Raw genomic sequence first — 72,089 nt, 5'->3', positions numbered from 1 at the left:
CGCCTCTCAGGCATGTCAGCTAAGAGACAGGTACCAAATAGGAATCTGTAACCGGGAGCAGAAACATTACCTCGCCTGTGATGCCTGATTAGGACAAAGGAATAGTTCAGTTGTTTTGATTGGTCTGGCACAAACAATAACATTTCCAGTACCGATAGAGGAGTGGAATCACAAAACATTAACACTCAGGCTTAATGTTTATGGTCCGAGTCAGAATATTTCTTCTCAGTAGACAAATATGGGTTTGTTTTTCTATACTGGCAAGGCTCAGATCTCTTAATACCACTGTCACTGTTATTCCCCTTTCCATGACACATGTGCCAACAGCTGGATGCACACAATTGCAAACTCTTTGGGGTTGTCAAAAATGATTCTGGAAAATGTATGAAATCACTAACTGAATGTGAAACCGTCTGAGAGAGAGAAGAATAAGCATGACGGTTAAAAAAAATAGCACTTAAATGAAATATTTCTAGAAATGTATTGAAGACTGTGGAAATAAAAGTGGGACATCTGGGGGGAAACTTCAGGTGGAAATGATATATCTTGACACGGTATACTTTTTATCTGCATCAAAGTCAAATCCAAACTGAGAAGAGACAAGAAAAAAAGGACCTGAGTCATACTGATTTCAAGTACAAAGGTGACCTCCAAATCGTTGATTACAATAAGGAAAGGAAGCAGTGGCTTTTCGGCCTGTCCAGGTCGAAGTTCGCTCCGGGTTTTTGATGTTGTGACTTCCCCGGATCCGCCCTTCGCCTCAGTCCTCCCCTCAATTAGACTTCTGAGAGGATTTCCCCAGCAGATGTGCCCTATATAGATTTCTTGTCACAAAGAGTGCACATATCCAGCTGCGTCTCTTCACATTTATTCATGCAGAGAAATAAATCCTGTGATCAAAATCAGGGAACAGGCTTGAAAGCCGTGACAAATCCTGATATAAATGTAAAACTCGAGAGTGGAAAGTGTCAAAGTGTCAGGTTCAGCTTGACTGTCAGAGATTACAAATCTTTTTTCTTCTTATTTTTTTTTTGCATGGAATTCATTTAAATTGTACTGATCAACCTTTGCCAGGTACAAAAGCAATAAAGATGATTTTCAAAGGACTTAAGCAACGAGTTTCAAAGTTACAAATTCAAACAATAAAGAAAATTAATATTTGATAGGAAAGATATAGTATGTTATTAAAATTTGATTTAGGCTTCTTAAGTGCAGTTTGCTTTCTTAATGTTGTGCAAAACACAATGAATTGGTTTTAAAATACTAACTAGGATATATTTCTTCAAGTAGATTAGACTACAGTTACTACAATTATGCAGATTCTTGCAAAGAATTAGATGCAAAGGTGCTAAAGCTGGTGCTGGACCCAGCATGTAGTCCCTTTAGCAAATCTGTCTTAGGTTGAAGACTGAAAACATGTGGGAAACAGTCAAGCTACCTTAACAAAGTCTGCTGTTTTTATCTTGAGCTTATTCTGTAGAAAAAACTCAATATGCTGGAGGCTTTCTTGGCCAGGACAAGTTAGTTGGTAAGTGGCAAATGGACTGATACTGCTATAGCTCCTACTCTAACTCACACTAAAAGCACTTTCTCACAATCAGTGTTGGGCTGTCTGAGTGGTGTCCCAGAAACGATGTGGGCTTCATAGATAATTGGCAAACCTTCTGGAGGAAACCTGGTCTTGTTAGGAGAGACGGCATCCATCCCACTTTGGATGGAGCAGCTCTCATTTCTAGAAATATGGACAAATTTATTAAACCCCCCAAAATATGACTATCCAGAGTTGGGACCAGGAAGCAGAGTTGCAGTCTTACACGCCTCTCTGCAGCTTCTCTCCTCCTGCTACCCCCCCAAAAACCCATCTCCATAGAGACTGTGTCAGCTTCCAAAAAGACAAAAAACAAACTAAAAAACAGCAACAAACAACTTAAACATAAACAATTACAAAGAAAGAACAGTACAGTATCCACATCTGAACCAAAGAGTAAAACAGTGAAATGTGGATTATTAAACTCTCCTCCAAGTCTCTGTTAGTACATGACTTAATAATTGATCAACAAATTGATTTACTCTGCCTTACAGAAACCTGGTTGCAGCAGGATGATTATGTTAGTTTAAATGAATCAACACCCCCGAGTCATTCTAACTACCAGAAACCTCGAAGCACAGGCCGAGGGGGCGGTGTGGCAGCAATTTTTCACAGCAGCGACCAATGAAAGACCAAGACAGACTTTTAATTCATTTGAAAGCCTGATGCTTAACATTGTCCACCCCAGCTGTGAAACTCAGAAACCAGTCTTACTTGTTATCATCTATCGTCCACCTGGGCCTTACACAGAGTTTCTGTCTGATTTCTCAGACTTTATATCTAATTTAGTTCTGAGCTCAAATAAAATAATTATTGTGGGTGATTTTAACATCCATGTAGATGCTAAAAATGACAGCCTCAACATGGCATTTAGTCTGTTATTAGACTCAATTGGCTTGTCTCAAAATGTAAAAGAACCCACCCACCACTTTAATCACACTCTAGATCTTGTTTTAACATATGGCATAGAAACTGAACATTTAACAGTGTTTCCTGAAAACCCTCTCCTGTCTGATCATTTCCTGATAACATTTACATTTACAATAATTGATTACACAGTGGTGGAGAGTAGATTTTATCAAAGTAGATGTCTTTCTGAAAGCGCTGTAACTAAGTTTAAGAATATAATCCACCCACTGCTATCATCTTCAATGCCCTGTACCAACACAGAGCAGAGCAGCTATCTGAACGCTACCCCAACAGAGGTCGATTATCTTGTTAATAATTTCACCTCCTCACTACGTACGACTCTGGATACTGTAGCTCCTGTGAAAACTAAGGTCTCTAATCAGAAGTACCTGACTCCGTGGTATAATTCTCAAACACGTACCCTAAAGCAGATGACTCGTAATCTGGAGAGGAAATGGCGTGTCACAAATTTAGAGGATCATCATTTAGCCTGGAGAAATAGTTTGCTGCTTTATAAGAAAGCCCTCCGCAAAGCCAGAACATCTTACTATTCATCACTGATTGAAGAAAATAAGAACAACCCCAGGTTTCTCTTCAGGACTGTAGCCAGGCTGACAAACAGTCAGAGCTCTGTTGAGCCAACCATCCCTTTAACGTTAACTAGTAATGACTTCATGAACTTCTTCACAAATAAAATTTTTATCATTAGAGAAAAAATTACCAGTAATCATCCTACAGATGTAATATTATCTACAGCTACTCTTAGTACCATTGATGTTAAGTTAGACTCTTTTTCTCCAATTGATCTTTCTGAGTTAACTTCAATAATTACTTCCTCCAAACCATCAACGTGTCTTTTAGACCCCATTCCTACAAAACTGCTCAAAGAAGTCCTGCCATTGATTAATTCTTCGATCTTAAATATGATCAACCTATCTCTAATGGTCGGCTATGTACCACAGGCCTTCAAGCTGGCTGTAGTTAAACCTTTACTCAAAAAGCCATCTCTAGACCCAGCAGTCTTAGCTAATTATAGGCCAATCTCCAACCTTCCTTTCATATCAAAAATCCTTGAAAGAGTAGTTGTCAAACAGCTAACAGATCATCTGCAGAGGAATGGTTTATTTGAAGAGTTTCAGTCAGGTTTCAGAGCTCATCACAGCACAGAAACAGCTTTAGTGAAGGTTACAAATGATCTTCTTATGGCCTCTGGCAGTGGACTCATCTCTGTGCTTGTCCTGCTAGACCTCAGTGCAGCGTTCGATACTGTTGACCATAATATCCTATTAGAGCAATTAGAACATGCTGTAGGTATTACAGGTACTGCACTGCAGTGGTTTGTATCATATCTATCTAATAGACTCCAATTTGTGCATGTAAATGGAGAGTCCTCTTCACACACTGAGGTTAATTATGGAGTTCCACAGGGTTCAGTGCTAGGACCAATTCTGTTTACATTATACATGCTTCCCTTAGGCAGCATCATTAGAAGACATAGCATACATTTTCACTGCTATGCAGATGACACCCAGCTCTATCTGTCCATGAAGCCAGATAACACACACCAATTAGTTAAACTGCAGGAATGTCTTAAAGACATAAAGACCTGGATGGCCGCTAACTTTCTGCTTCTTAATTCAGATAAAACTGAGGTTATTGTACTCGGCCCTGAAAATCTTAGAAATATGGTATCTAACCAGATTCATACTCTGGATGGCATTACCTTGGCCTCCAGTAACGCTGTGAGGAACCTTGGAGTCATTTTTGACCAGGACATGTCCTTCAACGCACATATTAAACAAATATGTAAGACTGCTTTCTTCCATTTGCGCAACATCTCTAAAATTAGAAATATCCTGTCTCAGAGTGACGCTGAAAAACTAGTTCATGCATTTATTACTTCCAGGCTGGACTACTGTAATTCATTATTATCAGGATGTCCAAAAAACTCACTGAAAAGCCTTCAGCTAATCCAAAATGCTGCAGCAAGAGTCCTGACAGGGACTAGAAGGAGAGAGCATATTTCTCCTGTTTTGGCTTCCCTTCATTGGCTTCCTGTTAAGTCCAGAATTGAATTCAAAATCCTGCTCCTCACATACAAGGTCTTAAATAATCAGGCCCCATCTTATCTTAATGACCTTGTAGTACCATATCACCCTATTAGAGCACTTCGCTCTCGCTCTGCAGGCCTACTTGTTGTTCCTAGAGTATTTAAAAGTAGAATGGGAGGCAGAGCCTTCAGTTTTCAGGCCCCTCTTCTGTGGAACCAGCTTCCAGTTTGGATTCGGGAGACAGAAACTATCTCTACTTTTAAGATTAGGCTTAAAACTTTCCTTTTTGCTAAAGCATATAGTTAGGGCTGGACCAGGTGACCCTGAATCCTCCCTTAGTTATGCTGCAATAGACGTAGGCTGCCGGGGGATTCCCATGATGCATTGAGTTTTTCCTTCCCAGTCACCTTTCTCACTCACTATGTATTAATAGACCTCTCTGCATCGAATCATATCTGTTATTAACCTCTGTCTCTCTTCCACAGCATGTCTTTTATCCTGTCTTCCTTCTCTCACCCCAACCGGTCGCAGCAGATGGCCGCCCCTCCCTGAGCCTGGTTCTGCCGGAGGTTTCTTCCTGTTAAAAGGGAGTTTTTCCTTCCCACTGTCGCCAAAGTGCTTGCTCATAGGGGGTCATATGATTGTTGGGTTTTTCTCTGTATCTATGAAGCGCCTTGAGGCGACTTTTGTTGTGATTTGGCGCTATATAAATAAAATTGAAGTGAATTGAATTGAATTGAATTGAATTGGGACAGTAACTTTTAAAATGTATTCCACTACAGATTACAGAATACATGCACCAAAATCTAATTGGTAAAGTATTTGGTTAAGTTACTCAATGTGAGTAATGTATTCTAAATACTTTGGATTACTTCATGTATTAAGATTTAAAAATCTAGTTGGTATTGCTTTCAGAACTGCACGATTATTTACAGCTAGCAGGTTGTTAATGCTATCAATCGAGTCTAACAGTCTGCAGTCTATGAACTAACCTCAGCTAACGGCAGCTAACAATGTTAGCTTGGTGGCGAGTAGCCTTCAGTAATAGTAATAAATCACACAGCAATAGTACATCGAAGATACTGAAGTGACACATAACCCAGGTAGCTACCACAAGGTAGTTGCAGTAGGCTAACTAGTTTTTAAAAAAGAACTTGCTTCCAGATGTTTCTTTAGGTTGGAGTCCCTTGACCCTGAGAGCAGCTTGGTTGCTGGCAAACAGAGTCTGCATTGAATGGTCAGATTTCACCCATCCTTTTGTTCTTTAAATGCGAAGTCGTGTTGGAATTTCCAAGTAAGAAATGCATTCCATGCCCGTGCATTGCTGGCTTTGTTGTGCTAGCTTCGGGTCCATTGTGTAACTGACGCCACCAACATTAACAGGACGCTTACATTAGAGCCTCTTATTGCGTGTTTTGTTTGGGTTTCCGGCAACGTGTGGAATGACCAAAATTAGAGAGGGGATAGCCTAACATATGAAACAGGAAAAGACCGCCGCGTAATCTATTTATTTCAACAAAGTAACTGTATTCTAATTATTAAGTATTTTCTTTCTGTACCTAAGCACCTTGTCTAACATTTGCATATACACTTTGGTGTTTATGCATTGAGAGTAACTCAGAGTCCAGTATCCTACACAAAGATACTTTGACATGCAGAGAGATCGGACTGCCGGCATTACAACTGGTAGACAACCCACTCCACCTTCACTCATGATGAATGAGCAAGAAGGAACACACTAAAGAAATAAGCCCCCTTAAAATGGCAAGTTCTCCTCTTTTTCTTCATTTCTTCAGTTTTTCCTGTGTGTTTTTTTAAATACAGATAAAAAGTAAAACATATATCAACTGGTGACGTTCACCGCGGCGCTCCCAGCAGTAGAACCAGGTCGGATCCATTATTAAAGTGCAATTGCACACATTTCAAAGAGGTTGCTGAGTATGGTGTAATTAGTATGGAGGCCTCGAATAATTAATATGGATGCAGCTTTGTGGCTTTCAACAGCAACTTTTGAGTCTGTTGGGCAAGAATTCACAGGAGGCTCTTCAACCAATTTATCAAAACTACATTTTAAATGACCTTACACTACATGGACAGGGTGCTCTGCTAGCTGAATTAACTATTGAATATCAACCAAAAAAACCCCAAAACAAATGCTGTGTTGCCAGTTGAAGTTATTCAAGTACCTCTCCTTCATAGTTAAGGCTAGTAGAGTAGCAGCATTTAGTTGTTCAGCACCATGTTTAATATTTGTAATCTGTTCCACTAATCGCTATCTCGTTTTTGTTTTGTTTTTTTAAACAGAAATATGCACATCACTTACAATATGAGTGAGTCAGCTGGGCCCCCCTTAGAGAGGTCAGGTCTCTCCTGCTGTCATTGGAAACTTTGCACATTATCACTGCTGTAGTTTAATGTTTGTCAGCCCTCAGGGGCGCCCTCCACTGGCCTGGGGGCCCAAGCAGTTGCCAGCCTTGCCTGGTGGCAAGCATTGCCTGTAAGCTTTATTGTCCTTCAGTGTTGTTGTATTATATTTTGTAGATAGCTAGGTGAGAAAATAATATTTTCTTTTAAAAAAGTGATATCACCTGGCCTGGTGGAGACTTATTTTATGTGTGAGGCTTTGTCTCAGTGATGCCAATTCCAGACATTTCCTATATTTGGAGCTGCTGGCTGCAAATATGAGATCCATCAGTCATCTCATCTGAGTCTCAACAACAAAGTGGATGAGAGAGAGATGAGAGACACCTCACATGGTGACTGCTGTAAGGTAAACACATATTTCAAAGAATCATTGTGTTACAACTGTAATGGCGCTTCTTCATAACTGAGAAAAAACTGTCTTCTATCAGGCTGACATCAGGATCTTTGCTGTTAGTAGTTAATTTATATGTCCTTTGAGATTTTAGTTTGATTTAATATGAGTATAATTTTGCTCCTAAATCCAACTACTGCAGAGTAATGACAGGAAAATGTCATTAGTTACCCTTCTTGCTAACCTAAAAGTTCTCATATCACACACACACACACACAGAGCTTTATTAGCAGCAGACGACAAAGACGTCGGAAGAGAAAGTCATTAGAAGGAGAAGATGCTTCAAAGCAGTTTGTCTTACATTTAGGATGCCAGCCAAGCATCCTCACTTTACACACGCTTTGTCGTCATCTTTATCTTTCAAAGTGGGTCATCGTGATCAACGCAGTGAGCAGAATATAAAACTTTATTAACCCTGTCTTTTGTATCTTAAAATAAGTATATTTTCAGTCAGTCTGAAGTATTAAGAAAACACGTGTTATTTTAGAAGAAGTTAATTGCTCATTTTAGCCACAAGTTGTATTCAGAATTGTCCATAAGAATGTAAAAGTTTGTGTAAAAGTGGCTGTTAATTATTAAAAACTGTTCAGCCACACAACCAGGTGTGATGTGCTGAGTGACTATGATTAATTATGGTAATATTTACACTGGATTTGGTGTTAGAGAGAGGCATGATTAAATAGCTCTCTTGTCAACTGTCAGCCAACTTTTTCCTTTTTTTTCCTTCTTCTTCTTTTTTCTTTCTTTCTTTCTTTTTTTTAAAATCCAGCCTGATCTGCCTAAGCGCGGCGTTAGCCAACTGGAAAGTCTTTGGGAAGATTTTCGCTTGTGCTTCGGAGATCAAGCTGCATCTCAGATTACTGTGCTATAAATTCTAAGCTAGACAAAGTATGTTATTGTTTATAAGCCTATTATTATTCAGACCTTTATCAGTGAGATATAGCAAACCTGACCTCATGTTTTTGTTTACTGTAAATGAATGCACAGGAGACATGGACACAAACTTCACTGTTAAAAAAACCCTAAAAACCAAAAAACCGAAATGGATGCCTACATTGAAAAGGACAGATCACAGCAAGCCATTTTTTAATGGGCATAGGAGAAGAAAAAGTGTGTGTGTGTGTGTGTGTGGGGGGGCAGCTGTGTTGTCTCAAGCTGAGACTGGACGAGTCAGCTCCCAGTATCTGTCACTGTTGTCTAAACAAAGACTGCTGAGTTGATCGATAGACTGCAGACCACTGAGCCTCTGGAAAAATGACTGCTTCAGTAAAATATCTGAGTATAAATGAAAGGGCAAAAGAAAACTATAGATTCAAATGAACGCCTCTGTTTTTTTTTTTTTGCACTTAAGCTTCAGCGTTAAACTGCGAAGGCAGACGGTCAGAAAGTACAAGACAGATTTGATCTGGTGTGAAATCAATGCTTGCTAACTACTTACACTGTGCTGGATAAGCTTAGCAGAATGGGTTTTGCTCTTACTGTACTTCTCACTTTGAGTCTGATTTGTACCCAGAGGAGAGGAATGGATGACTCCTTGGCCGAATGATGAAGGCCGTGTGGAGGCGAGGTTTAGGCAGAAAAAACCCACCAACCAGACACAGTCGTATTCAAGGGCTGACACACCCCAGTGCACTTCAATCAGTCCAGTTGTTGCGGTAGCACACACACGCTGTGCAGTTGCTGAATGTACATTCACTCATTTCTGCTGTTTATAACACATCTCTGGCACATCCAAGGGGCATCTTATGTTTGTATATATATATATATATATATATATATATATATATATATATATATATATATATATATATAGTGTTCTCAGTACACATAAAAATGCCCTCTTTAGAGAGTTTGCTTTATGAAACAAAACACTCAAAAGATGAGAGTGTGCATTTTTTAGTTTGCAGTGGGTGATGCTTTGGAGACTTTGCTACCATGCTGCAATCAACTGTATTTGAGCTTTAACTCAATCCTCACATATGTAATTACATAATTGGACTATATTTCCATGAGCATCATCACATCATATGATTTATCTTGGGTTTTGTGCACTGGGTTTCCTATGTCATGAAGAGAGAGTTCATAATATCTTAAAAAAAATGCTACATTGTAAATACTGACCTTTGATTCATCAAAAGCAGAAAGTGTGTATATATTTATATATAAAGCAAAGCCAATTAAATAGACGAGTTACAGCATTAATAATCATCATCATGACTCTGTTCGCTCAAGTACTGTTTGCTAATTGAGTGGACACCTCACCCTGTGTTTGCAGCAGCAGCAGTCCACTCCAGTTTGGCACAGAGTCATATTTTAATGGGGTCACAGAGGCTGTTTGCTTGTTGGATGCGTGCACCTTCAGCTGAAAAACATTCCCATTGATTTGTTCAGCATTAAAACAATGCTGCGAGGAGAAAAGCGGGATTCTGAGGCAGACGGGACAAGTATGCAGACGACTGCCAAAGAACAGAGACGACATCTTCATAAGAGCTGCCAGGGTAGATTTTTAGGTCCAAACTCAAATCTCTTTCAGAGCGGAGGCACGCTGCCACCTGCTGGTGGTCACTGAGAAGCTTAATTCACTAAGGATTTAATGTGTTTTGTGTATGAAAAAGAGAACATGAAAAAAATTCTAAAATTCATGCATAATAAATAGACATGCATACAATATCAATAGTGTGATCTAGTGGTGCTTAGAATACAAAAATACATATAACTGAAACTCTACAAAGCCTCCAAAAACAAAAAGTCATTGGAGTGTCAAGCATGGCTTTGCTGTTAGATTTGGTTGCATGACATCGTAAAAAGCTCCAGTTCACATATATTACATGCACAATGGCATATGAGGATATTTTAACATTTCATCCCACCAATGTTTGCAAGCTGCTGACCTCTAGCTGATACAGAAGGTAACAGCAGATTGTCTTGACAAAATCATCTTCCTGTAATTGACACAGCAGTTAGCAGGACCCCCCAAATGTGCAAGTAAAATCATCTGCTTACCTTAGTGGCAAGACTTGGTTACACTTAAGTCATTTTTATTTAGTTCAAACACACATGTTTGACTCAAAAAGCATAAAAAATTCATTTGCCTCCCATGTTTTGTTTTGTTTTTTTAAATGGTATCATAAAACCATGACCCCATTTGGAAGAGAAAAAAAAAACAAGGGAAAAAATCATTAGAGAGAAAAGTCTGACTTTGTGCCTGATCTGTATTCAGGCCTTTGTAATGGTGTCCACTCCACTTGGTGGCACATTGACAGACTCCATTGATATTCACCAGGGTGAGCGTTTGATTTAAAAAGGTGGTGCTCTCCTCAGAACCAAATCTCATTTATGATTCTGTGTTCCCTGTAATATTAAAGTTAAGGGAGGGACTTTAGAAATGACACAACACAAATCTACCATGACAGCTGAGGGTTTGTCATCTCAGACCATGCTTGGAGAAAGAAACATGAAAAGGATTTAACTGAGGTTAGGTCTCTTAACGGCACTTAAAAAAAAAAAAATGACTAAGTGGGCTGAAATTGCCCATCTTTCCAGGTAATCATGTAAAAACCCCACATTTAAGCACATCCTGTAGATAATCAGGCACTTTAAAAAATTACAAACCAGCATAATGCAACCAGCTTTAGAGGACTTAAACTCAGGACTGAAAAGCTTGACTTATAGAGGAATACTATCAATTACATCTTTCTTTGTAGGCTGCTTTTTTAACATTGTAAAAAAGCAGATTTTTATCTACATGCAAGCATAAATTTAAGCACAATCAGACATCATTCTTAAGCAAGATTACATGAAGCTGAATGAGAACAAGGAATAATTTGAGTTAATACTGCACCACTTTATGCTTCTCAAAGTTCAAATGAAAATAAAGACATCAAACATTCAAGAGAAGCAGCATTATAAAGATTTAAACATTAATGCAGCTAATAAATATGCCATCAACACCAGCTGAGCAATTTATTAATGAGGCTACAAATGGGCATGACCTTGCAATCATCCCACTTCCTCTTTAAATGTCTGGTCAAATACGAGTCTTACACGAGGTACGATCTCTGGAGTTTGTCATTTCCAAACGCGTGTTCATTTCACTTCCCTGACAAAATTAGAGGTGACAATCTTTCCATTAGCTTGGGCCGAGGATGTGTCACCTTCTGGGGATTAATTGCTAACATCTAGCATCTTCATGTATACATGAATAATTAATAATCATTAATTGCACCTATTGCGTGGCTTCATCCCGCCTTATAAATGAAACCACATTATGTAAACACTTGAAACATTAAGAGGGTCAGAAAATGTTTTACCTTCATAAGAGTTGTCTGAAGCTTAAAGCATTTAGCGTGTTAGGAGTTAGCAGTTTTTGGAGACTTAAGCCCTCCTCTGTTGTCCACTTGAAGATCTACTTCTCAGTTAACCACTTTGGTGACATTTTTATGCGACATACTTGGGTTTCTGTGCTGTGGGTGTGTCTGTTCAGTGATACTGGTGATTGCTTCTGAGAATAGCTATGCAGATTTTTTATTTATTGTAAACAAACTGTTTTTGTGGCATGACACATTTCATTTTAATGGTGCTGTGTGTACAATTTAGTAGCATCTATCTGATGAGACTGAAAACCTCCTTGTCTTCTCGGTGTGTAGGAAAAGACCGGTAGCTACAAATATACTCGCCAAGATGCTCAAAACACATTCTTCTGTCGGTTGGTTGTTTGTATGCAAAGAACCAATTTTAGATAGTATCTTTTGGCTCTTTAATACTAACACCCCGTTTCAAAAACTCAACATTTATTTCCATTTCTTTCTCTGAATCTATGAAAAATGCAAAAAATTACACAGCTTTGACAGGCATAAAATATTTCTTTGGCACCAACAAGGTGATTCCCAAAAAGCTATTAGCTGAAAACTTGGCATATCTCACCATGATACGCAGTATGTCCTTGAAAGATTTGAGAAAATTGGACAAATGGAGGACAGAAGAAGAAGTGACAGGTTTAGAAATGATCTACAGGATATGAACAGTATCTGTCATATCATTTAAAATCCATCAAAGACCTCATACAGGATCTGAAAGATGCATCTGATCCTTCACTTTATCCATTTACTCTTTACCAAAGCGTCATCAGAAATGGTTTCAGTGGAATGGAAGCCATTCTTCAGGAAAGGAAAAAGGCTGTGGGATGCCAAATTACCCAAGAATTGGACTGAAAATCAGTAGCAATAGAGCTTATAGAGTGAAGATCTTATAAATCCAAATGTGAAATGTTTTGGTTTAAATCACGATCAGTATGTTCAGATGACATCAGGAGCGAGGTACAACAGTAAGTATTGTACAGCCATCTCTAAAACACGGTGGAGGCTTTTTCATGGTTAGCACTTTATTTCAGTGAGTGGTGCTGGAGATCTTTTAAAATTGATGGAACTACAGAACACAGCTTTTGATCCACTATGCATCAACATCTGGAAAACATCTGATAGGCAGCAGCTTTATTGTTCTATGGGGTAAAGATCAAACATGGATTGGCCTCCCCAGAATCTGGACCCAAGCATTATTGAAGCGTGTGGGATCATCTTGACAGAGAAGGAATTAAAAGGAAGCCAACATCCAAGGAAGAGCTTCAAATGTTGTTCAAGAAGCCTGGAGAAATATTCCTGAAAACTGCTTATAGAAATTACAAAAGAGCACACCCAAGAAAGTTCAGGCTGTGTTGAAGAATAGCAGATTTCATGCCAAATATCGACTTCCAAGCCACTAAAGTTGTGCAGACTGTTGTTACTGAATGACTTCCATGACTTCAGGGCTCAGTTAGTTGACATTGTTTATCCTTGGGTGTAGTCAACACTGCAAGTCTTCACGACTGGAGGGAATGACAGGAAAGGAATTGTGGTTATGTCTGTGTGTGCGCATGCGTGTGAACAGACAGGGTTGGTGACCTTTTCAAAGAGCTATCGTTTAATCAACCCTGACAGCCTTTTAGAGACCACTTACCATTCATCTGGTCTACAAGATTAGACCCTCCAGTGAAACTACATAGTGATCGAATCATGGCCCCCAGACAGCATAGTGACAGCAAGAAAACACAAAATCAATATTTTAGTGGCGACACTTCATATTTTAGGGGTTCAGACAGCAACAGGCAATAGTCTTCCAACCATTCTTGTTTTTCACCTGATTACTATAAGGGCTGTGAGAGGCAGAAGATAAAGCAGGTCACCAGCCCACAACACACACAACCAACTTTTTGTTATGGTTGAATACTACTGGAAAACTGGGACATGTTTCCTAGTTTTCCTTCCTTAAGCGGTTCAACAAACAAACAAACAAACAAAAATCCTCTGAAAGTGGTCACATACAAGGACTGGACTGCAAATAAGGGAAAACGCAGACAATGTCCAAAGAAAAAAACTTTTAAGGACCTTCAGAAAGACTCAGGACTACTGCTCAAGACCAGAAGATCTTTAGAAAGTTACAGGGAACGTCATTGGAAGCAAAATATAAAGAAATGAGGGGTAGTTTAAGACTTTATAAAAGTACTATAAGTGATAATCAGGATCATTCAATTCAGGAGACATTCAGAACTTTCTGGAAACATTTAATGGAGCATCAGTACAGGATGTTGTAACGCAGTATCCTAAAAGCCCTGAGCAGAACAATTTTGTATGACCTACAGGAAAGAATATGAGAAGATTTTCTTTGTGCCCCAAATCTCCTGTTTGTGATTTGCCAGGAGTCCTGAATGAGGCATCCTTGTGACTAACAGAAACCATAGGAGAAGGTGATGTCATTTTGAGAGCATTTGCAAAAAAAAAAAGACAGGTTTTAGGAACATTCCCAATTTTCTGTAATGTTTCTGGAAATTCATCAACTTTGAAGAACATTACCCAAGTTTTTTAGCAGGTCCTCTTCTACTTGTGAAGCCAGTGTCAAAGCAAACAGTGTCCTGGGTGCTTGGATTTTACAGTCAATATGTCTATTCCTCTTTAACTTTGAACACTCTTTTCTATCTGCTCTTTCACTCCTCACACAAATGCCCCAACTGACAGGAGGAAGATTGAACCGGGGACATTATGAGTCTAAAATGACACTCAGGCCTCAGCCCTCAGCCCACAGGACAATGAACTGCGAAAAAAGTATTTCAAGGTTTAATATTTCAAAAACCCTCAAGTTCAGTGTACAAAACTAACTCACTAGGAGTAAACACACACATACCACTTGCACACACAACCCTGAAGACTGGTTCAGTGTGAGTGCTTGGTTTCACGCACCGCTGCTGCAAACATGAGAAGTGCATACCGGAAACAGGCCGACAAGAATAAAAGCAAGAACACCAGCATGGGGCACGCAACTACTTTTCTCTTTGTCTGAGGCAGCCTCTCACCTACCCGGCTTCATGTTTTTCATATTAAATATGAAGCATTTACACATCCACGCTGCTTCTTAGTCTTGCATTTTAAATAAAAAAGACCAATTCCCCTGTTCTGTGAAAAACTTCAAAAGCTCATGGAGAAATCAGGCATCCCTGCTTCACACTTCTCTCCAGGCAGACTCGTGCAGTGCATTGATAGTACACTGAGGAATAAATTGATGGAGTTACATTTGGATGAATAAATTAGTTGGCCAACTTGTACTAGAATACATTTACATCCAGATGAGATTAAAGTCCTGACATGCCAGCTCATTACTGGCCTCTAAAGCTTCCTCCAGACGTCATCACCCAATTGCATCCCACCTCATTCAGTCGGATTGCTGTGACTGTGGGAATAATATGTACCGTAACTGGCTGATTGAAGTGATAAATTGCAGGCAGCGAACACAGAGAAGCTACCAGCCAAGCATAATGAAAGCTAGATTTTACTTACAGAGCTAAAGAGACTCCAAGGTACAGTAAAAATAAATATTTTAAAAATTGGGGGTTAAGAGCATTCTCAGTTAAAGGCTAAACAGCACAGCTTCTGTCAACAATCTTTGATGATGATCCCTCTGCAGGTTGCAGTGACCCCCCTTTGTTAAAGAAAAAGCCCATTATCTCCAAGAAAAAAAACCAACTGTTTATCCAATTATAAAGAAATATGAAACTGGGTTTCATTTATGTTTCTTTATGTAAGTAAAGGGATGAATAATCTAAACATAGATGACAAGTAAGAATAAATACCCAACAGCGTCTAATGTTAATAAAGTTATTAGATCATGTCAGCGAGCTACAACCTTTTGACATATATTTAAATAACAATGTATAAAATATGTATGTGACATTACTAAAGGGGTTATATATAGCAATGCACCTGCAGAAATGTGTAGAGCTTTTGTGTTTCACCTGTTTTATTGATTATTTGTGAGAACAGAAACCTTACTGGTTTGACTTGGTCTTACATGGAGTCGTTTTAGGTCACAGGAGGCAGCTGTGCTTGACAAAAAAGCTCTGACATCCACTGTACACTAATTGCTCGACAGCAAAAGGCAGGCGAACACAGAAAGCTGGTGAAAATTGTTGTATTTATATAAATCAAAGAGAAGAGAAACTGTTGGAGTTATAGTCATAAAATGAACAAGAACATGACTAACTGCTTAAATCAGTATCCTCCATTTTCTTCCACTTATCCAATTCAGGGTCACAGGGGGGCTTCCACTTATACTATTCCAGCTGTCTTAGAGCAAAAGGTGTAGTACACTGTGGACAGGCTGCTGGTGTATCAGAGGGCTAACACAGAGACAGTCAAACCATTCACACCCATTCACGCTTAGGTCCAATTTAGAATTATCAGTTAACCCACCCCCTGCATGTTTTTGGACTGTGGGAGTACCTGTGAGAGAACCCACCCACACAGGGGGAGAACAAGCAAAGTCCAAATAGAAAGTCCCCAGCCAGCCACTGGACTCAAACCAACAAACTTCTTGCCGTGTGGCGGCACGATCATGCTGCTAAGTAACGCAGTTATACAGTACAATAACTTACAATGAAAAACACATTATTACCATGCTTACATCTGGTTTTCACTGGCAAAAAAGTTACCAGCAGTGTGAAAACGTGTTGGTATTTTGTGCACAAATACAACAGCTGAAGCAAGTCGGTTACCTTTAATGACCAAATAGCCAAGCTGGTGATCCTTAAATTTAATGGCACAGTATTACAGAAAAAAATGTAAATGAAAAATATAACAGTTTACAATATAATAACTCTACTAAATATACATTAATAACAAAAAGAATATAGCATCATGTATACAAAGTCCAGCAGAGTATCTTCATCAGTGTGTAATTATATGTGTGAATGTTTTGTGTTACACCTCATGAGCAAAGTGCTGAACTAATTGATATTCCAACTATTTAGAATGACTGTTAATTCAAAGGGCATGCTTGCAGAATAAAATGATCAAATTAAATTACTACGTTCAATTCATTTAGTTTTATTTTCCTATACTGTCACAGTTCTGCAGGAAAAACAAAACACACACAGCCAGTTTGCTGGTGCGCAGGATCAAAATGACAGAGCTAAAATGGCCTGCAGCTTAAAGTGAAAAGACTGGACAGAAATGGAAGGGGAAAACAACACCATGTGTAGAAAGGTAAAGGCTTTCCTACAGGGAAATCTGTTGAAGGGAGGAGGAAGACAGGACACCATGATCGGTGGCTTAAGTGCTCAAACAATCACGCACACTGAGCATGCACACAGACCTCTGAAGCATGCCTGAAGAAGCACTAAGCAAATATACTTACTCAGTTGTTATTTTTCATCTTTCATGATGTAAAGTGTAGTTTATTAAATGCTTTTTAATGACTATTATAAACTGAATCATGGTACGTTAGACTTGATTAAAAAATAGAAGAGCTACAGCTTCTATACCATTTGAAGGACATTGCCTAAAGAGTGGTCACATCAGCACCTGTCACTTCTTGCCTTCAGATGCCTTGTGACACTCTGCACTATCCATGTATAACACAGCACAAAGCCATAACCTTCTTCCATGTGTGCCATCACATATTCAGGCAGCAATCTGGCTATGAGGTGCTGGGAGGAAGAGGAAGAGCAGCTGTGCAGAATGAGAAGTGAAAGGTGAAGTCGAGGACTGCAGTCATTGCAGGGCAGGTTATTGTGGACGTGTTTTGGCAGGTATATGTTATAGCTCTGAGAAATTGCTGCTGTTTATTGTTTACAGCTGGCAATAAGGACAAGGCAGTGGTGTCGATGACCTCACGGGTTGATGGGCTGCATTTGGTATTAGATCACAAAAGAAAACTGACCCATGTGGGATAAACGACACAAACAGAACAAATAATTTCTTTCCATTGAGGGACGACTCAAAGGTATTTGTTTAATAAATGTTTTGTAGCTAAATGTTTAATAAATAACTGAGAAAATTTTGCAGTGTAATCTCTATAAGAGTTCACATTAATCTAAATAGTTAAATCCTAAACTCTGTGTTTTGACATTTATTCGTAGCTTCTAAATAAAGCTTGCCTCTTAGAAAATAACCTTGAACAGGTTACACTGGATTTATTCCTGAATGTGCACAGGGTAATAAAATAAACTAATACTTAAATGGACTCTAATCAGAAAACAGCCGATGGTACTTAATGCGGCAGGTTTAATCAGAGAGCTGAACCACACATTGTCCTTGAATGTAGGTCTAGATCAGTACAACCTTTGACTTGGCTGTGATGAGGAAAAAAGCCTCTACAGGTCACAAGTGTGACCTATAATGCTGTTAATGATAGTGGGACACAATTATTTCTCTCTCTCTCTCTCTCTGTCTCTCTCTCTCACACACACACACACACACACACGCACACACACACACACTCATAATATAAAATTTGATCACTGTACTAGTTGAAAGCAGGTTAGTGGCCTGTCAGCAACACTCAACACAACACTGATGTGTGCCAACGGCTTGGTTATAAGAAAAATCATTGAAAATATATGACAGATCTAGAGCTGGATCAATGTAAACATTTAAACCAACACTAACTCACTGAATATGAATGTTGACTGGAACTGATCTGTAGATGTAATGCTGTGTAGCTTTTGCTGTATTGAAGAATATTAGGGGCACCTTTTGTTTACACGGATGTCAGAGACTCAATCCAAATTTACCTAACTGTCCCGATCAGCTTTCTGATTGGGTAAGGAGGGTCAGGTGTCCAGGATCTTTTGGAAATTGCATGGTCACAAGTCATCTAATCTTCCAGATATGGGGACCTAATGACCACCAGCATGTTGTGTGTGTTTGGGTGCAAGTAGGGAACTGTCTTAGGGCCAGAGTGTTATTGATTTAACCCTTGCAAGTTCAGTATTGTACATATACAGGGAGTGCAGAATTATTAGGCAAGTTGTATTTTTGAGGAATAATTTTATTATTGAACAACAACCATGTTCTCAATGAACCCAAAAAACTCATTAATATCAAAGCTGAATGTTTTTGGAAGTAGTTTTTAGTTTGTTTTTAGTTTTAGCTATTTTAGGGGGATATCTGTGTGTGCAGGTGACTATTACTGTGCATAATTATTAGGCAACTTAACAAAAAACAAATATATACCCATTTCAATCATTTATTTTTACCAGTGAAACCAATATAACATCTCCACATTCACAAATATACATTTCTGACATTCAAAAACAAAACAAAAACAAATCAGCGACCAATATAGCCACCTTTCTTTGCAAGGACACTCAAAAGCCTGCCATCTATGGATTCTGTCAGTGTTTTGATCTGTTCACCATCAACATTGCGTGCAGCAGCAACCACAGCCTCCCAGACACTGTTCAGAGAGGTGTACTGTTTTCCCTCCTTGTAAATCTCACATTTGATGATGGACCACAGGTTCTCAATGGGGTTCAGATCAGGTGAACAAGGTGGCCATGTCATTAGTTTTTCTTCTTTTATACCCTTTCTTGCCAGCCACGCTGTGGAGTACTTGGACGCGTGTGATGGAGCATTGTCCTGCATGAAAATCATGTTTTTCTTGAAGGATGCAGACTTCTTCCTGTACCACTGCTTGAAGAAGGTGTCTTCCAGAAACTGGCAGTAGGACTGGGAGTTGAGCTTGACTCCATCCTCAACCCGAAAAGGCCCCACAAGCTCATCTTTGATGATACCAGCCCAAACCAGTACTCCACCTCCACCTTGCTGGCGTCTGAGTTGGACTGGAGCTCTCTGCCCTTTACCAATCCAGCCACGGGCCCATCCATCTGGCCCATCAAGACTCACTCTCATTTCATCAGTCAATAAAACCTTAGAAAAATCAGTCTTGAGATATTTCTTGGCCCAGTCTTGACGTTTCAGCTTGTGTGTCTTGTTCAGTGGTGGTCGTCTTTCAGCCTTTCTTACCTTGGCCATGTCTCTGAGTATTGCACACCTTGTGCTTTTGGGCACTCCAGTGATGTTGCAGCTCTGAAATATGGCCAAACTGGTGGCAAGTGGCATCTTGGCAGCTGCACGCTTGACTTTTCTCAGTTCATGGGCAGTTATTTTGCGCCTTGGTTTTTCCACACGCTTCTTGCGACCCTGTTGACTATTTTGAATGAAACGCTTGATTGTTCGATGATCACGCTTCAGAAGCTTTGCAATTTTGAGACTGCTGCATCCCTCTGCAAGATATCTCACTATTTTTGACTTTTCTGAGCCTGTCAAGTCCTTCTTTTGACCCATTTTGCCAAAGGAAAGGAAGTTGCCTAATAATTATGCACACCTGATATAGGGTGTTGATGTCATTAGACCACACCCCTTCTCATTACAGCGATGCACATCACCTAATATGGTTAATTGGTAGTAGGCTTTCGAGCCTATACAGCTTGGAGTAAGACAACATGCATGAAGAGGATGAAGTGGACAAAATACTCATTTGCCTAATAATTCTGCACTCCCTGTAGTTTTTTTTCTTTGTGCACAGGTCAAACAACTCTTGCAGTACACAAATGTGCAGCCCTGACAGATTAAACTGCAGTGTCAGAGACATGTTAGCATCAGTGATAGTAGATGCTACAGACAGTATAGGTTTCTTTATGTTGCCTGAACTGGTGACATAATGAGTTCACAGAGTGTGACATTGTCTATGAGGCCACAAATGAAGTGTGACATCACCTGTAAAGCAGAGCTTATTTTATTTATTAGTGAGACATCATCATGCTTACACACATAAGGTGTAGGCCAGACAAGCTCTGCTTTCTTTATCTATGCAGAAAAAGAAATGTTGTTTTTTTATGATTAGTAATATTTCTTTAAACAGAACCTGACACAACTGTGATAAAACAATGTTGAAAGGACTACTGACTACGACAGCTGTATATAAGAGATAGCACAAGAGTTATAGCGGTACAAAGAGATGAACAGACAACATTTGGATGGTTTGTCATAAAATGCTTTTGTGCTCTTGGCATTCATTTGCAGAACACTACTTATCCATCTCTCTTGCTTTTATTTGTCTGGCCCCTGCCTTCAGGCTGGCAAATGTTATATACACTTACCTTTTGGAAGATAGGTCACCATATGGGAATTAGACAAATGAGATGCAGCAGAGCAAAAATCAAATGTTGCTTCAAATATTGTTCATACTAAAATATATTTTTAAAATGTATCATGTAGTTTTATAGATTGCTGCAGGGATGATGTTTTTTTTTTTTTTTTTAGTAGGCCAACCTGCAATTTACCATCACCCCATATTGCTCAACAAAACGGCTGTCGAGGTACAGATGGAGTCAGACATGAAAACAAAAGGCAAGTCTTTATTGGATTGATGCAGTCCAAATAATAAGCAAATCCAACAGAAGAACAGCAAAGTCCACACTGAAACATGGAGGAGAAACAAATGTACAAACACAAGAAGAAGCAGAGCACTTTATATACAGATACATAGCACTAAAACAGGACACAGGAGGAAACAATTAAGAAGAGGTGAAAACAATCAGTAAAGCCACAAAAATAAATATAATTGAATAAAAAGGATTATATCAGGAACCAAAAAACAAACATATATATACTGTATGTATTGAGGATCCCAAACTCATAAACATAACCACAGCTTGGGACCAGGACAGCAGTGGTGGGGTTTTTCCAACTGCTTTTTGAATTACTAATGAAAATGATACTTGTGGGTTATACATTTTTAAGATACTTGCATGAATAGCACAATTACTATTACAATTGTAAAGGTAAACCTACCTTATTGGGACATTTCAGAGTAAAGAAGGTAAAACTGTGAGGGACCATGATGATATGCAGTCATGATCCCAGGTCAGATTCACAACAAGGCTTTCCAGTAACATGACACAAAACTGAGTCAGCTGAGTCTCCAAGGTGTTTCCATCTTTTTATGTTGAGCGGGCACACAGACATACTAGATCCGCGGAGTGACAAAAATACCACAAAGGTCCTTACAGTTTGCCACACATTTGCTGCTAAAAGTCAATCATGTGCATATTTCTACCCACTGGCAAGTGGCCCAATGGCAGACTGCCATGAGAGACAGACTGAGCAATGTGCGTGCCTGTGGATTGAACCAAACCTGTTGTAAAACCCTGCTTTTTAAGCTTTCCTTTTTTTGGTCCAATTGAATGTATCACCACAAAGGACAAGACAATCACTGCCAGGAAGTGCACAAAAAGACATTTGAAAGTCAATTTTATTTACCAGCCTCAGGCTAAGATGAATGTCCCAGACAGGCATCCACAAAATTAATCAGGTGATCATAGAAGTAGATTTTAGAGTATCAGCTCATTTCCATTAATTTAGGATGGGTGAGAGCACATGGTAGATGTGGGGAGAGAGGGTGGCCAAAAAAATCAAATAAATGAGTTGTGCTGTGTCACATAGTTACCTCAGGGTGAAGATGTCATAGAGCGCACATTAAATGAAAGGAGATATATTTGAGACTGTATTAAATATTACTTCGGGGGAAAAAGGGCACCCATTTCTAAAATTGCACTAACAAAAATTATGTATGAAGAGAAAACATGATGGCTGGGTGTGACAGTTTGTGTAGTGCCTTTTGTGTGATATGCCCTTGATAATAAATAATGAACATAACCCAAATATTCATGGTAAATTACACTTTATTGATCCCCTGGAGGTTTTTATTAAGAAATCATGAGGAGCAGATTTCTTCAGTATGACATGTTGGGAAACAAACCCAATGTTAAATCTGTAGATCTGTGATTTGATAAATGTTTCACTCTTTAAAAACAAATAAAAACAAATAAAAAATATACAATTTGAGTGAGAGGTTGAAAGGTGGATGAATGAAGCTCAAGGATGGGGTGAAACACAGTTGAGTGTTCAGTGGGGGAACAATGGCATTTCTACTGTGGAAGTTTAATAGTGATTAACCCAGGGAGGGAATACATTTCTCCTCTTCACTTGTGGTTAATGTAGTGAGAGACAGGAAGCAGAAAAGGGAGTTTGTAACGACAAGGTTTTATATGTGGGCTTTAGATTACAGTTAGATCTGGACTTTTTAAATTACAACAAAATCATTAAACTCTCGATCCAAAAACCAGTTACACATAAGCACTTGATCAAATAGTACCACATGACTGTAAAGCATGAAATGTTTGCAATAAGCAAAGAGTTTTTGATCTTGATAAATTTTATCTTACTGTTATTTTAAATACACAAAACAGAACTAAAATGATAAAAACACAGTGTAAATTAACAGGTCTAATAATGTTAAAATGATGGAAAATCAGGCTCAAATGTCCCTCTAATACAGCAGTTTGCTGTCTGTCATATCTCCCTGAAGATTAATTTGCCAAGTGATGACAAAGAATATATACTACTGAAACAAATATTAGTTACACTGTTCATAAATATGACAACAGGAAAAAAGAATGGAGAAAAGAAACGGGAAACAAAATGGGCTGATTTTAGAGCGGTTGGGAAATAAATAAATAAAATGAAAAGCTTTTACTCGTAGACTTCCAGACGCATGTACTTGACAATGTTCTTTTATGGAATTTTTTTCTTTGTTCTTATGTCCTTACTTGCCCAAACCCTTTCATATCAAATACCTACTTCAGTAATATAATGTCGCATGAAGATGTTGGCTGTATCGTTCTCTTAGCTGTGTGCTTTAAACTGACAGATTTAATAGGAAAAAATAACACTTTTTTAAAAAATGTGATATTATAAACAAATTTTCCTGTAGATTAAACTGAAAAATGGCTACAAAAATAAGAGTTTGGTATTTTTATTGGGTATTTGTGTGACTGAAGATATGAACTTACTAGCCACTTTATTAAGTTAAAATGCAAAAATGTAATTAGGCAATCACAAGTCAGCAACTCAAGGTTTTCAGGAGCAGATAACCACAGTGGGCACGACTCCTGTCGGCGAAGAACAGGAAACTGGATACAGTTCATAGTTTCACTAAAACTGAACAATGAAAGACTGTAAAAATGCTGCCTGGTCTGATGAGCCCCAATCTCTGCTACGACATTCAGATCCCAGGGTCTGAATTTGGTGTGAACAATGCAGAGACATAGATTCATCTTGCTTTGTAGCATCAGGCATCAGGTCTGAATCCAATTGAGAACCTTCGGAATATGGTTGAATGGGAGGTTAACATCAGGGATGTGCAGCTGACAAATCTACAGTAACTGTGTGATGCTTTATCAGTATGGAGCCAAATCTCTGAGGAATGTTTCATCACCTCATTGAATCTGTGCCATGAAGAATGAAGAAGGAAATTCTGCAGGCAAAAAGGATATAGCCTAAGTAGCTGCAACTTAGTACCTAATGAAGTGGTCATTGTGTATACACTGACTTAAGATTAAGAGCTTAAGAGGGGGTAGTAATTTATAATTTATTGAAAAATGAGAATAAAATTGTCATTTTAGAAAGAAATTTGCTGACATTTTGATCAGACATGGGTCACTCTGATGACAAGCTAAAGGTTTTCCAGTGCCTTGTGAAAAGGAGAGGAAACTAAAGGAGAAACTCATCAGTTTTCATTATATTGAGATTGGCAGCTGGGGCTTTTGATGTGACTGGTAATCTTCCCAGTGCTTGACAAGTTGCCTTGTGGCATTAAAGTACAACAAAGCAGCTGGGGCACACAAGGCACTTAGCTCATTGTGTTACGGAGATTTATTTTCTTTGTGCCCTTGTGACAGGAAGGCATTTGAAAATGTCACAAATTGTTCCTGCATTATTAGGATTCTACATACAATCTGACGGTGCGTGCATGTACATTTGGCCGGACTAAGTCAAATGCTGTAGCATCCGAGCTGTTTGTCTGCTTGTTTGGAAAAAAGTACATTGGCTATTTAAAAATAAATGGGGGTAAACTGAGGACAAAGCTCCAAAGCAACAAATCAAAAAAGCAGCTTGTTCATGCAAAAGAATTCATACTAACAGAAGAAAATACACAGTGAGCAGTGAAAGGTGTGGCCGTGGACTGTGCATTTCTATTCAGAACAATACCTCCTGCTGTGAGTCTGATGCCAATGTGCTTTATCAAATCTGGCTGGACAATAACACCCACTGTCAGAGAAACAAAGCCAGAGAGGTTATTGCAGTTTTGGACTGTGATAGAGTTGAAATGCATTAATTTAGCCAGGACAGATGTAGTGTGCAGATGCACCCTGGCCTATAACAGAAGCTTCTCTCTCTGTAGTGTTGGTTGATAAAAAGCAAAAAAAAAAAAAAAAGCACTCTAATGGTACAGCAAGGAAAGTAACCAACTTAGAAGCTCTCGGTTTCAAAAGGCTGCCTGAAACGCGACTGAATATCTAAGAAATGAACTTTCATGTGGCTCACATGACAACTGTGAGAAGCAGGTGCTGTTTGTAAAGCAAAGTCAAGACTACATCCCTGCGGATTTCCCATGGTCAAACACACATGAAGAACTCCAGTATATACAGCTGAGTATTAATAATGAATCAGCTGCGTCGTTGGCTCTGCATCAGTTGTGAAGAAGCAAACCAAGATGTACCATACTGCTCGAAGGTGAGAAAAAACCTTATCCAGCACATGAAAAATGTGTGCGCCTGCATGTTGCATGGATAATGTGTTTGTGCGCACAAGTGTGGGAGGAGGAGCATAAATTTACTCCTTTGATAAATAATAAACCAGCATGTGTGGGAGGACTGTGTGGATGGTTCTCATTACATATCGTTTCTCTGGTGGTTCTGGCTCAGATATTCCCATGTTTGACTTTTGATGCCTTGCTCTTTTTTGGTTGATTATGCATAGATTTTCAGTGGGAGTAATGATATTCATAGGTTCTGACACACAGCTGTCAAAACCCAAATTGTAACAACAACAAGCTCTCTCCCCAAGATTAAGGGTGAATGATCATCCAAGTGTCCACCCATACACGCACACGCTGTGTACATAAATACATGAAGTCACACTAGTGCAAACATGTGCTCTGCGAGAAATGAAGGCCTGGCCGACAGACCACATCAGTCACATCACAGGCTTTAATAAATGTTGAGCAGGCCAGCCAAGTGCTGTAGGTGGCATGACATTATTCCAACCTATAACTATGAACCAGGACTATTGTTACATGACAAGACCCAAACTGATGCTCATTAATAATCTATTTTTACCAAGTTGTGAATCAAGGCCAGTGATGCCCAGTAGCATGTCCACATTAACATGAAAGAGAACAGCATAGGACATAGAAGCACACGTCAAAGTCAACGGATATTATCGAACCTTACAATGTGATCATTTTTAAGGCTGTTAAAAACAATCGATGTATTTTCATGTAAGTGCTGAGACAAAGATGCTTCTTTTGATGCTTTGATTATTATTACAAAAGGAATATTAAGTGTATATATCAAAAATGGGGATGGAAAAAGTTTAAAGCGTTCATGGAAAAGACCAAGATTCTTTCAAAAAAAATTGTGTTCAGGTAATGGTTTCATACATTGCCATAAAACAGTAATTCATTACAGCAGCATGGCATCATTAACCAGTCTTCAGCAGCTAGATCTGTCAGTATGCTTGTGTCTTTAGGAACAAAACACAACATCAGTATGGAAATGGATATGCGCTGCTTTTCTAACCGGATCAGTGAGCCACTTGAGGCAGAGTGTTCCACTGTCTGGTTTTAGGAAATATTGCAGTCTTCAAAGCCACAATCCTACTAAACAATTCAACATTTGTTGGTGGAAACCTTGATTTCACATCAAAGCATAAATTCACAGTTTCTTTTCATCATCGGTTTATTAAAATATTCATTTCCATTTTTTTGAATGCGTATGGTACAGCCATAAGTTTATTTTGAGAAATTCACTCCACTGAAGCTTCTTTGAATCAGATAGAAAACAAGGCAACTTTGATGTCACTGGAAAAAACATTTAAAGCAGAATTATTACAGATCTTCAGTAATTTCCCTGTAAAATTATTTAATATGAGTGGGAAACAGTATTTTAACTAATGTATTGTTATGACTGCTGGTTTTAGTAGTTCTTTATTTTCCCAGTGAGGCAACAGACATTACAAAATAAGGCCTGGATTAGTCTGAAAAGTATAACTGAAGCTGGAAACTGAGGGTGGGGGAGTCAAATCTTCTACACTGGAGGATTTGGATGTTCTGTATGCGTGCTCAGCAAAAACAAACAGGAGGAAGGAGAGTGAACTGCTGATCTAGGAGATCCCCTCCATGGCAGAGGTTATGGTAAACTATAAAAATCACAACATGGGATCAAGCTACTGTAATCGTGCTAGCCCAAGCCAAGTGCCATCAATATTTTCCACTAACCTAAGAGACTATCATCAGTCCATTCGTGTACATTGCTGTATTTCTCTTAGAAAGGGCACATCACTGTCCTTGGATGATTAATTATCAACTTCAGAAAAACAACAGATAAAGTCTGGGTTGTCAAAATACTGTTAGATGCACTTGCACTTTAGTGTTACTCAACCACAGAAAGAGTTTTAGTATGCACACTGAAGAGCGGGGTCACCATTAAATTAATCAGTCCCAATACCCAAAGTAGAGCGTGCTAATTGGATCTTTGACGAGCCTCTCCAATGAATAATAGCAGCATCCTTTATTCTGCAGGCCTAGTTAATTCACCAGCATGTCATTAGTTTTTAGGTTGGAATTTTTCACCAGAGCCTTGCAGGGGAGCTCTGGGGAAAGGTGACACAGTCGCACATATTTGCAGCATCTCTACCTGTCAGTCTACAGATTCAGCACCACAGCTACACACCTGTTGTTGCTTCTGACTGACCAGGGCTGCAACATTTATACCACATAACTTAAGTGTGTAATGCACTTTGCAATCATCACATGCATGTTGCATCTAATTTAAAATAATGGAGTTAAAACTTTCTGCTACAAAGGTTCAGGCTCTTATCAGAAAGGCTTTCTGTTAGTTTAGTTATGTTACTTTTGTTGCTCTTGTTCAAAAACTGTATTTTTCTTCCCATAAGGTCACAAACAAAATTGGACAAACAGCCAGTTCAATCTTATAAAAACTTGCCCACATTTAGACGAACTCCAAGTGTTATGCAGTGTTATTAGCAGAAGGCAGGAAGGAAATTATGATGGGCGAAATCCGTGAGCTGCATCTGAATTTCTCAGAGCTGCTCCTGAAGCCACTGATATCACTCTGGCCCCAGAAATTTTGTGGTGATGTGCCAGTATCAGCAGTTTGTCAGTGGCACCAGTCTTCGTTGGTGGAAATTCTCAGAACAGACTCTAGATCGAAGTGTCAAACATAAGGCTGGGGGTCCAGAATCGGCCCAGCAAAGACTCCAGTCTGGCCCACAATCTGGAAATTGTGAAGGACTGCATAGATTTTTAACTTCTAAGAGTATTTTGCAATTTATACTACACCAGAGTAAAGCAATAGATAAACAATTAAATGAAGCAAAAGTTCATGTTTTTAATCTACTAAAGAAATGTTGTCTTAATGTTGTCTTGTCTGTAATTTTACACAGTTATCGTGTAGAAAAACCGAGATGTACTGTAGAAGTTGAACTTGTTTTCCTCATATTAAGACTTTTCAGTCAAATATAGAAAAGGCAGTTTCACCGGTTTGGCCCAATTTAGAAAGAGTTTCACATCCCTGCTCTAGATTTTGTTCCCAAACACAGAGATGGTAAAGGGGTATTAAAAGACCCAGCTCTGGGAAAGGTGCTATTGTTACGTTGAAATCCAGATTTCTCTGAATTGAAGAGTGAATATATTTTATACATGCATTGCATCATTAAAGAACTCTTCAGTTCTTATAAAAAACAGTGCATATAAACCAAAAGAATAAATAGCTATAGTTTCCTAGTTTTAGATTCAATGATTGAAAAAGCAAAAAAAACATTTTCAATTGTTCTCCACAATGAAAGACTGGAACAATCTCCATGAAAAATGATAGCACTGAATGCTGTCTTTGTTAGGAAATACAGTCTCATTGTGGGAAAAGATTAAAATACTTTCCCCGCTTTCATTCATTTTTGATTTATGAAATAAAACAGAAGAAAATGAGTAAAAAAAAAACGATTAAAAGGTAAAATATGAGAAAATGATGTACAACGCAGCTTGAAGAGACAAAGAAACAGCAGGGAGGCACAAAGAGAAAGAAGCATGACACACACACACACGAAGGGAGAGTGAGAGAGCGACAGAGACTGAGGATAGAGAGGGAGGACTTGCACCTCCTCCGTTTTATGTGGCAGTCCGGCTCCCCTGCCTCCTCCACGCTCTCCCTCTCACTCGCGCTGTCTCTCTCGCAGCCACATCTCTTCATTACCCCGTCTGCTTCGCCCCCTCCCCTTTTCCTCCTTCCTCGTTATCCCCCTTCATTTGTCCTCCTCATATTCTTTTCCACTCTTCATATTCGACATGCGCTTTACGTGAAGTCCACCTACCAACTTGCGGAGTCGGTGGATGTCGAGTAAACAAAAGCAGGCAAATGCTCTGACGGGGAATTAAAGAAAAGAAAACACACACGTTCGCATCTTTCGTTGAGTGCCTTGGCTTGAACGGAGCAACAGTATGGATCTCTCATTCATGGCTGCACAGGTGAGACGCTTTGCCTCCAAACTGCTCAAATATATTTAGCTTGTCTGAACTTTTAAAAAATTATTATGTATGTATTTTGCCCGTGGATTTAAAGGGCGTGGCCGAGGAATAAGTTCATATCACGCTTTGACACTTTCCAATAATTGCAGTGTTTAAACATGGTTCAGTATGGATACCATCGCCTCTTTATGCGCGCATATCATTGTGTGAGGGCCAGTGGGACGTTGTTGCACTTCAGCATCACTCTAACAGTCTTCAATTAAATACTTTAGTTTCCTTCCTTATCCTTTCAAAGTTTATAGCTCGCAGGTTTTCTTTGCTTCATGTGTCACCATTAGGCGTTGAGTTGCTGCACTTCTGTATGCTTTTGTGTCAGAGAATTCAAAATAATGAGAGCTCCAAATGTATATTTTAAGCTTTAACCACATCGTGGATGTGATACTCTTCTTCATTTCGTTTTATTTTTGGCATTTGAATTGCACCAGCTTCACTGGCCCAAATCATTTTTGGAATTCATGCAAATATGGTATTGCACTGCTTTGCATAATACGTGCTGAAGTGATTTTGGCTCCATGGAGGACATGTGCTATTGTGCATCTGTTTAGAACATGGGGTTTGTTTTGATATTCTCCCTGCCCTCCTCCTCCTTCTCGTCTCTCTCTCTCAGTGTCTGGCAGCTTGTGGTTTATCTGGTGCCATCTACTTTGCCATTCGTCGCACAACTACTATTAAAGGGTTCATTGCATTATTTTTTTTCTGCCATGGGCTGTTCTTTGAGGCAAGATGAAGCCAAATGCTCCCAAATCTTTTTAAATCAAGGACCTCTAAATGGAAATGCATTGGAGCATGGACCCATCTGAGAATACGTTGTTGTTCACTATTACCTGATTTAAAGAGAAGCAAAGTAATACATTATGGAGAGCATGGAAACCTCACAAGTCAAAAGTGAAGATGCTGGAATTAGTTTTGTATTGTTTCTTCTTCATGCCAGGAAGAAAAACAGTGTGTCACAAATGAAATTCTTGGCAAAGGTCCCCAAAATGGGTAATAGATACAAGTAATGTTTAGAGATGGATCAACTGATTAATTTATGAGATGAATACCAGACAACTAGCAATAGACAGCAACCTTTTCAGTACATAGGGGGAAAAAGAGTGAAAAAATGTAAATATTTGAGAAATATGCAATCACATGACACTTAATTACAAATTACTAGTACCTGGTTGGACTTTCGGTTGTTTTCAGAATTGCTTCAGTCCTTCTTGGTATAGATTCAACAAGGTGCTTGAAACATTCCTGAGAGATTTTCGTCAATATTGACATGATGGCATCACACAGTTGCTGCAGATTTGCTGGCTGAACACCCATAATGTGGATCTGCCGTTCTACCCCATCCCACAGGTGCTTTATTGGATTGAGACCTGATCACTGTGGAAGCCATTTGAGAAAAGTAATCTCTATGTCATGTGCAAGAAACCAGTTCGAGATGATCTGAGCTTTGTGTTTATCCTTCTGGAAACAGCCACGAGAGGATGGGCACACCGTAGTTATAAATGGATGGACACGGTCAGCAAAAATACTCAGCTAGGCTGTGGCATTAAAAAATGTTTTGTTGGAAAGAAGGAGCCAAAATTAACCAGGAAAAAATCCCCCACCCCATCACAGCACCACCACCAGGCTGAACTCTGCATACAAAGCAGGATTCATGTTGTTTAAGCCAAATTCTGAGACGACAACACGAATCTTCTGTTGTTTAATTTTGATGAGCCCACGTAAACTACAGACTCTGCTGCTGTTCCATCTTCTTTAAGATTCAGTATTTTATGCATTCAGAGATGCTCTTTCTATACTTTGGCTGTAATGGGTGGTTATTTGAGTTATTGTTGCCTTCCTATCAGCTTGAAGCAGTCTGGCCATTCTCCTCTGTCCTTTGGAATCAACAAAGCACAGAGAACTGCTGCTCACAGGATATTTTCTCTTTTTCAGACCATTTTCTGTAACTCCTAAAGATGACTGAGTGTGAAGTTCCCAGTAGATCAGCATTTGTGAAATACTCATACTACCGATGTCTGGCACCAACAACCACACCAAGTTAAATCACCCTCCTTCCCCATCCTGTTCTTGGTTTGAACTTCCACACGTCATTTAACCATGGCTACATACACTGAGCTGCTGCCATATGATTGGCTGATTAGATACTTGCTTTAATGAGCAGTTGAACGGGTTTATCTAAGTAAGTGGGCAGTGAGTGTATATTGTCCTTTGTCCTATTGTCTGTTAGTAATATATTATGGACAAAGGAAACATGTTTTTAAAGAGTAAAGGACAAAAGTGTGAAATACTTATACTGTAGGCAAAGCAATGAATCCAACAAAAGACTAACAGAATGTTAATATGTTTTATTATATGTATTTATCCTAGCGACCTAAACTCAGTTAGCAAAATAGCTTTTACAGCGCACCAGTAGATAATGCTCCAAGGATGTTTGGTAAATAGATAAAACTTGTTTTTCAACATTTGCTTGATCGCACATCTGCCATATGTGTCTGTAACACCTTCAGTTCAATTAACATGTGAACACCAGCTTCAAATGGCCGATAAAGGAACTGCAGTTTTCGGCACTTCTGTGTTTATTTCATTTTGAATAAATGAATTGAATGAAATGAAATGGTGAAAAATCTTGGTAGTTAAGACAGCTGTGTATTACTAGCCCCACACCAGACGATTCCCCTTTAACTAATTTCAGCCCTAAAACAACAGTAAACAAATGCTTTAAAGGGAATTTTGTATTTGGTACTAGAAAGGTGGCTTACCACTCCCTCTTGACTCTTTACCTCACACTTGCCATTTTTGAAGTTCACCTTTTTCAACATTCACGTACCTTCCCCCCAAAGAATGCAGCTCTCTCAGATCGGTAATGGCTAATTTAACTGAAGTGAAATTCATTCCTGTGCCCTGAGTCACTCTGTAATGGTGACTGTGAATGAAGTCAGGCAAATGTCCCTGGAGTTTTGAAGACTGACTTCACAATGGATGATTTTTTGCCCATCCATCTCAGGGTAGCTCTGCTGCCTGCAAATCACTAGACCTTCACCACCACTTTGTCTCCAAAAGATGACGGATGCTGCTAAAGCTGTTCTGGCCTAAAGATTGGAAATTTTTTAAAGAACTTTAACTCAGATGAGCAGGTTTCTGATTTTCTCTATGTAGAAAATTGGTGGGTTTGAAGATGCTTGGGTCATTATTGTTGTAGTATTTGAAAAGAGGAAATTGACCATAGAAACTGAGTAGCTTGCTTGTCATTCAGAAGAACCAATAACATGCACGGTGTGTACCATTACACAGAAACTGGTAGCATTACTGGCTATTGTTTTTCAGCATTTCTCACTCCTGTTTTTGTTAAAATGGTTTTGTATGTTATCCGAGAAACATTTCTAAATAGCTCTTGACAGAACAATGTGTGCACTCTTGCGTTTGGTGAATGATTTGCATTTGGCAGCAACGCTTCGCTGGTTTGAAATGGAAAAAGGGTATACAGCATTAGCTTTAAAGTGGTGGCATCCTCGAGCATTGTGAAACATGGATTAATAGGCGACAATCACAGCAAAGCTTTTGAATGCTAAGCTGAGTGCGATTCGGCAGTTTGCGTTTTATCTATTCAATTAGACTGAACTGAGAAATGTTTCACACAGCTTCCCTTAGATCCCTGTGGATATCAAGATTAATTTTTGACATCCACATACTTATGAATTTCTTTTTTTCCCCAATCCTGCTTCTTTGATGTTAATTATATTGTGTCTATCTTAGCATCTTGTTGAGGCTGTCACTGTTAGGTTATTTAACTGGCAGATGTTAAGGCATAAGAAAACGAATCATTGTGTTAGTAACTGATGTTGAGGTCAGCCCAAGACAAGCTTTGCAAACATCCTGGGCATTCTGTCAGTCTCAAACATGCTTCAGCTGACAGATCTGCCACACAGGGCAGCAAAACCCTTAAGGGTCTGCCTATCCAGTGGAGGGTGTCCCAGTGGCCTTTGCCTTTTACTCATTTTTTAGCTCTTCATACATGCACTATAACCACCTCTGTCATATAGGGTTATACAGTGGGGCAAAAAAGTATTTAGTCAGCCACCGATTGTGCAAGTTCTCCCACCTAAAATGATGACAGAGGTCAGTAATTTGCACCAGAGGTACACTTCAACTGTGAGAGACAGAATGTGGAGAAAAAAAAAAAAAATCCATGAATCCACATGGTAGGATTTGTGAAGAATTTATTCGTAAATCAGGGTGGAAAATAAGTATTTGGTCAATAACAAAAATACAACTCAATACTTTGTAACATAACCTTTGTTGGCAATAACAGAGGTCAAACGTTTACTATAGGTCTTTACCAGGTTTGCACACACAGTAGCTGGTATTTTGGCCCATTCCTCCATGCAGATCTTCTCGAGAGCAGTGATGTTTTGGGGCTGTCGCCGAGCAACACGGACTTTCAACTCCCGCCACAGATTTTCTATGGGGTTGAGGTCTGGAGACTGGCTAGGCCACTCCAGGACTTTCAAATGCTTCTTACGGAGCCACTCCTTTGTTGCCCGGGCGGTGTGTTTTGGATCATTGTCATGTTAGAAGACCCAGCCTCGTTTCATCTTCAAAGTTCTCACTGATGGAAGGAGGTTTTGGCTCAAAATCTCACGATACATGGCCCCATTCATTCTGTCCTTAACACGGATCAGTCGTCCTGTCCCCTTGGCAGAAAAACAGCCCCATAGCATGATGTTTCCACCCCCATGCTTCACAGTAGGTATGGTGTTCTTGGGATGCAACTCAGTATTCTTCTTCCTCCAAACACGACGAGTTGAGTTTATACCAAAAAGTTCTACTTTGGTTTCATCTGACCACATGACATTCTCCCAATCCTCTGCTGTATCATCCATGTGCTCTCTGGCAAACTTCAGACGGGCCTGGACATGCACTGGCTTCAGCAGCGGAACACGTCTGGCACTGCGGGATTTGATTCCCTGCCGTTGTAGTGTGTTACTGATGGTGGCCTTTGTTACTGTGGTCCCAGCTCTCTGCAGGTCATTCACCAGGTCCCCCCGTGTGGTTCTGGGATCTTTGCTCACCGTTCTCATGATCATTTTGACCCCACGGGATGAGATCTTGCGTGGAGCCGCAGATCGAGGGAGATTATCAGTGGTCTTGTATGTCTTCCATTTTCTGATGATTGCTCCCACAGTTGATTTTTTCACACCAAGCTGCTTGCCTATTGTAGATTCACTCTTCCCAGTCTGGTGCAGGTCTACAATACTTTTCCTGGTGTCCTTCGAAAGCTCTTTGGTCTTGGCCATGGCAGAGTTTGGAGTCTGACTGTTTGAGGCTGTGGACAGGTGTCTTTTATACAGATGATGAGTTCAAACAGGTGCCATTCATACAGGTAACGAGTGGGGGACAGAAAAGCTTCTTACAGAAGACGTTACAGGTCTGTGAGAGCCAGAGATTTTCCTTGTTTGAGGTGACCAAATACTTATTTTCCACCCTGATTTACGAATAAATTCTTTACAAATCCTACCATGTGGATTCATGGATTTATTTTTTTCACATTCTGTCTCTCACAGTTGGAGTGTACCTCTGGTGCAAATTACTGACCTCTGTCATCATTTTAAGTGGGGGAACTTGCACAATCGGTGGCTGACTAAATACTTTTTTGCCCCACTGTATTTAATCCCCTGTCATGTCCATTTCTTTCGCTTTAAAATATTTTCATTACCTGGCCAAATTCATACCTAAGGATGGGCTGATTTGTCTCTTCATGGCAAGCCATCACGATTTCTCGTGAAATTATAGCCCCAAGTCATTCTACCTGACAGGCTTTGTACATCTCTTCTTGTGTTAAAGAGTACAGATGAGAGTGACAGGATGATGAAGTAAAGCGTTGTTGACAGCAGCAACAAGCAGACCTATGTATATAGACACAAAACCACTTTAGTTTACTTGCCAGATGACATAAAAAGCAAGTGTTTAAAAATGAGCACAAGCTGATAATTTAGAATTAGAAAGACATGCTGGAGATATAGCAAGATATGTTTGCGCACCACCACCCCTGGATATTGAGCCAGATATAGAAATTCAAGTTGACTTATTCACAAACTAGATTATTTTTCACTAAACACAATTTTGGAAATAGACACAAAGTGTAAATCTAGGCCACTTTTTCTCTTTTCTTTTTTTTTAAACCCAACTTCATAAAAAAGTCGAGTTACATAATGATATTATCTCACTGTGAATTCTCCACAAACTGACTGCCCCTATTAAAAATCTCCTGCTTTCTATAGTCGTGGCTAATTTGAAGAGTGTAATAATGTCACGGCAGCCTTTTCATCTTGAAGAATTTATTTCCCCTCCGGTCTTCTTTTGTCTGCTTTTTCAGCAATTGCTTTTACATGAAAGCTGTAGTCCTGAGATAGTGAAAACTTGCAACAGACCCAGATTTTCATGTGTCTTCATATTTAGAGGCACACAGGTTGAATGCAAACAGTCAGCTTAAACAAATTAAATGGAGCTGTTTGCATGGGGGGAAAAACAATCAGTGCTTTAAATAGATGAAAAGCAGGTAATCGTGCTTTGATAGGTCTGTTTTCTATTCTGGTAGCTTATCAAGAAATGCAATTTGAAGGCAGGTCACTGATTTATTTTCCTTTATTGTCTTTTATGTCTGTACATGCAGTCATTTCTCATGTCTCTGGGTATAAAAATTTGATAAATTCAAGGACACAGAGAGAGTGAAAAGGCAGTAAACAACATTAAAAAGTTGCTAATGACAAACTCTTATACAAACCCTTAAGAGATGTTGCCCTGCTTGACACATCTCCATTAACAGATGGGTTGAAGGAGAGGTCGTGCTCTTCAATGCAGGGCCACTTCGTAGTTTACTCCCACTTGATGGATGCATGTAATACAGAATAGCGGGGGAGACGAGCATTCAGTAGTACTGTGGGTTGGTTTTGTCAACTGGTTTTTATGCAGTCTTTCCTAGAATCAGATAGATACTTTAATTATCTCATATCGAAGACAGAAAATGCTGAAAAGTCAGTAATGCTGCAGCAGGTGGTTAAATGGCCAGCTCCAGGTTCCCACCCTTTCTCTTTCTCTGATTTGGGCATAAACCACACTAGCAAAAATGCCACGAGTTTCCAATTCAGTTCCCACCTGGCTGGCACTTTGTTGTATGTTCATTCCCCTGCTCTCTCTCTCTCTTTATCTCCACCATCTTTATCAAATATCAAATAAAGCCATAAAAGTGCCAAAATGATATTAAAAGAAAGCATGCAAAGGGGACCATCAAGTTCCTGACTAACAGGAAATTGCAAATCTCTGTTTTTGGCTCTCATTATTCTTGGAATGAAGCATGAAACTGCCTTCTAGTAGAATTCTTTAAACTAGGCAACAGTAAAGCACCTCCACCCAGTGGTACGACCAGTACATCTGTAATCATGTATTTGTACAATAAAAAAAATAAAAATAAAAATATCTATTCACTAAGTCTGTCTTGTATCCTGATTAGTAAGAGCTCACTGCAGTGAAGTTATCCACAGGTGTAGTATTTCTCTCTTGGATGAAAGCTATGAATGTTATGAAAGTATAGATTTTTGTTAGTGACTTTAGCCTTTGGGAATCTAAACCAGGAGTATGTAGCATTTGTTAAGCAAGCAGTGCCTGCAGAAATCTCTGTGGCTACACATGGTTAATTAGAGGATGCTAGCTCCAATCCCCCTGTGAGCCTAAATTGGAAGGAGTGGATGAAAATGGATGGATGAATAGTGCCTTAAATTCTGCTGAGCTCTAAATTTAACGAGAAAGGATGCTAGAACACAGCCCATCTACTGCAGATGCAGTAACTAACATTTCAATCATTTCAGAACAGCAACATTTCAAAACAAACCAGCATTTTTACTGCATACTGGAGTCCAGTTCCCCTTGTTTTTCCCTGATCATGAATCTCTGCCCTTTTAGGAAAGAAGCCTTAAGGTAAAATATGGTCAGGAGAAAGAGCAATGGTTCCTCATCCCCTTTTGTGTGCTCAATCTTCACTGGAGCAGGTGTGATTTATTGACCACCGAGCAAAAGTTGGGAAGAGATGGAGATGGAATAGCAATACCCGCCAACAAATTTGTGTTAGTCCATATGCTCAAAGCTTTTTTTATTGTGTGACACTTAAATGATAATAATAATCTGACATACAAGTTTTGTTTTGGTGTCACAGGTGGGATCAAAAAATATTTAGCTAGTGGATTTAATATTGTAATACATTAAGAGGCAACACGTTCTCACTCCCAAAGCGTAACATTTTACACTAGGTGACAAATCGTAGGTATGTTACACCTTTGGCCACCCAACACGTCCCTATATTACGAGTTCGGAAAAATTAGGAAACATGAGAACTGTTTGGAATGAATCTACACCTGTACATTTATTTTACTTAAATCGCTTTGGAAAACACTATTTAACGCGATTAAGGTGGTGGTTAACGTTAGGGATAAGGTTATAGTTAGGGTTTGGGCTGGAATACACGGCTGGAACGTGTGTTACTGCAGGAGCGTCATTCTATTCGATTTCATGCACAATCCAGCGTGTAGCATAGGAACGCAGACGGTCACCTTTTGCGTTCCCATGGAACACCTCGTGACATGACAAATCGTCGGTATATTGACTATGTGCACGTTAGCATATGCTACTTCCGGTGCGGAAACTCCTGTGGGGAGCTTTGTTTCCGGTGTCCTATTCGCGCCTGGTTTACGGTCCAAAACAAGTTAAGCAAATGAATGAATCAAGCGGCGATTTACATTTTTATAGATGTCTTGGGCATTTACCCAATATATCTGTAAATGATGTTCATCGACTTGTCGATATTTTGCCCCCGTGCCTCAGAGCAAAAGAGAAAAGGGATTCAAATGTTATATTTCTCAGCTGTCCCTCGTTTATCGCGGGTGTTATGTTCTAAAAATAACCAGCGATAGGTGAAATCAAGTAGCCAATTTTATTTTTTGACGGTGCAAAACGTTTCGTGGACATACAGTACTGCAGTCACACTGCTAGCGATCGATGCAGCGATTCTGTACTGTACAGGAGAGACGTCACGGAGGAGATCGTCTGCAGCGATCAGGACGCAGGACACAATGTGACGTAAAAAAAGCATGCAAACTTGCACTAAAAAATCCGCGAAACAGCGAGGTGAAAGGTGAACCGCGTTATAGTGAGGGACCGCTGTAATTTTGAAGGTAAGTCACAACATACCCTTCGTAAATACTAATGTATAGAAACCGTTACCAGCAATCATTCATTTTTTGTGTGGCTTTTTTCACGGTTTGTTAACATGCTGTGTAGGTGTGTACTTGACTAGCTGATATCGACATAACGGGGAAACATCTGGTTTGACTATTCTTCACCTGTAGTTTGAATGCTGAACATTTGCCTGTTTAAATCATAAGACCAGTCATTATACAGAGATGTGCTTCTGAATGTGGACGATGTGTCTTCTGCTGCAGTAATGCAGTTCTGCTTGTGTTGAGTGATGTAAACAACTGATCGATCTAAACACTTTAAACATCAAAATTGAGCATTAGATTTTTTTATGACACAACAGTGGTGAGTGTTCCCACCTTCTGCTCTTTGTAACTTAACGCAATCTTTCCGTTTTCGAGTTTTGGACATGATTTTGGAGTATATCTTCGCAGTAGCGATTGACCGCAAAGTAAAGCTACCGGAAATGCACAACCCCACATCCGGTCTCAAACCAGGAAGTTAGCATTGTCTCGTGCACATAGTCAATTACGCGTCGGGAGTGAGAAGGGGGTGTAAGAGGGGAAAGATCATATTAAACTGATCTTAAATTGATCGAGTTGCTGAGGATTAGGGTCGTATCGTATCCCATAGTCCCAGAAAGTTGGCTTTGTTCATGTGGACTTTTCAGATGAAATCAACATGTTTTGAATCAACAAGTTAACTTTAGAAGCCTGAAATCAATCAGAAGACCCACACCCCAAAAACAGGGGTGTGGGTCTTTCTATTTCAAGTAATGCCATATGTTTTTAAGTTATAAATTTGACTTAGCTATAGCCAAAAGCATACGAGTCAGCAGTAAAATGCACCCAGTGGTTGAAATTCTCTCGTAAAAGATCTCTTTCAGTAGATGGAAAGTCAAACTAGAGATTTTTAATGGGATCTTCCAAATTCTTGTCACCAGAGGGACAAACATGTATTTGGCTACAGCTTACGGAAGGCTTACCATCTTGAAAATTCCTCAGATTTTGATTTATAAGTCTATCAATGTTATGTGAGACCAGATAATTGATGGATGTAGCAACAGTAACCAAGGGAGCCAGGGCTAAATGAACTGTCAATAACTGTCATATTACAACACATAATTTCTCAATTTCACCTTGCCATCTTATTTTACAACATGTTTGCACTGTAATAGCAAATGTCTCCCAGCTGTTTTGCACCTGAAATGAGTGGCTGCATATTGAAAGAAGTCCTGGGGTGAATGAAAGGGAGACTTGATGGACTGTGACAGCCAAGTGTGAAGTAATAACATCTTTCCCTGATAGACCTATGCCAAATGTTTCTTATAGTGTGCTGCTTTTGATATTCTGCAAGCATCAATTATACATTTTGGCATGAATAATCTATTCCCCCTAGATAATTGCAAAGTAGCTTCATCAGCCTGTATTGATGTGTTTTAAATAAAATTAAGCTACAATTTAGGGTAAAACTTTGAAGAGTAGTGCCTCGGCCTGCTGTTTGAAAATGAGCTTCAAGCTGATGCTCCAGCCGTTAAAACGCACATAAAATGCACATCTGCATTCAGCTCATGAGCAGTTTTTTTTTGATGAAAAGGAAACCCGATTGGAAATTGTGGAGAGTTAAACAGTGAGTGGTTGTTCTGCTTTGGTGAATGGTGAATGGCAGAAGCTGATTACACACTATTAGTGAGGAAGCAGTGAATAATTATGATTGTAGTTAAACATTGCCACGGCTGCTGTAATATATCGGTATCATTATGCATTTTTGGAATCATTAGTATGCTAAAGGCAGTATAAGTGGGTCGTGAGTCTCCAACATGGCGTCTGTAGTTTTCCAGGAGAAGCCAGTTAAATTGTTTACATCTCCACAGTTTAAGTTAATTACCCGCTCGCAGCTTTTCCACAACTTATGTCAGCTGTTACTCTTTCCAAACTTTAAAACCTTACTGGCTTCAAACAATGCCTCCATAATAATACCAACAACAAAATCCTGCTTCTTGATTTGATCTCTTTCACTGGGCCTTACTCTTTGAGTGTGACCTTGGGTTTGTTCAAAGAAAGCAGCCCTAAGGCGAGTGACAAAGTGTACAAAGAGGCCTTCCCCTCCCTCCATTTCCCTCTCATTCAACTCCTCTTCAATCTGCAAAGGAGTTTAGGTTGTATAGCACACAATATTACTTCACTGCTCACGAATACTGCTGCCTTAGGAGAAAAGTCTTCCTTTAGATTGGCTTCTAAGGCAACAGCTGACAGTCTCTGTTGTAGCTCTAGCCACAACTCAAGAACAGGCTGCTGACTGTATTTCATATGAAAACATATGATACCTCTCCCATTACAACCCTGGTTGTATTTTAGTACTAGCAGGGCCTCCACTGTCCTTGTGATGTTTTATATAAAGTAAATCTGGCTGCGACCTTCCCTTTCTGGGCACATGCAACTTTAATGCCCAGGTAATGAATCAGGCACTTACAGTATGTAAGCTGTATTACATATGGAAGTCATTTGGCATCTCTGCTGGTATGCTTGATTTGTGGAGAAGTACACTAAGTTTGCATTTTTTCCCTTTTAACATTGAATTTTTTATGACGCCTTCAAGGAGTTGTGAATCAGTTTGTGGCAAGTGCTTGAACCTTCTCTTAGCAGGTGTTTTGATGCATTTGAACTTCATACCTCTGTGTTGGAATCAACAGTTTCAGACCTAAGCTTACAGCAAACTAAGAAGTATCACAATATTTTCCCCGGGGGTGTTTTACTCTAGCCAAAATAAGTAAATGGATAGTGAGGATATTCATACTGGAACATGTAGTGCATACGCCATATCAGGTTAGGCTTACGGCTATGCTTTAAGCATAGCATAGCCCCTGCAGGGTCAAAGCTGTGCAGTCTTATACTTTACTGTCGCTCATACTTGTCATTAAGAAGCGATGATATTGTTTGTTGCTGCAGTTACTGATTTCACACCTGGGTCCCGCTCACTTGCAGCCTGTACACATTCTGTGTCTCACCACCCACTCACTATTGCTCCCTGTCATTTGTATACATCTCAGAGTGCGAAAGTCAGAAATTATTTATCTATAATGATGACTGATGGATAGAAGGTCCAGAGACATATATGCAAGGCTTTCGTGTGCATACGTGGGCTTTCGTGTATATCTTTCGTGCTCATTCTTTTCCTTCTTTTGCTGTGCAATAATTAATGTAGGCTTGTCCAGATTTGTTCTGTCAAATTATTCAGAAACTAATGTGTTTTCATGATGCATTGTACATGCAAATATTTAAATAAACTCATACTGCGAGAATTTTAATAAGAACAAACAGAGAGGCACCACTGTAATGTAACTAGGCCAACATGGCACACACATGACAAATGTATGACATCCACCCACAGGGAAAATAATCATTCATAAATGCTGATGCCAACCTACAACAGTCTTAGGTTATACACTGTACTATACCAGTGTAGGCATAATTGTTCACACTGGATTTATCCGCTGGGCTGCCGACAACATACACACTGAAGAAACATTGTCCTCGTAGCTTAAAACAGGCTTTGTGTTTTTTCAATTTTGCACGGATAATGAAATAATGCTTGCTTTTTGTTGTTTACTACAACATACAGCAAACTAAAAAGGCACAGGCGTCAAATAAATATGACTGACCACTTTTTGCTCTACCAACACCAAGCCCCAAGGACAAAATAATGATAATAAAAAATACATTTTCACTTTGTACTTCAGATACACTTAAGTAAAGGTCAACCAAAACTCATTCACTTTGCAGATCATTATGCGCCATGAGGCCACACTGACATAAACAGGGAAATCTAATTTTGGAGACTTTACAGCAAGTCCTGCAGCACTTTGTGGAGCCTTCTGTGTTTATTCTTGTGTTTGTTCACAGAACCCCTGTGGCCACTCTTTTTTACACCCACATAATCTATTTTGATTAAATATATAAAAATATCAATATCAGCTGGCAGGTTTATAGGTTTTTTTTTTTAAAGCATAATACTGAGACTGTCATTGCAGAGAAAAGCATAAAATCTCTTTTGGCTTTAGTAGCCATCCATGGATACATTTTAATGGACTGGATATTATTAAGATGCTTTTCTTTTTTCTTTAATGTGTAGGGTTAATGTTAAAAAGAGGCATGTTTAAATCCTTTTTACACCTAAAGAAGCATTGATGCCTTAACCTCACCAAAGAGCCCCTGATCACCAAAGCAAACAGCATTTATAATAACACCACAAAAGCACATCCCTGTTAATACGAGCAGCATAACCAGTTTAGTTGTGTTCAGAGCAGCACTTGCATTATGGATGGGCCTCTGTACCCTGTAATTGCATCCCCCGAGGCTGAATTCTATGGATACACTTTGACTATAATTTACACTAATTCATACAATATTGGTAATGAAAAACGTAAACACCCATGTCACTAGTTTTAAAGCACGACCCTTGTTGAAAATTGCAAAACAAATGGAAATGTGTTGAGCGCTCACAGTCAGCTATCCTAGTGTGCGTCTTTCCTGCTTTGCCTTGAAGACAGGTATTTTTTGGAGTTTTGCAACTACAATTTTCTATCAGTGTGCTATATGTGTATGGTTGTAATTACTGGAAAAGAATTGACAAGTAAATGAATAATTGTAAAATAGCAAAGTGACTTGAGGCAAGTGGCCCCTGTCAAAGTTGGTTCCCCATCCACTTCATGGTCTTCTGCCAACCCTGATTCAGAGGTTAGGGATATTTTGCTGGAAAGCATCCATTATGCTAGCAATACAATACAAAAATGCCTTCCCAGCAGGAAAAAGGAAACTAAACCATCCATCCATCTTCTTCTTTTACAGCATCGTTTCCCTCCACCCGCTACAGGGTCAATGAGGGAGGCTATAGTCTATCCCAGCTGTAACAGGGCAAAAGGCAGAGAAGCTGGAGTACCCGGAGAGAACTCTTACAGGCAGAAGAAAAACACACAAACTCTACATAGGAAGGCTCTAGCCTGGCTTTGAACCTACGGTCTGCTTCCTGTGTGGCAGCAGTGCTAACTAAAGTCAAATCAATTTGATCAAAAAACAAATGTTTATTGCTCTTGACTTGTGTACTGTGTTTGCAGTTAATCTTGAGGAAATCAAAGTACTATTTATTGTGTAACAGATGGATCTTTTCTAGTGCTTTTTGACAACCATTCGTACCTCTTACATTATCCACCTCATCAGTTTTGTCATTTTATCTTAAATTCATACATATATGAAAAGAATATATGGAAAAATGTGAAAAACACATAGCACAGAGATGACTTTACATTTGCAGTTTACATTTGACAGGAAGCGTTGGTTCTTAATGCTCTGCAGTCCTGAGGGCTGCTCTGACGCAACACGTGTGCACATAAGTGGATTACTGTAATGGGAAGGTAGGGGATGTTTGCTCTGATAACCCACGTTTAAATCACATTATTATGTCATACACATACACAAGCAGTATTTATACCAGCAGCCATGCGGATGTTGATTTATATTAATACTGCATATTCACAAACAAAGAGAGAAATTCTCTTAATCTGCCTTAAAAAAAAATCCTACTGCCTTTCAGTCACATATCCCAGTAGCTTTACCTTACAGTAAGAATAAACAAATCAAGTTGCTGTTGTTATAAATATTTATAATTTTTAATTTTAAATAAATATATCATGGTGTGGGATGAAAATAGATCATCTTAGCTGTGAATTACAGAAATTAATAAGACAGGTCATTAAGTAGAGAGATGCACAGTGCATACAAATTATCCAGAGATGTTTCAAAATGCATCCATTTCTCTTCAGGGATATACAGTGATACACGTAACACACAAATTGCACGAATAGCATATGAGGCTGTAGAATTCAAATGTGACTACTGACGAATAAAGTATAGACAAACATACAAACCAATAGCCATGCTTCTATTCAGGCACTGGTGATCGGTCCTAGAGAGGTACAATCATGGTTGGAGATGAACTCACCAAAACAGAAATAATTTTGTTTGGGGAAGCCAAATGTGTACAACAGTGCCATTTGTCTTTTAGCTTCTTATCGTCACCCCGTGTGATTTCTGACTGTGCATTAAAATGTGAAAAGCAGATTACGAAAGAAGACAAGCTTATTTCAACAAAGTATCCTCAGTAAGGTGAAGGAGTACCTCCCGCCACATGACTTCCAGAGAGTAAGTCACACTTTTATTACCTCTTTCTTAGACTATAGTAATTCTTTATATGTTGCCTCTGATCAGTCGTAACTTTGTCACCTGCAGGCTGTAGAAAATGCAGCAGCTCACCTTTTGACAGGAAAGGAACTGCGTGATCACATTACACCTACATTCCAGCTCATTTCAGGGTCCAGTTTAAAATTTTATTACTTGTTTTTAAGAGTCTCAGTGGTTTTGGCCCAACCTTATTTAATTGAACGTGAGCAACCTTACACTCTTATGGAGCACTGAGGTCTGCAAGCCAACTGCTTTTGTACATTGCTAGGCTCAAAAGCAATGAAGAGAAAGCCTTTTCAGTAGCAGCTCCTCTGGAGCAATACCCAGTCTTTCATCCATTGTAAAGCACTATTAAAAACCTACTTATTCTCACTTGCTTTCAATTCTAGCTGAGCAGGGTACCCTGGCTTTTATTATGCACAATCTTATTTACTTTGTTTAATTTTATGATTTTTTTGTGTAAATGTGTTGTATATTTAGTTACTCTTATGTTCAATATAGTGTTGTTTTAAATGTGCTATAGAACTAAACACAAATATATTTAAGAAATCTCATAAAAAATAGACCACAAGTTGAGGCTGGCATAATATTTAACCACCAAAACATTTTTTTCTAATATCTGTAATTTGCCAGCTTAATCAAAAATAATAATGAGGTTTACCGATTTACAAAAAAGCAGTAAAGTCAATGATTATGGAGGAGCTTGCATACACTGGTGGATTAGGCTCAACAGAAACATTTAAAAAAATGATTTTGGTAATTAGCAGCACTGCTAATTTAGTGCAGCTGTGGCTCAAATCTTTCATTGGGTGGTGATCTAATAAATTAATCACTGTATATGTACATAAAGATTTGTAAATACAGTGAGATGATAGTGTAGAGTGTGAGTCAGTAGAATCCTTGAGGAGATAACTTTTCCGCCTATATAAGATGAGTGACTCCCATTCCCATGTCACTGAAGCCTCTGGGATTCAGGAGGAAGAAGATATGAGACCAGCAATGACAAGGTCAGAGCAGTCAGTGACTGAGGGGGGAAAAAGATGTCAGGAAGAGCTCTGGCATCCAGACCTCATTGAACCATGACCTGGAGGCGTTGAGTGTGCAGGTGTGCACAGATTCTCAGCTTTTTAGGATTTTAAAGTGAGAAAAGTGACATGAGGTGAAATTGAAGATGAATTATTCATGAATCCTCACAAACGCTTGCTGTAATTCTGTTAATATTGTTGCCGCAACAATATTACCATTATTACTGTCGCAAATGAAATTTAGTCGTAATGAGAGTCTTTTACAAGCTCAAGCAGAGGAAGTGAAATTCTCAAATTAGCCTACAGAGCAGATGACAATATTGTCATTGTAACCACTGTTGGATAAGTTCACCTCATTGTTTGTGTAACATTAGACATTAGATTAGTCTCCTTAAACAGCAAACCTCTCTTTGGGAAGACTTGCCTTTGCAGTACAATGCATGTGTGTGTATGTAACACAGACGGGAGACAGAAGTGTGCATGATATGAAATGCGAGATTTTTATTTGAATACTGCAATTTGCACATCATTATTGATAATTACAATGATATCTACCTTGATATAATTTACAAATGCAGTAGTCTTAAGGTACGTAGGCATGTGGAGGAGAATGTGGTTCCTTGAATCACTGACCCTGAGATCGCTTAAAGGAGAGCTACTCGTCATTTCAATAGCTGAAAAGATGATTCTTCATCTTATTGCCAACTGCTTTGTACTTCAGATAATGAAGTAGATGTGGGTCTTTCTGCTTGGCCTGTATATTAAGAGTAAGAGCAAAGAAGAGCCTGCCCTGCAGCACATCACCTCAAGCCTTAGTCTTACATGAGCGGACACTCAATTCAGCACTTTCGTCTCTGTGCTTGGTTTCTCTGTAGTGAATGAGCAGCTACAGTGAATGAGCAGACATGGATGGAGATTAGCTGTGGCTGACAGCAGCAACATATACAGCAAGTGCATGGTCTTTTCTAATCTCTCACAAGTGTTCCTTATATACACATTCAACCTGTTTGCCCTGATACTTACCAGTAAAGTTTGAGAATGAAAACCAGATCACTCTATGTACTGAACTTTATAGATTTTACTGAGAGTGGGAAATAGAATAAACTCTGTCCTTAAAATCTCAAATGCAAATTCAGTTTAACTCTTCTAGTAGCGTATTTCTAGATTTGACCATGATAAAGATTATTTAATCCTGTAAATGAGCCCAGATGTTTGTTTTTGAGGGTACAGGTCTCTACTCGTTATTTGCTAAAGAGTGTCTCTGAGATGGGCTTATGGTTTGCATCTTTTTTTTTTTAGAAGACTGAAAATATGACTGAAATGAGTTAAGGCACAAATAAAAACCCTGTAAAAAGTCATGAAAGTAGATTTGCTTTGAGATTTGAGTTATCAGTTCACTTTTATGATCCTACTGCCTTCATTTGCCTCATATGGTTTTGTAGAAAAGGGTAGCAAGTTAATCAGTATTTATTGTGTCCATATATTGTGACAACCTTGCTTGAGGTGGAACAAAGACAAGTGCCTGCCAAATGCAGATGCAACAGCTCCACATGATTCATCATCTGAATTATACAAAGAAATATAATAATGTTCCAGATATTTTTCAGCTTACACAGCTCATACAAACATAACAAAGCTAACAAATTTTAATGAGTGAGTATTTTATTTGTATGTTACTAATTAGCAAGTATCTGCCCGCATTCAGTGCACAATGGACATTGTGCACATAGTGGGTGTGTCAGTAATTAGTATACCACATCTGCAGAATTGGCTTACTTGTACCTCCAAAAACAAAGGTAGCAGTGGCTAAATTTTTTACACAGATACATGGATATTGATTAATTTATTTAAGAAAATAAATCTAAAAAGCAAAACACTTTTGAAAGACTTGCCCGCTTTGTTTGTAAAATGAAGTTAATGATCCAGCTCACAATTCTTTGTGTAAAGGCAGGAACACAGCATCTCAGGCAGTTTTAGACTTTGAGGAATAATGTGATGATTTGAAAAGTATGAATGCTTGCGTCAATAACAATTATGTGTATCACGAATAGAGCCTAAAGAGGTAGTCAGCACATTAATCATCTAAATAATAGAGCAGAAAAAAATAGATTTTCTAGACTGACAGCCTCTGATCTGATCTCTTCAGTTCGTTAAGACTTGTTTTGGAGGATATAGAAGTGAAATCCTGAGTCATCTTTTAACTTTTCAGCTCCATTTTCGCTTATTTCTGGTGTTTTTTAGGTGCTGCTGACTGATGCCATTTTTAGCTTTAGGATTTCTCCTTGTTTTGTACCTGTGTGAACCTTGTGAGTAATGGATGAAGGTATAACAGACCTAGATAGGCACTAAACATACCTCGACTTTAAGACTCCCCTTGATATTTGATGTATAATCAGCCAATTCATCTCAGCGTCTCTGAATAATTGTCTGTCTTTCACTCTTTCTTGTTGCTATAAATCCTTATCTGTCTGCTCCTTGGTGTGATCTAGTTGGAATAAGAAATCAGTCTTTGTTTTGGTGCAATTTAATGTTTTGTAAGCTGATGGATTTAGTTTAATCTCACATTATAAGTTTTCACACTACTGCTAATTACAAATGTGCGAGTAGCAGACACTGAGTAATTACCCCCAGATGTGAACATGCATTATTACAGATATTGTGTTTCAAATAAATGTGGCCTTTTTCTTTAGCCGTCCTACTTTTAATGCATTGTGAGTAGCAATAATGGGGGAAAAGAATATTCTATTAGGTATAAAGTCGAGGTCAGAGACAAAACCAGGAACGCTGATCATTTATAATATCTAAGAAGTATATTAAACTTTCTTCAGTCCTGCTGAATTTCCACTGACCTGACAGATTGATCGAGGCGTCAAGTGAGGATCACTTGGGCTACACTTGTTCTATTGAGTTATAAGATTTATTAAAAAATGCTGCTGGGCTGCTGAGACAGGGGAAATCAATGAAAGCAGAGGTGTAAATCTGACCAGTAGAAACCAAAGGGGTTTAACACTACCGTGCTGGTGAAGAAACCTTTTAAAAACCCTTAAGATTTATGGTATGACTACCTCAATCTGCTACAGTTTACTAAGGAATATGCTAAATTCAAAGTTTTTTCTTGGTGCCTACAGCCCTATAGAGAAGAGTGGTCAGAGTGGTATATTTATTTACTTCCCTGATTAGTACTGTAATTCAGTTGCATCTGTAGAGGGCTAATGTTACCAAAGCCCAAAGTCAATATAGTTCTGCAAAGCACGCCTCCAGAATCTGCAACTTTTTGTTGTCAGATAAGGAAACAAAAAATATGCTGAAATTGAAATGTAATGTAATACTCAATGTATTCAATGTAATACATTTTAATACTGCCCAAATGTTTCTTTCTATGAGATCTGTGCTGGCTCCTTGCAGGCTATTTGTCTGCAATCTGGTGCTTTCACGAACTCACGAATCTCTTCATTGCTGACTTTAACAATAATACATCTGCCTGCTTGAGAGTGTTGTAAACAGGTCAGTGTAGATGTTGCAAAGCTGTTTTTACCATAGAAATAATTCTGTCATCCCACCCTCTATATGTCTACTGTGGTCTTTCGGGGATTTGGAAGTGGCTGAGCTATCAGTGCTTTCCTTCTGCTAAAGAAAGTAAAAGATTGTTCATTTTATAACTTCAAAGGTTTTCTTCAGATGTTATATCTGCTTCATTTGTCGCGAAACAACATGGAAAAATGCTTCAACTGGCCATGGAATTACTCATTAGTCATTAGGCCTCTGAAAATGGGGTAATATGCATAAAATAACTTTAATTATTAGAGTTAACATTTATTATTTGATTTCAAATCCACAGAGGTGGTGTACAGAGAGAAAATGACAAAAATTTGGTCTGTTTCCAACAAAGTTTGGACCTACATAAAAAGAACTTCTTCATTTTTAGGGGTTCGGTAGATTTAAGCTATAAATCTGAAATACATCAACAAGAATGAGAGTCCACAGCTGTGTTATGAGCTCTGAGAGAGAGTATTTAGGCACAGCAGTGTTTCAGATAAACGCTAACATCAGCATGCCAATATGCCAACAATTACATTGCTAACAAGCTGATTTTTAGTAGGGCTGTGTCCAGAATCACTCAGTCTGCTGTGTCTATCCAACAAATGATGTACCTATATATACATTTTGATGTTGTGCAGATATTGTAGCCTGTCATCATCACTGGTACTGTGGGATTCTGAGTGTAAAATTCGTTCTCTCAGTAGACTCTTTACTGCTGCCCATATTCATTGCTAATGAAAGCAGCAGGGTGGCGATGTGAGAAACCCGCCAGCCTTTTAGAGCAAGTCACATCTGTGAGCAGTTACATTTAGTATCTGTTGCTGGATGATCTCACTGTTCCACCTGTTTCACTTCTCTGCGAAGAGCACTGATTAGACAGGATTAGATTTAAGTGTAGTAATACATGTATTATGCTTATGTACAGTTTTAAGTCATCTCACCACAAAGGTGGTTTCACTGTAGCTTAACGATTAGACATGCTTTCAGCAACTATTTTGGGGTGTGGTTGATTGACATCCTAATGTCTTTGCACATGGGTGCAGCAATAAATAATTCTGAAGAAATAAATGTCACTTTCAATAAAAATCATATAACTAAAATAACTGTTTGAAATCACACCAGCTCAATGTCGAGCATCATGCTGACATTCTGATAAATATTTAGTTATACTCCTTCAAATAAACAGTTTATTAAAAATGTATTATAGGAGGTCTGGGTTTTGGACATCAATTTTGGACATTGTAAAAATAAATAAATAAATAAAAACACCCTTCAGTAGAAAAAAAAGATCTTTCTGCCTTTTGATGGTGTGTGATATTCTCCGTGGACATGTTTAACTAAATCATGATTTCAAAGCAGAAGAGCATTTGTCTTCAAGCAACAAAATAACTTAATTGTGAAAATGTTGAAACCAAAGCCAAGATGGCTGTGACGACTGAGAAAATCAACAACTTTGTGTTTTCATTGATTGTGCTTGACTTTGCAAGCACAAAGTCAATTCTGAACGCAGCAGGGATCCACTTCTGTGCCTGTTTGTTCTCTAAAGTACTCCTTGTTTTTTTTTTTGTTTTTTTTTCTTCAAGAGTGCAAGTATTGAGTGTGATTTCAGTCTAGCGTCACTACACCGGTCAACAGTTTTTCAGAAAAATTTCTGCTTCTGAGATAAAATGTGCTGCTTCTTATTGACTTTTATGTGATGAAAAAGAACTGGCTATCTTTTAAAAGACTGTATAGTTTTTATGTACTTTTATTTTTTATTTATTTATTTTTAAATGTATTTACTTTATGGACCCATGTCCACTTTTTTAGATGCATTTTATTCATCATAAACTGTCTGTCCATATATATGGTAATTTTTCATCTTGTTTCATTAAATAAGAATAAAAATATAATAAAACAAATAAAAATGATAAAGAAGGACTGAATGTAAAACATATTACTACTATTATTATTAAGTGTGGCAGGACTCTGTTCACAGCCCTGTACTGAATTTATTTAGAGCCCCAGCCTGGTGGGCCAGGTCAAAATGTTCTGTCTAGGTGTGACTTCATCATTTACTCACAGTATTATTACATCTTTTTGGATGTCTCCAGAACCAAACTTTTTTATTATTTAACAATGTAGGACACCAATGCAAGAAATATAAGGATTATATTCCACTTGTGCAAGTTCTATATACCTTTTCAGCATCACATTGTGAAGAAAATAAACAAATATATTATTTGTGGGATATTTTAGTCTACCTTTAGTTTGCACATGCTACGTCCACACCTACATGGGGAATTTTTCTATGCGTTTGGGCCTCACTGAAAACAAAAATGTTTAAAAACTCCTGCCAGGCTGGAGATTTTCGAAAAGTCAGTTTTTGCGTTTACATGTGGACGAGGAAAACGGAGATTCAGTCACACAACGTCAAAGGTGTGCGCCTTTTTTGACATCATGCTGTGCGCCACGTTATTGTTTACGTGAGATGAATTTGTTTATACTTGTCCTCCCAGGCTTCTAGATTTCTGATTGGCCAATATTTCTAGACAGTTAGGATCATATCGCCACCTGTTGCTTTGGCATTCTCTTAACAGCATTTGACCTTGTTTGTTTTTTACATGTGGACGAAAAACTGCACGTGAGGATGTGATTTTTTTTTTTTTTCCAAAACAGAAATGGAAATTCTCTGTTTACAAAAATACCCATGTACGTGTGGATGTAGCCACAGATTTGCTGCAAATTGTAAGGTCAAATTTAAGGTCACAGGAGAGGTCAAAGGATCAAATAGAAAAAAAGGTGTATTTGGATTTCATAGTTGATGCAATTCCAAATCGTAAGAGCCCAATTTCAACAAAATTATATTAATTTTTAAAACTTTTTACCAACATTTCAGCTATTTTGGCTAAAATTCAGGTATTAAATAATATTTTAGTCATTTGTGGCTTGAATTGAGAACTTTTGGTTTTAGAATTGTATTTCTACTGTAATGTAAAGCATCATGTACCATTTCAGTGACTCAAAATTTGTGAAAATAATAAACATCAGTACAGAAGGGGCACAATGGTAACGTGGCACTGCTGCTTCATCGCTAGAAGGTCCTGGGTACCCCAGCCTCCCCCACAGTTCTAAGACATGTTTATTAATTAGTGCTTCTGAATTGTCTGTTAGTGTGATTGGTGTTTTCAATATTAGATTGACAAGCTGTCCAGGGTATATACTGCCCCCTACCTTGTGACAGCTAGGAAAGGCTTCAGCCCCCCACATTCCTGTACTGGATAAGTGGAAGTAAATGGTTGGATGAATGGAAACGTTTGACTACATTTATTTCTACTTGACCAGTGGATTAATGCCAAGAACCACCTAGTTCTGTCTGATTTTGTTTTAATGGTCATGCGTGAGTGCTTTTGTGGTTAGGTATATGTGTTGGTTTCTCCACTCTTCAGAGACATTTGTTTGGGCTTTTCTTATCTGGAATAAAAACCATTTCAGTTCAACACTTACTGGTGGTTTATCTCCCAGGAGGCAAATACAGTCCATTCTATTTCACAATTACTGTGATCATCCATGTAGGAGGACACAGCTCTAGGAACAGCTGGGACGAATAAATCAAAGCTGTGAGAGCTGAGCAGGTGGAATTGTACATTTTCACTGTGTCATCTGCTGTAGATTGTAGTTTTGCTGCATGGTGTGTTGCACAGGTGTAGCCATCACTCAAAGCCAAGAAGGTGTGAAATATGCAAGTCGGGCAATTTCTCCGCTGTTATTGGAGTGAAGTTGTCTTCCAACTTTTTACTGTTTTAGTTTGTGTGTGTGTTGATTTCATTTAATATTAAAAAAAAAACCCAGATTCAATTGGTTAAAGATGAACAGTAAGTTGCGTTTTTACAGTTTTCTTTCTCAAATTTATTTTTTATATATGCTCATTCATAGTTTTTGGTTTGTTATCCACACTCCTGTACTGATATATGTATATACGTGCAAATGTGTGAGTATTTTTTTCCCGAGGTGCCTGCAACAAACCCATTTGAGTGGCGTAAACTAATTCCATGCCAGTCCAAGGATGGAAAGTTACACTTGAAAAATTTAGTGACTGCATGTCTTTTCCAAAACAAGGTCGTGTTGGCTTTGAATAATCCAGACCCCACTCTCAATAGCTTTAATTTTAACCACTTCATTTTCTCTCTTCTTCTATTCCATAGCTTCTGAATCCTAGCCCTTCGTGTTCAAATAAAGGATAAACATCTGCACAACATTACACAAAATGCTACACTATCATTAGTATTATCTGCACAGCTGGTCCTTTGAATTGAAGGAAAGAAGCTATTTGCACTTTTCGATAGCTACTGGAAATTGGGAAAGCGTGTAAATGTATCCAGGAGGCACAGATGTCAGGCAAATGTATTTGTTTAGCTGACTCAAGGAAGTGAATGAATGGAAAGTCAAGTTCCCTACTCCATGAATTTGATACATGCATGTATGAAAATGTAGCCATATGAAATTATATTTTGTGGTCTCTCATTTTCAGACCTCGTATTTGGCATTTTTGAAAACAGACATTATCACAGAGGGGGAAACAGAGAGTATGATTCTGGTAGGATAGCCATAAAGTATGCCATAAGCCATAACCTCATCAGGAATCTGTTTACTGAGGTCATAAATCAAGTGAGAAGTCAATTTCTAATAGACTTCTGTAAAATCAGGCTTTTTTTTTTTTTGCATCAATTTTGAAAAAAGTAATGCATTATGTTACTTGTTTATTCCCAGGAGAAAGTAATTTGTTACACTACTTGTTATATTACTTTTGCATTACTCTACAACATTGGCCTGGGGTGCAATGTCACATAACTACCAATTAAAACCTAAACCTTAGGCTGTAGTCTTGCACACCAACATAAATCTCTATCCAAATGAGGACACACAGTATCTTTATTTTATTGTTCCATAGTTGGAAACCAGGGCAAAGAGTGCTTCACTGATTAGACTTTAAGGCAGAATGAAAATGAAAATAATATTCATAAGTGTGCATGGTAAAAAAATACAAGTTAGATTTTTTCATGTATCCAACCATCATGCAGATAACTGCCAAACTTTTGAAATGCAAGTAATGATAGATTACAAAAAACAAACTATCTGTAAAGTGATTATTGAATTTAGTAATGTTTTATAGCATTGCATTACAAGTAAATGCAATGTGATATCAGCTGTGGTAGAAAGTAATATTACAAATTCCAAGTTTAAGGCATTTCCAAATCAACTTCATTTCTTAGACTAGGAGGACCAGGAGGTCTTTTTTTTTTTTTTTTTTAAAGCAACCATAACAAGTAGGTTGGAAAATCTTAACAGACAAATCTGATTACTTGCAAATAACAAACAGACAATCTCTCCTAATGACTGCATTTTACTCCAACAATGCTGAGTAAGGCCTTTAGTGGAAGAAGTTAGCTTTCCTAGTCCACTGCTTTTGTCAGCTACAAAAAAGTACTGTGCATAAAACAATTGATTTAATAAACACATGACCATTTACGATGGGATGATATCAACCACAAGATATCAAGACAACGTCTTGTACCACAAGGCCTTCAAGAGTATAGAGAAATTATTACAGTAATTACACAAGTAATAGCTTTTTTGAAAATCATCCTTTTTTTTTACTCTGTGTTTACTTTGTGGTTGAAACACAAATATCCACAAGTTACAAAACAACCAGAGAAATTAGACTCTTTTCACCTTCCCCAGTGGGATACTCTTGAGTGCTGAGGTCATTTGTAAGGTTTCAATTTGGTACCAAGCTGGTCTGAAAGTGGCTGAATGTGGTTATTGAAGCCATTTAGCCACTTGTTCACTGTTATGTTGAGAAGATGAATGTTTCCAAATGTCAGGAAACTTTAGTCAGTACTAGAGCTTTATCCTAGCAGTAATTCTTAGGGGACGGCCTCCATTTCCTGCCTAAATGTTCAAACGCTATGGGATGCATGTGACCTTGAAGGTTCTAATTTCCAGTGATCCATTCGTTTTTAACTGCTTGATGCTCTACTCTCATGTGAATGAGCCACAGAGTAATTGTGGACTTGAAGTAGTTATAGAAGCAGTCCCACTTATCATCTGAACAAGAGGGCCAAACCTAGGGGATCAAATATTTATATTAAGACGTATTACTGAACTAGTATTTCACACGCTTCCATTATCCACTTCACTTTATTAGTATGAATACCCACTGATCCAGACAGCTTGCTACTGTGACAATGAGTTACCAATAAATAAAACATAAAGGTAAAGAATGCAGACAGCGTGGCACGCATCAGTTATTGTCTGATTGAACGTTAAATTAGGCAAGATGGAGATGGAGCTCTGAATGCAGGATAAGATTACAATTAAGGTAGTGTCTAGAGATTAGAGTGAAATAATCAAATCAGTCACTTTTTGAGGAGAAAGGTTGGAGTTGGCTTGTAAAGGTACAAGGTAAACAAATAAACCTGTGGGACAGTATTTAAAAGACAATTCACACAGATCACTGTGCATGCAAATGTCATTACTGTCAGTTGTGTTGCAATTGTAGGTTCGTTTTAGAGACATGGTTAGATATATAGTATGACATTTTTAGGTGCGGCCTTGTGTAGTGTGGCTCCCACTGATTCTGATTTGCATTACATGTTGTTCGTGCAAACTTTTAATATAAAAAGAAACGTTAAAATGGAAAAGGTTGATTTGAGATGCCACAGTGGGATGAGTCAGCACTTACAGTGACAGAATGGAGGGCAGAAAACACAGGTTGCTGGACCTCATGCATGCCTGTCTACCCCCATCATGCTCATGTGAACAGCAGGCGCTTTACAGGATGTGTCATGTCATTATTCACCACCAGGGGCCAATGAATGGAGAGCGGCAGAATGCTTTCTAAACAGTGTTTTCCCTTGTGCGAGGGAAAGACCAGAAGTGTGTGTGTGTGTGTGTGTTAACGTCTTTGTGCATTAGCCCGTGTTTGGGAGAGAGAGAGAGTGAAGGTAAGCAAATGAGCAAGAGAGAACATCTGTGTAAGCGAGCACTCAACATGCCTCCGAGGTATTTTTAGAATGTTTTTTTGTTTTGTTTTTTTGCTCTTTTTCCCCCAACATCCTCTTCAGAGTTAGTTCTCCAGTCAGACAATATAATGGTCTGTCATGCATTTCTCAATCATGCACGTTGCTATAGCCAGAGCGTCAACATTTATAGGACTCGGACTCCTAAGCAATGAGTCTTTTTCAGTTGTCATGTTTGAAATCTAATTTTCATATTTATCAAGCATACACACATGCTGTGTTTTAAAAACTCATCCAGCAGGATCTTCATGCCTGTTTAGGAAACTTTTAACCAATTACCTTACAATCTGGCATGCTGGGTTTGGAGGGAAAGGGCATATTTGTCTTGGAGGTTTGATGTGCTGCACTCATAGTAAAGTGGGGATTTGTGTTTTGTCTATGTCAGATTATATTCTTTCATCAAAGACAAAGTCACTTAAAAACATTAATATTCAGTTGAATTAGATGAGAGACTACAGGCAATGCTGGGAGCTCGGTAATAAATTAAATAAAATTTTAACTTTCTGAAAAAGGTCTGAAGCGATAATGTCAGTGCAGTTAATACGAACTCTTTGGAAGAGGAGGCCCTAACGGGACATTTGTCTACCATCATTTTTCAGACAGATTTTGTGCAACTGCTAAAGGGAGACAGGGATAATTCATGGTCAATTCTGATTGGCTAATTTTCTTGACCTTCTAAGACATGTTTTCTTTTAGTCATGTCGAAAGTTGTGAGGTTAGTGTGTTGGTGAATTTTTAATGACAGATTTTCAGGAACGTTAACAATAAAAATAATAATGATTGTTATGAAATCAAGCAATTTTCACACTGATTCCTATTGGTGAATTTATACCAAAATATTGTGTTTTACAGTAGAAACACAGGCAAAATATAACAGTACAGACCACTTAAAATAACGTTATTATTCAAAGCCAGTAATTGCACCTTTACATCAACATTTCTAGTTTTATTCCAATTTATATTTACATTTTCACAAAAGGTTTTGTCCATACCTTGATATACTAAAAGCAACAGTTTATTCCTAAAAGCAAAAAAGATTATTGTTTATGTTGTCAAATAAACAATCAAAATCCGTCTGAAAAACTTCTTTTTAAATGGTTTATGAATTTTTTATTCAGTTTCTATTTGGGAGTTTAGATTTAGATAGTAATTAACTATTTACCTACTTCATTTCTGCATGAAATGTAAGAATATACCTACAATCTTGTAATGTGAAAATAATTTTCTCTGCATCTTCCTTGAGTGCAAAACTTATTTTATATTCTCTCCTCACTTTCCCTTCTCCCTTCCTAGATCCCTGTAATGACAGGAGCCTTCATGGACTCCTCGCCCAATGATGACTACAGCGGCGAGCACTCGCTCTTTAACTCCTCGGCCAGCGTCCATGCAGCTGCCTCAGCCGCCTCGGTACAAGGCCAGCAGGATGAGCCGCAGTCCATGTCCAGCGATGCCATCTGGCTCTGGATTGCCATCATCGCCACTATTGGAAACATTGTGGTGGTGGGCGTTGTCTATGCCTGCACTTTCTGATGAACACATGCTGACAAAGACAACCCGCACACTCACACATCCTGCTTTTTCTCAGTCTCCGGACCCCCGAAGGAGGCTTTGTAGACAATCTCTCGCTCTCTGTGTCTCTCGCTGTCTTTCTTTTTATCCCTCACACTTTTTGGCAGGGAAGGGGAGGGACGGACCTGAGGGTGTAAAAGTAGCGATACTTGACAGTGACATATACACTGCTATACTTCTTCGTTGAGGGGAAAGACTGAAATTTGGCAGCATTTATCAGCAACAAGCACTTTTGAATGCTACAGCTTGAGAACTTGAGAATAAGGTTATGTGCACAGCAACTCTTTAGTTAAAAACAGAAAGAAATCTTTGCTCTCAACCATTAATCAAAAGGATTTTTTTTTAGCTTAAGTTTGTTTTCGTGTTTCTGCTCATACGACACTCACTTATTATGTAGGAGGGAGGATGGAGATTAAATGGGGCTTAAGATTCAGGTTGAACTGGACCATCTGAAACAACCACCAGATAGTTGCTAAGCAATTTAGGACAAAGCAGCTTAATTATGCCACTGAACAGAGATGGTGCTTGTTAAAATATTTAGAAAGTATTAAAATATCTGCAAGATAAGCAGCACTGAGATTCTCCTATATGCTGATGAAACAGAACATATGGTTATAATGATCATTAGTGTATTTGGTGTCTTTCTAAGGTGAAAGAACAGGAAACTGCATTCATTAAAGACACTTAAATTGACTGTTACAGCAGTGGCATGTCAATTACACAAAAGTAATTTTTCTAGACATCACCCCATGGAAGTGCATGTGCAGATGTCCAGCAGAGTCCGATCAAAACCAGCCAGTTCCCCAGTACACTCTCACAAGAGCTTGATGTATAGCACCTGTGAGAATAGAGGAGCTAACTGACCTGTGAATTCACAGCGAGTGAGTGGGCATGATTTGTCTGCTTTTTGCATGCTCTATCCTGATAACTCTCCTTACCCAAAATAAACTGGGTATTTCCATTTGTGAGAATGCATCTGAACCTGACCATCTCATATTATGCTTTATGTGTGAGAAAGGCATCTGGTTAGTGCGCTGACCAGATTCTCATAATAGTGAGTTAGGAGTAATGACTTGTTGTCGTCATGCCCTTAATGTCAAATTCTTTCAGTAAAAGTGGCTATTACAAAATCTAATCATATTGTCATAGTCTGCTTAGATAGGACTAGATAGATGTGAACAAAATGTAATTAGAAGCACAAATCAAATTAAACATACACAGCTTTTTTCCCCTGCTCAACTTTTTCCATAGTTGCTATTTCACCTATAAGCGATGTATTTCATCACCCAGCAGCAGAAGGTGGAAGTTTCTGATATTACAGTTGTACTGTAAAAACAGTAAATGTATGTATCCCGAAATGATGTAACACTAAGCAGAACTGTGGTAAACCTTGTTATAAATATGTTCAGCTATGTATGAAATCTCATATATAGTTGTCCTTTAAAACTTTCACTACTGGGGGTCATTTGTTCTGTGTTAGTGTGGATGGTAGTGCCAGCTTTTCAGTGGCAAGTAGTTCTTGTCCTAAAGGTGTTACAGTAACTTTACCTTAAGACCCAAAGATACAAATTGGTTTTCACATGAAACATACCATACGACGCACTGCACTTACACTGAAAATGTAGCTAGTAGGCTTTGATCTGCTAATTGATGTTTGTGCTTTGGTTAAATGTCCCTTATAAGCTGCAATGGAAAATTATACAAATATGGGCCTACTAAAGTCAGCAAGTTGTTTTATCTGTCAACTGTTCTATTTTTTTAGTATGATAAACTGACTGTTTTCCATAAGCCTTGATTATACTCCTTTGTGGATATGAACACAGACAGCTGGAGACAGTACAGCCGAATAGTCATTCTTGTTATACTTATCTGAAGTTTGCCGCCTGGGGCGCGTGCGTAGTTGGTGTATTGTAATGTAAAGTCTCCAAATTAGTCTGTGTGGGTCACAAAACATGGCAGGCATGTGGGTAGCCACATGAATCCTCAACCTCACTGTCTGCTGAAAAATTTGACATCATTTGGACCCAAGTGGACCCACGTTGAAAGTATAATCAAGGCCTTAGAGGGTTGATAGCTCTTTGCTCAGACAAGTAAGTCATGTTTTCCTGGGATTTAGACATTACCAGCATATAATCCAGTCTTGTAAACACCATAACTGTTCAAATGTTCATACACTAGAAAGAAAAAACTGGCTTACTGTATGTATTGTACTATGTAAAGTAAAATTTAGACACTCAATTACTATAAGAGGACTTTTCAAGCCTGTTATTTTTACTAAAGTGTTGATGTAGAAATATTTAGAAATGTTGTAAACCACATACACAATGCTCCTTTTGTAAAGACATATGCTACTATTAAAATTTATGTACTAATGCAAAATTGGCTTTCTGTATTGACTTAAGAAGCACACACTTACATTTACTGAAATGTCACAAAGATGGATTAAAATGCAAAATATGTGGCTTTGTACGCCGATTGCAGAAACAAGAATTTGTTTCAGTTTCATCTTTTGTTCTCAGTGAAGCCAGTTCTCTGGCAGACATCAGTGCTGTTTGCTGCTTAGCCATCAGGTGAGATTGATTCTAAGCTCAAATCACACCATCTGTCATTTTGACACAAGCACCACTTGTTTAAAAATTACCTGGATTTTGTTCTCTGCAGCACTTAGCTACTCTGACTCTCTGATCTCATACTTGTTTTGCTGAACAAACAGGAAGGCTGCAAAAAGCAAGCACTTTAAAAAACATGAATGGGTGTAGAAAGTGCATCTGTATCCTGCTAAATAAGTAACAGAGATATCATTTTCAGCAAATCAATGCAACAACAGATAGATGAGAAACATTTGACCTAGATGTATTTTGAGATGTATAGACATGGTTGCTATCATGAATAGACATCAAACAAATAGACAAAACTAAAACAATGTGATTTTTTTTCACTTTAGCTGGATTAATAGTTAAGTGACTTAACTAATGTACAGTCATGTGGAAAAATACCTTTTTAGTTTAAACGTTTTATGTATCAGGAATAAAATTAAAAATAAAAACATCTGGTCATCTCACCCTTCTGAAATTAGTCAAATTTAACCTCAGATGAGTGAAACATTAACAAACTAAGCCTAAACGCAGCAGCAGCGTGAGGAGAAAAGTAAGCACATCCCGTGACCCAGCTTGTAGAATCACCTTTAGCAGCAATAACTTGAAGTAATTGTTTTCTGATTTTATCAGTGTCTCTATTTGATGTGGAGGAATTGCGGCCCACTCTTCTTTGTAGCGTTGCTTCACTTCAGTCAGGTTAACGGCTGGTTGTTGACTGGGCCATTCCAACGCTTTGATTCTTTTCTTTCTCAGCCATTCTGTTGTAGATCTGCTCCTTTGCTTTTTACCAAAGTCCTGTAGCATGATGGCTGATGGATTTAGCTGATACGTATCCTCGTCTCAAAAGGAAGCAATAAGGTTGTACTTTTTTTCTGCACGTTGGTTCAGTTTTTGTTAAATACTTAATAACATTTTGTAATAAGTTGTTTATCTGAGGTTGTATTTTCCTTATTTTAAAGTAGAAGTAAGAACTTCTACAATTATGTTTGATATATAAAACTTTAGAACTGAAAGGTGCTTTTTTTAGAACATTTTTTAATCCTAGAATAATTTATTTGCCATCCTGATGTCAAAAGCACTGAGGGATCACATTCATAATTTCATGTAAATGCAGTGATCTTTACCTCATCCTAAGAACTGAGTAAGTCCTTTCCCAGTTGAAATGCCAGCCAGACTTGGTAATATGTGGATCAGCTCCTTTCAGATTTGCCTTGAGCATTTCTGATCCCCCACCAGCAGATGAGATACAGATGGAAGCAAAACTGAATGCACATGATCTTCGAACAACCTTCACATTGCTTCCGCAGCGTTGCGCCTTCTATCCTCCAAATCCGATCAAACGACTCAGTTGGGGAAAAAAAATCCCTAGGGTCTCACAACAGCCGCTGACTCCTAGAGGGAAGTAAGGCCAGTTTTATTTATAAAGCCCCAAATCACAAATCACAAACATGCCTCAGAAGGCTTTTCACAGCAGCCGGCGTCCTCTATTCTTAACTCCATCAAAGAAAATAAATAACTATTGACCTTGCCTGGGATAATTTATGCCAATGTGGGGTAATCATTACACTTTTAGGTGATGGCTTTGTGAAATGCATATTAGTTGAGACTTCAGCTCTCATACGTAGAAAGTGAAATGACACTGACTTTGCCTGTGAATAATAAATGTTTATTTCAACCTAGCTGGAAAAAAAAATGTTGTGAAATAGTATGTGGGGAGAGGCTGTCTCACTCCTCCACTGTTGGCCCAGAGTCTCACAGGATGTAACACTTCAGCTTGAATCGCATCCAGTTGAGAGTGAAAGGTTGGTGACGAGTTGCTGGATATGCTAATGTATGCCAAGCTGCTTAGACACATCTTATCAAACTGTCACTTTAGAGACACATGGGGACACACAGTGTATTGTGTGTCCACAGTACACTGTAATAGTAATTAAATACCAAATATAAACAAAGACAATGTCTGCAGCTTTCTGCCACTATAGTACTTTTTTTCTTCTTAAACAAAAGTTACTGGGCATTTCCATAAATCACATTTAATGCATAGTTAGAGAAATGTAAAAACATCTGCAAATTTGGAAATTTTCCTTCATTTTAAAATGATACATTGTATCAGAACATTTTACCTGTCTCAACAAAGAGGAAACGTTATCATCTGTGGTCTTATAAAAACCTCATAACAGCAAATTGTTATGTGTGAGAAAGCATTGCAACTCCAAGAGCAGAGGCAAGGCAAGATACCTGGCAGAGCTTGCTAGTGTTTGTAGGTATGTGGGCGTTTGAAGGAGATCAGGTTTGTTACAGGCAATCAAATACATCTGTGTTTTAAGAAGATGCACAATTGCATAACAGTTATAAGGATCCTATGTAACCAGATTAAGGTCTGACCATATTCATATTCATCTAGGTGAGATTGTGCCAGAACAACTAAATAATTATAGTCTACAGGGTGGGCCATTTATATGGATACACCGTAATAACATGGGAAAGTTACGTTGAAACCAAGCACACCATTGTTTTTCTTGTGACATTACCAATAAGTTTGATGTGTCACATGGCCCTCTTCCTATTGAAAAAACAAAAGTTGTATCCAAGATTCTTCTAAATGGCCACCATGGTCACCACCCATCTTGAGGAGTTTGCCCCCTCACATATACTAATGTGCCACAAACAGGACTTTAATATCACCAACCATTCCCATGTTATTACGGTGTATCCATATAAATGGCCCACCCTGTATTTATATACTGTGTAAAAAAACAACAAAAAACCCCAAAACGCTTTAATTATTTTATTGATCGACTGTTTTGATTTATTCCAGGTCTGCACTTGGGCGATCGTGGCTCAAGAGTTGGGAGTTCGCCTTGTAATCGGAAGGTTGCCGTTTCGAGCCCCGGCTTGGACAGTCTCGGTCGTTGTGTCCTTGGGCAAGACACTTCACCCGTTGCCTACTGGTGGTGGTCAGAGGGCCCGGTGGCGCCAGCCGGCAGCCTCGCCTCTGTCAGTGCGCCCCAGGGTTGCTGTGGCTACAATGTAGCTTGCTATCACCAGTGTGTGAATGGGTGGATGACTGGATATGCAAAGCACTTTGGGGTCCTTAGGGACTAGAAAAGTGCTATACAAATACAGGCCATTTGCACTGGTATATGCTGCCACTCGCTTTACTTCATTGTAAAAAAGTTGGCAGTGCCACTGACTGACTGAATCTTGTTTTTCCTTCAGGGCTTATGTAGTCCTGCGAGCAACATTTAGCACTACAAACCTGAATACTCCACTCACTGCCCCCAGTGTTCTCATACATGCATAACTGTAGCCCATACACCGAAGAATCCTGAAAAACACGGGAGCCCCAAGGCTCGAAACATTCATTCATTTACATTCTCAAATAGTAAGTAGACCGTGCTTGTTAGTTGGTTAGCATCATGCGTCCTAATACTTTCCACTGTTGCTCATGTTTGGCAAGAAAACTGTTTGTGCGTTACGTATTTTGTTTTGATTAGATTTGATTTATTTTCAGGGTATTATTTTATGATATAGCATACAGTAGTATTTCTGTTCCACTCCATCACCTGTCCACAGGCTTAATCATTTGGAAACATAATGATGTTTTACTCCCCAAGTTGAAAAAAAAAAAAGGGTCTGTTGGTTACAGTGATGTTGTCAGCACCATGTCTTGAGTCATGGGCTTGGCTGTGCAGTAGGGAGTTCAAATGAATGAATTTGTTGCAGCACACCACAATAGAAGGAGCCTAATGGAGATGCATTGGTTTGCCGGAGGTTCATGTTAATGGGTTTTCTGACTTGAGATTAGGTTGTTACTGGAATCGATACTGGGATTTTGCTCACACGTTTCAACTTGCAGTCACTTTCAAAACAGGAAAAAAAAGTGCCTCTTTCTATCAGATCACCAGCCTGCTTTCGCTCCATATCACACTGTATTTGTTTAGCTCTGATGAAAAGAGACACTAATATGGTGCAAGTATCAGAGCATGACATGAGTTATGCTGTTTTTGCATCATCTGTAATTGACTCTAGCATGAGAATGATTTATGTCTTGAATAGGATATTTAGGATAATATTTTATGCCCTATCCAATGACTATGCAAGTAAATGAATGACAGCCGTCATCATTTTGAGATATTACAGAGATCTAATGTACTGGCATTGTGTGATTTCATGTTTCATATATTTCATAGCTTCCAAATAGCAAGCTCGGTTCCATATGTGATCTACTCTGTGGAAGTATGGTTCAACTTATGCAACACCAACACTAATCCACTGTATATGCTACACACGAAAGCTCTAAGAATTATAAATGGAATTGATTATTATAAACCAACAAAGTGAATATTCAATAAACTACACATCTTAAAATGTTACAATTTAGTTGAGCATGTTTGTTTTGATGGCATCTAGTCAGAAAAATCTTTGCTATTTAAAATATGCAGTGTCTTAAGCTTCAGCCTACAGTTTTTCAGTCAATAATTTACGTTCTTCCCATTGAATGTAATTCTTTATTGTCAACATTTATTTATTTAACTTCTTTTTTGTTATTTTGAGAAAGAAAATGTAAATATTGCCCAAAGTAAAATATCATTTCAAATTTGATTGGTAACACGCAGACTGAATGGGCTATGGGCTTGTGCAGACAGATACTTCCTTATTGGTCCTTGTCAAGTTTCAGACAGAAAAGTCAAGTGTAAGGCATAGCAACAAAAAAGCCCAGAGTAGTAACAAATTGACAGAATAAGGTAATCTAAAACAACCAATGTGGCAGCATCAAACTGGCAGAACAAACTGGAAAACAGAACTATTGTCATGGTCCTGAGTTTTGACCAAATGTTTTGAGTAGGACTAATGACTGACTTTGGGTTTATGAAATTATTATGTTCCAGTTTTTTAGGGTTTCATCCTTGTATTCACTCTGCTGTTTGTATCCCCAGGTCTTAGTTTGATATCTAGCCTTCAGGTTTCTGTTATCATTCCTTGTCTGTGTTCCCCATCCTCTTGTGTCTAGTTTCCTGTGTTAGTTATATGTGTCCCACTGTGAAGTCAGTCTTGTCTCCATGTTTATTTTCGCCCATTGTGTCTCTGTGTGTCTATCTGGTCTCTCCCTCTCTCTCTGTATTTAGTCAGTGTTACAGTCTGTTTCATGTACTTTCTGTTTTAATCTGATAGTCACTTATTCTTTGTGCATCATGTTCAGTTTGTCTCGTCAGTTAGATTATGTCCAGCTGTGTTCCCAAGGTGTTTCCTCTCTGCCCTGATTCCCTCTTGTGTATATTGTCTGAGCCTCCTTCTGTCAGTAGAGGACAGTAGTGATCTCCCTCATCCCCTGTGTCGTAGTTCCCCAGTTTAGATTCCTAGTGCCTTACTAGCTTAGTTATGTAAATCTTTAAATACTGCAATAAAGCTGTCTTTGGGTTTAGTCCTGCTCAAGAGTCGTGCATTTTGGGCCCTAAACCTGTCTGCCTCACACAGCCAAATGACAATTATGGAAACACCAATTACAGAACAGGACACAGATGAGGGCAGAGCACAGCAGGAAACAATTAAGAGCAAGTGAAAACAATCAGAGGAAAATAAAGTAAAAGCACAAGAGGCACATTAAGATAGGTATTTACCAAGATAAAGCAGGGAGATGAAAGCAAAAACATTTAGACAACAAACAAGACAAATGAAAAAAACTGGGACAACAAAAATATTAAAATCAAAATGAGAACCAAAACTAAAAAACAACCAATCTTTGAGACCGTCAAATCGCCAAGTATTAAACTATTTCTGTTGTAAAATTTGGTCTTAAACATGGAAACTGTGGGATTTGCCTTTGGACCCATCGTTAAGTGGCTCTTTGAGGAACTGCAGTTTTTAGTACTTGGCTTTATTTTTTCAGTTCTGTTTCAGTTCACTTGTTTCTCACACACAAACACCCCACAAACATGCACTCTAATGATGCTGTTCATTACAGATGGTTATCAATCCAGCTAATATCCTCTGATGAGGAGCGCACAGTGCAGCTTGATTAAACAAGATGATAAGCCCTGTAAGCAGAATCGTTCTTAATGGAATAGTGTTAACAACCCTGCAAAAATTGACACATTGTAGATAACTGATGATGTGCACCGTCAATAAAATTCCTTTTGGTAATTTAACATCAAGTCATAGTCATAATTGAAAGCTCTCTCACTGAGTCATTTAGTGTTCCTGCTGTTTGTTAAGACACAGAAGTAGAAAAAAAATAATAATCCACTTCTGCATTAAGCTTTCCTTTTCCACCTCCAGTCACTTGGGATGGTAAATAGTGTTCCAAGTGTGACAGGGAACAGAGAGTCTTAATGCAATCCTGGGGGCTCCACCACCCCCTGACGCTGCCACAGCCTCAGTGAAAATGCTTCATTACTGCTACTCCATGATGGGAGCTCGGCATCACCAGTCACCCAAAAGGCAGAAGCTCTTTTCTTTTGATTTAACATTGCTATTGAGTGGATAGCTGGGTCTCTGCCTCTCTCACCCACTGTTCTATGACACAGGAGGACAGATAGAAAGAGAAATATCCGTCTCTGCCTGCCATTGGTCTCACAGAAAACATAATTCGAAAGAGACGAGGATTTATGAGGGAGTTGCCCTTTGAACAAGATTAATGCGGGCCTGCCCACCTGTGCCCTGAGTCAAATCTCTTTGACATATTAAGCTTATTACTGTTGTTATGTTTTAGCACCACTTTCATTTTTATGAGGAAAGTTCAATTCAATTCAATTTTATTTATATAGCGCCAAATCACAACAAAAGTCGCCTCAAGGCGCTTCATAGATACAGAGAAAAACCCAACAATCATATGACCCCCTATGAGCAAGCACTTTGGCGACAGTGGGAAGGAAAAACTCCCTTTTAACAGGAAGAAACCTCCGGCAGAACCAGGCTCAGGGAGGGGCGGCCATCTGCTGCGACCGGTTGGGGTGAGAGAAGGAAGACAGGATAAAAGACATGCTGTGGAAGAGAGACAGAGGTTAATAACAGATATGATTCAATGCAGAGAGGTCTATTAATACATAGTGAGTGAGAAAGGTGACTGGAAAGGAAAAACTCAATGCATCATGGGAATCCCCCGGCAGCCTACGTCTATTGCAGCATAACTAAGGGAGGATTCAGGGTCACCTGGTCCAGCCCTAACTATATGCTTTAGCAAAAAGGAAAGTTTTAAGCCTAATCTTAAAAGTAGAGATAGTGTCTGTCTCCCGAATCCAAACTGGAAGCTGGTTCCACAGAAGAGGGGCCTGAAAACTGAAGGCTCTGCCTCCCATTCTACTTTTAAATACTCTAGGAACAACAAGTAGGCCTGCAGAGCGAGAGCGAAGTGCTCTAATAGGGTGATATGGTACTACAAGGTCATTAAGATAAGATGGGGCCTGATTATTTAAGACCTTGTATGTGAGGAGCAGGATTTTGAATTCAATTCTGGACTTAACAGGAAGCCAATGAAGGGAAGCCAAAACAGGAGAAATATGCTCTCTCTTTCTAGTCCCTGTCAGTACTCTTGCTGCAGCATTTTGGATTAGCTGAAGGCTTTTCAGTGAGTTTTTTGGACATCCTGATAATAATGAATTACAGTAGTCCAGCCTGGAAGTAATAAATGCATGAACTAGTTTTTCAGCGTCACTCTGAGACAGGATATTTCTAATTTTAGAGATGTTGCGCAAATGGAAGAAAGCAGTCTTACATATTTGTTTAATATGTGCGTTGAAGGACATGTCCTGGTCAAAAATGACTCCAAGGTTCCTCACAGCGTTACTGGAGGCCAAGGTAATGCCATCCAGAGTATGAATCTGGTTAGATACCATATTTCTAAGATTTTCAGGGCTGAGTACAATAAATTCAGTTTTATCTGAATTAAGAAGCAGAAAGTTAGCGGCCATCCAGGTCTTTATGTCTTTAAGACATTCCTGCAGTTTAACTAATTGGTGTGTGTTATCTGGCTTCATGGACAGATAGAGCTGGGTGTCATCTGCATAGCAGTGAAAATGTATGCTATGTCTTCTAATGATGCTGCCTAAGGGAAGCATGTATAATGTAAACAGAATTGGTCCTAGCACTGAACCCTGTGGAACTCCATAATTAACCTCAGTGTGTGAAGAGGACTCTCCATTTACATGCACAAATTGGAGTCTATTAGATAGATATGATACAAACCACTGCAGTGCAGTACCTGTAATACGTACAGCATGTTCTAATCGCTCTAATAGGATATTATGGTCAACAGTATCAAACGCTGCACTGAGGTCTAGCAGGACAAGCACAGAGATGAGTCCACTGTCAGAGGCCATAAGAAGATCATTTGTAACCTTCACTAAAGCTGTTTCTGTGCTGTGATGAGCTCTGAAACCGGACTGAAACTCTTCAAATAAACCATTCCTCTGCAGATGATCTGTTAGCTGTTTGACAACTACTCTTTCAAGGATTTTTGATATGAAAGGAAGGTTGGAGATTGGCCTATAATTAGCTAAGACTGCTGGGTCTAGAGATGGCTTTTTGAGTAAAGGTTTAACTACAGCCAGCTTGAAGGCCTGTGGTACATAGCCGACCATTAGAGATAGGTTGATCATATTTAAGATCGAAGAATTAATCAATGGCAGGACTTCTTTGAGCAGTTTTGTAGGAATGGGGTCTAAAAGACACGTTGATGGTTTGGAGGAAGTAATTATTGAAGTTAACTCAGAAAGATCAATTGGAGAAAAAGAGTCTAACTTAACATCAATGGTACTAAGGGTAGCTGTAGATAATATTACATCTGTGGGATGATTACTGGTAATTTTTTCTCTAATGATAAAAATTTTATTTGTGAAGAAGTTCATGAAGTCATTACTAGTTAACGTTAAAGGGATGGTTGGCTCAACAGAGCTCTGACTCTTTGTCAGCCTGGCTACAGTGCTGAAGAGAAACCTGGGGTTGTTCTTATTTTCTTCAATCAGTGATGAATAGTAAGATGTTCTGGCTTTGCGGAGGGCTTTCTTATAAAGCAGCAAACTATTTCTCCAGGCTAAATGATGATCCTCTAAATTTGTGACACGCCATTTCCTCTCCAGATTACGAGTCATCTGCTTTAGGGTACGTGTTTGAGAATTATACCACGGAGTCAGGTACTTCTGATTAGAGACCTTAGTTTTCACAGGAGCTACAGTATCCAGAGTCGTACGTAGTGAGGAGGTGAAATTATTAACAAGATAATCAACCTCTGTTGGGGTAGCGTTCAGATAGCTGCTCTGCTCTGTGTTGGTACAGGGCATTGAAGATGATAACAGTGGGTGGATTATATTCTTAAACTTAGTTACAGCGCTTTCAGAAAGACATCTACTTTGATAAAATCTACTCTCCACCGCTGTGTAATCAATTATTGTAAATGTAAATGTTATCAGGAAATGATCAGACAGGAGAGGGTTTTCAGGAAACACTGTTAAATGTTCAGTTTCTATGCCATATGTTAAAACAAGATCTAGAGTGTGATTAAAGTGGTGGGTGGGTTCTTTTACATTTTGAGACAAGCCAATTGAGTCTAATAACAGACTAAATGCCATGTTGAGGCTGTCATTTTTAGCATCTACATGGATGTTAAAATCACCCACAATAATTATTTTATTTGAGCTCAGAACTAAATTAGATATAAAGTCTGAGAAATCAGACAGAAACTCTGTGTAAGGCCCAGGTGGACGATAGATGATAACAAGTAAGACTGGTTTCTGAGTTTCACAGCTGGGGTGGACAATGTTAAGCATCAGGCTTTCAAATGAATTAAAAGTCTGTCTTGGTCTTTCATTAATTAATAGGCTGGTGTGAAAAATTGCTGCCACACCGCCCCCTCGGCCTGTGCTTCGAGGTTTCTGGTAGTTAGAATGACTCGGGGGTGTTGATTCATTTAAACTAACATAATCATCCTGCTGCAACCAGGTTTCTGTAAGGCAGAGTAAATCAATTTGTTGATCAATTATTAAGTCATGTTGACAGAGAACAGACACATGCAGTATTAACACAGCCTACAATATCCCTTGTAGTTCTTGGTGGTAGAAAATGTAGTGAGGCTGTACTAAAACACAGCGTGTTGGCTAGTGTTTTAAAATAAAGTTGCTTGCTTACAGTAAACCTCCTACCAGACATATCTGGAACTATCATAGTGTCTATATTAAATGTATATGTGTGATGTGATGTATTTGGTTCATTGTTGAACCACACCGGTCCCAAGTTCATATTTTGCATTTACGTGTCGCAGAAAGGTGCAAAAGCTCCCACTTCATTATACCTTCCCAACTGTGGTAAATAATGGAAACACAGATGCACACTATTTCCTTTTGTGTCTCACAAAAACTCAAGATGTCTGCCACTTAAATGCTTCGAGCTCTAATCTGAGGTACCATCGATTGCCAATGTCTGAGGCCAGGAACTCTAATGAACTTATCCATAACTCTAATGAAACTATCCTCTACAGCAGAGCTAATCCTTGGTCTTCTTTTTCTCCTCCCCATGAGGACCAGTTTAATCACAGTTTTTGATAGTTTTAGCAGGTGCACTTGAAGACAATTTGAATTTATTGACATTTTCAAAACCAGCTGACCTTTCATGTCTTAAAGTTGTCACGGCGAGTGAAAAGAGCCGTGTGGAAAAGGAAAAGGAGGATCCAAACGCAGGCAGTCGTGAAGGTGTACGGGTGATTTATTGAACACAAAACAAATATGGACAAACAGCAAATGGAGCACGAACTAAACTAGACTGGAAACAACTAAACTACAGAGCACAAACCTGGACAAGAATGAGAACGAGCAGAGGAGATTGACGATGGACAGCAGGGAGAACACACGGGTGACACATGATGGATACACAGACGGACCAGCAACTACAATGACAGAGGACACGACTTAAATACACAGAGAAACACAGGGGAATTACACACAGGTGGTGGACACAGCTGGGAATAATCAACAAGACGAGACAGAGGTAAAACTGAACACACCCACATGAGACGCAGACCTTCACAATAAATACAGAAACCAAACAAAAAACAAGGAGCACAAGAGTCCAAAAACGCAAGCAAAGAGTTCAAGCACACTGGAAAACAGATCAAAAACAAAACCAAACTAGAGCTCAACAAGAGTCCATGACAAGTTTAGGGGGCCGACCGTGCACACAGCAACAGCGGCGACGGGCGAACATTTCCGGAGGCTGATCGTGCACACGGCAACGGCGGCGGCACAGGCAAAACCAATCAGGAGGCCGACCACTCAGAAGGCAGTGGCGGCCACTGAGCAGGTCCAGAGGTCGGCCGCGATGCCAGCGGCGGCGACGAACTCTTTCCGGAGGCTGTCCCCGAAGGACATGATGCCAACTTAGAGGCCTGGAAAACGGCCGGCAGAGGTGAAGCGGAACAGGTCGAGCTGGCTCTGACGGCG

At 38.9% G+C, this 72,089-nt stretch overlaps 2 protein-coding genes across 2 annotated transcripts in view; both read left to right on the top strand.

Moving 5' to 3' along the window:
* The window catches only part of tunar (TCL1 upstream neural differentiation-associated RNA), a 16,161-nt gene extending 10,934 nt beyond the window's left edge, over positions 1–5,227 (top strand). The window contains exon 3 of the transcript XR_014798613.1: positions 5,034–5,227. The gene's annotated coding sequence lies outside the window, so the exon portion shown is untranslated. The remainder of the gene's footprint in view (positions 1–5,033) is intronic.
* A 23,705-nt stretch (positions 5,228–28,932) lies between these two features.
* LOC146365951 (uncharacterized protein C14orf132) lies at positions 28,933–60,442 on the top strand. The gene is made up of 2 exons (XM_084915356.1): positions 28,933–29,335; positions 57,788–60,442. The coding sequence occupies exons 1-2, from the start codon at positions 29,309–29,311 to the stop codon at positions 58,022–58,024; spliced, it is 264 nt and encodes an 87-aa protein (XP_084771482.1). The 5' UTR covers positions 28,933–29,308; the 3' UTR covers positions 58,025–60,442.
* The last annotated feature ends 11,647 nt before the right edge of the window (positions 60,443–72,089 follow it).

This window comes from Perissodus microlepis, chromosome 19, assembly GCF_051167445.1.
Source record: "Perissodus microlepis isolate ML-2025 ecotype Zambia chromosome 19, ASM5116744v1, whole genome shotgun sequence".
Taxonomy (NCBI): Eukaryota; Metazoa; Chordata; class Actinopteri; order Cichliformes; family Cichlidae; genus Perissodus; species Perissodus microlepis.
Note: the sequence above shows the minus strand (reverse complement) of the source record. Positions and strands in the feature narration are given on the sequence as shown.

Coding starts and splice junctions, on each gene's coding strand:
- LOC146365951 (XM_084915356.1), top strand. CDS start 29,309: ATGGATCTCTCATTCATGGCTGCACAG. Junction 29,336..57,787: donor TCTCATTCATGGCTGCACAG/GTGAGACGCTTT, acceptor CTCCCTTCCTAG/ATCCCTGTAATGACAGGAGC.